The sequence below is a fragment of the Theobroma cacao genome, chromosome 2 (genome assembly GCF_053813885.1).
Source record: "Theobroma cacao isolate CCN51 chromosome 2, ASM5381388v1, whole genome shotgun sequence".
NCBI lineage: Eukaryota > Viridiplantae > Streptophyta > Magnoliopsida > Malvales > Malvaceae > Theobroma > Theobroma cacao.
Window position 1 is genome coordinate 46933316 of NC_142640.1, and position 62832 is coordinate 46996147.

Consider the following 62832-nt stretch of genomic DNA (forward strand, 5'->3'; position numbering starts at 1 on the left):
GAAAATTTGGCTTTTGTTTATGTTCTTTCATATCTTATAATTTTCCCATATTGTTTCAATTCAAGTAATTGAATTCATATGAATTTTATGCTATTTTTCTTCATAAATTCCAATCTTTTTTTTTTCTCAAGATTCGAACAAAACACTTCCAAATTGAAATTTTAAGTTTTTATCCATGGAATCCCCTAAAGATATCAAACTATTGACACTCTTAAAAATTAGTAACAATATTTATTACACCTTGCGTACATCACCATTTGCTAACTCTTTATTCAACCTCAAATTATCAGTTGAGAAACCGCTAGATAGATACTACTCTCTGCCTTTTTAAAGGTTTTCATTCATAGTTCAGGTTGGTCTTTAGAAACAATAGGCTAAAGCAAAGCATTATTACATAGCATATACCACCATACAATGACAATGCTCGAATCTATGTTAACAATATTATCTTCATAATTAATAAATTTATGACACGTATACTCCTATGTCACATACATTCATGCTTCTATAGATCATAGTGGAGTGAATTATTGAATGTCTCCAAGCCTGCCAAAAGTTGAATGAAATTTTACATACCCAAGTCTAAATGTTCACACGGAGTTTTCATGCCACCTGCCTAAGGAAATGTGAAGGGGAGAACGTGCCAGGATAAAAAAGAATGAAGGGAAGAGCATTCTATTTATGAACAAAAAACCTATGAAAGTAGCAGTGGATCAGCAATTCTTAAGTGGGAACATTCAAATGGTTCAAAATCATTACATCTTGAATAAAGATAGAAGCAGAAGCCACAAAATTCTTCCACGTTTCCACAACCACCCCACTAAGCCCCGAACACCAGGCCACACAAACTTTCTTTTTTCTTTTAATATGTTGCAGCGTCTGTGTATATATATCCATGGTTTTAGTTCAGCAAAACTCAGAGTAGAAAAGGTGTTGTGTGAATTGGCGAGTTTCACAGAGATGGCTCTCAGATTTAGCTTGAAACCTTGTGTTGTTGTTCTGTATGTGTTCTTGATAAGTTACTCCGTGTTGGTTAGGGATGTTGATGCAGCTGGAGAGTGTGGAAGGACCCCGATTAGGTCTGCCGCTGCAAGCTTGAGCCCATGCTTAGGTGCGGCTGGGAATGCAAAGGCAAAAGTTCCACCTGCTTGCTGCTCCAAGGTTGCTGCCTTACTCAAGACTACTCCGAAGTGCCTTTGTGCCATTTTGCTATCACCATTGGCAAAGCAGGCGGGAATCAAGCCTGGGATTGCCATTGGCATTCCAAAACGGTGCAACATTAGGAACAGACAAGCTGGGAAAAAATGTGGAAGTAAGTAGTTCTTTTTGTCTCTTAATGCATGTTTGGCTTAATTTTTTTTCAGTTTATCTATTTCTTAAAAACAAAAGTAAGACCAAACATGATTTTTTAAAAGGCACTTGAAAAATAACTTTTTTTTTAAAACAAAAATTTAAAAAAAAACTTAAAAAAAAGCTCACGGGAGGAGCTTTTTTTTTCTTTTTTTAAAAACACATTAATTTTTAAGAATTACCTATTTCTTAATTAATCTCCCTCTCATCTCTTTCTTTTTACAAATTACCATTTTTTAACATAAATCATGATTTCTCTCTTTTCTACCTTTCTCTATAAAAACTAATAAAAAACAAAAGAACTAATAAAAAACAAAAGACTTAACAACAAAATATCAAAATCTAAATTTTTTTTTATTCTTACAAAGATTAAGAGAGAAAAAATCTAAAATTTAAAACTACATTCAAATACTATTTAAAGATTTTTTCTCTTTTTCACCAAAAAAAATTTTAATATTAAATACATCGTTTCCTCTTTTTTTTTATTTTTTGAAAATTAAAGTATCATGATTCGATTGCTTGTTAAATCAATAAAAATATAATATTATTACTACTATATAAGTTTAAAAATTATTTTTTATTAATTTTTTCGATTTTAACATATGAAATTATATACAAACTTGAAGCATTACATTATAACTTATTAGGTGATTAAAGATAGCATAAATACTTTTTATAATAATTTTAATCGAAATTAGAACTTATATAATTTATTTTGTTAAATAGTTTACCAAATAATTTTAACTTAATTTTAAAAATTATTATTTTTTATAAAAATTTAATAATAATTTTTAAATTAAAAAAAAAACTAGACCAAACATGCTCATAGTTTAATCTTTAATTTGATACACCTTTTTTGTCACTTGGATTTCCAATAAATTCATGCCGTATTTCATTTCTTTGGGCTCAAGAGTGGCAATGGAAAAGGCCCAGCAGTAGACAAATCCCGGACCAAGATGACTGGGCCTGACACACCCTCAAAACTTTTTTTTTCCTTATAAAGCAAAATCAGATTAATTTCCATTTCAATAAGCTAAATTTGCATCACATTTCTCTCAAACTAAAATAATAATAATAATTGATTAGGAAATATTTTATAGTTATTCACCTTTAAATCTTTGAAAAAATGGTAAAAGACAGATGAAAAAAAAAAAATTGGGTTCTCATGTGATTTTTGAAGAATGACAAACTCAACATAAAAAAAAAGTGAGAATCCTTAAAAAAAGGGTGAGAAGTTCAATTTTCAAGATAAATTAAGAGGTGAGATTTGCTGGATTAGATCTAGTTTTAATTCTGAAAAGCATGAGATATATAGAGAGAGGGTTAGTCCAATGTGTACAAGGGCAATATTTGAGTCTATTATATTAAATTATATATATATATATTGATTGGAGGAAAGGAGATTGGAAATTATTATGATGTCTGCCACTTAATTGTTCAATATAAAGAGATTTGATGCTAACTAAGTATATTTTTGTGTCGCTAATTTTCAGGTTACACAGTCCCATAAGCAACCAACCATATACGAGAAGAATGGGTTATCTCAGTGCATACTACTGTTTTAGTAGGGAGTGCTAATTAATAAATAAAGTACTGCTAAATGGTTTTTTGCTGATTGACCCATGAATGCTGTACTTGATTTATTCTTATGTAACCTTGACAACTTCTGTTGGATCTCCATGTTACTTGACCATGTGCTGCTTTTAAGTCCACTCTATATCATATAAGTATTTTGCAAATACACAATCTCTCTCTCTCTCTCTCTCTCTCTCTCTCTCTCATGAGTGCATGCACACAATTTTGTGGCACTTTAAGATAACTGTACTTTAATAGCAAAAGTTGTACATGAACCTTCAAATTTTATATGTAAATTCTAGCTAAAGAAAATGTTGAACCAAACTGATATATAAAAGGGTTGAAGGAAGCAAAGTAACATATATACTAACATCAAATTTATTCACCCATATGAGCAATACAAAGATTAATGTTAGAATACGTCTCTCATATTTTAATTGGAGGACTATCACCAACTTGGGTCTTTGACACCTTTGTTTTCATTGTTTTTGTCCTTTTTTTTTAGCCCTTCTTCTCTTTGAAACCTTTATCAAGAGGCAATCCAAGAGTACAAAACTCAAGATTATTTACCTTGGATTATGAACCATTCTTTTCTCATCAGTTATACAGACTCAAGTTTTTCTTCACAATATTCACAACCAACTTACATGGTAGTAGGGATCTTTTGCTCCTGGGCATACGAGCACATTCTATATCAAAGCTTGTAAAACCACAGGATAAACAATTATGGTAATAATATATATATATATATATGCTTGGGGGCTTAGGGAAGGAAAAGATGTAGTGAATAATAGAAGGCAATAATTACCCATTGCCAAAAAGCTCAGTGAAAAATCAGCAAAACATGATCAACTTGCATTCAAACTCAAAAGTTGATAAAAAATCCTTTAAATTCAGTGAGGTTAGGACAATTTGTTTTTACCATGTGAATTCAAATATCAGCACTCTCATATATAGCTGTTGCCTGTCCCAACCCAAATGAATTATTGCAAATTTCTGTTGCTTAATACAAATCAGTGCTTTAAAAGCAGGGTGTTAATTATGAACCTCAAGGCAGTTGAACACTTTTAACTCAAAACTAAAGGAAAGGGTGTGAATGTATTACAGCTGTCCATGGGCCTAGCATTCAATTATCTTTGATTAATGCATTAGACAAAATTTCCAACTCAGGCCCCCAGCCCATTCCTTCTGTCTGATCGAAAAATCAACTCAATTTTGTACCCTAGAATGATTTTAAAGAAGATAAAAATGTTTAGTATTATTGTTACTTGATGTATATAATGGTTTTCCGGGGCATGAAACTGATCAACTTTCGTGGATATAGCAGTGACCATCCTGATGTATATAAAAGTTGTGAACACTATGATCCGAAAAATGGAAACACATGCACAGAGAGGGATCAGAGAAGCTTGTTCCAGCTTCAGATCACACATCAATCAGGCGTTCCACACGAAATACAAAGTGGCTTAAACACACATTTAGACAAAGTTTTTGGACCATTCAAACTCCCATCAACAAACAAAAACAAAGGGGTTTGGGACCCACTTCTTTTGTATCCCACAGCAAAATTCTTCACTCCCTTCTTCTTCTTCTCCTTCTCCTTTCTTATTTCCTGCTAAAATGCTGCACACATTATCAATGGGCCCCCACAAGCATGCTGAAGAAGTGGACCCTACAGCCACCTATTAGGAAAATATATATATATTTAAAATAATAATAAAATGGAAAATAAAACTGAAATGAGAGTCCCCACAATGGTGAGAATGTGCAAGGCAAAATTGAAAAGGAAAAGTTGCCAAAAGGAGAAACGGTTGGTAACCATATCAGAAGGAAGGGAAAAAAAAGAAAAAGCTGAAATTTGAATTATGTCTAGCCATGTTTTTTGTCCTTTTTTCACAACAATCAATCCCTTTGCTTTTACATGGAAAAACAACAGCATATGATATCATAAGCTTTGCAATTATTCAGTCCCCCGTATACCAAACCCCACATAAATTCCAACATCAAATTAAAATGAAAAATAATTGAAAACAAAAGGTTTGATCCCTATATCATAGCCATAGGTGTGTATGTATTTTCCCCATCCCAAGAAACACAAACTTTCTTCTCTCATTGCCGTTGACTGACTCTCCGCTTCTTCTAAAATCATCTAATTTTCACCCCTACCATTACTTTTTTTAAGCACAACCCCAATCAAAGCATTACATAAATAGAACCATTTCTCGTGATTTTAGCTATTTAAGAAACCCATCAGCCCCAACAAACATGGGTGAGCTTCACTCTATGGCTTACGCTTCCAGCAGCCTCCATAGCCCTTCCCTAGGTTGGGATCTTCAAAACCTTGGAGTTCTCAACGCAGACATGTCTTTAGGTACAAACTCTTTTCTTTCTTTATTGTCTTTCTTTTCGCTCTTTGTTGTCCGGGATTCTTTTTTTTTTTTTTTTTGGGATGGGTTTTAAACTTTGAAGCCCTATATGTTAGTTTAGAGGGGTTTAACCCCATTTTGCTCTTCCGCATGTGAATGCAGTCATGGATGGAACTGCCCCATTCTTTCCACATCTGGACTCTGATTTCTCTTCTGGGTATCTGGAGGATGCTTTGCTTGAATTCAGTGAACGGTCCAAACGAAGACGCCTGTTGTTGTGCGGTGATCATGATCAAACCAATGACTTAAATGATCTTGCAAAGGTAATTTTGTTCCCTTTTTTTTTCATAATATAATGTTTCTGAACCTGGCTAGCTAGTTTAAATAAACCATTTCAAAGATTAATACTGACTGGTTTTACTGTTCTTTATGCAGAGCTACTGGAATTCAAGCTGCAACTGGGGCCTCTCTGAGAATTTCAGCTGCATGAGCCAGATAACAAGCATTAATGGAGTTTCAGGTAATGAGACTTAACCATTCTTTTACTCTTTGTACAGTTTCAGAATTAAAAATGTTTAAAAACACTTCACTTAACTATATAACAATAATAATGTTTAATATGGATTTCTGTTTCTTTTTACCATATACTTTAGATGAACCAGTGAGTACATCAGTGAGCAGTGAGGAAGCAAACATTGTTACAGAGATAAAAACACCAGAAGAGGCAATATCTGGCAGCCCTGAAGCTCTTGATTCGTCATCATCTTCTTACAAAGGATCAGTCAAGCCCAAGTCGTTTTTTAACAAAGACACCCAATTCTCCACTGACCCCATATCTTCTTCTGGTAATTTCTCTCTTGAGAGTGTATGCATGTAACTATATATTTATGTTGTAGATAATAGTTAAGAGTAACATTGATATTTTTTTTTTCTGTTCTAAGGAAGTAATGACAGGAAGAAGAAAAGGGTGATAACAAGGGTTGTTTATCCATTTGCATTGGTGAAGCCCGGAGGGATTGAAGGCGACATGACCCTAAACGACATTAACGAAAGGATTCTAATGCCACCGACAAGGCCGGTAAGGCACCCTGTTGGGGACTTTGCTTGCAGACCATGCGTATCTGCCGATGGTCCTGGTCTTTCTGGAAAAGCTGTGGTGGCCCTTACCAAAATACACACTCAAGGGAGAGGCACCATCACCATTATTAGAACCAAAGGTTAAGGAATTTAACATTAGACACTTATAATTTGATACTGCTTGCTTTACTTCAGCATAGCTCATGCTTTGTTTAAAATTGTATAGGAGAACGGGGTGAATCATGCATGAATGTAAAATAGTCCACTTTTTACACATTATAGTTACCATTAGTCGTTGGATTTTGATGCTTGAACTAGCTTTCTACTTTTATGAGAAAAAGATTTGCTCTTTGAATCAAATGGAACGTGAAGAGGAAGCAAGGGAAAAAAAGGGTGAAAGGAGGACAAAGAAGGAAAAGGAAATGGAATATAGAAGAAAAAAGGAAAAGCCATCCGAAATCATTGTTTCCAATTCTTGCTTGACAAGGACACCAGCCAAGGCAAATGCTTTCCCTATGGTCTGAATAATCATGGACCTGACCCCGGGTGTGAAGGCAATTGTGCTTGGCCAGATTCAGTTTAAGTTCAAATATATATATCCAATACGCAAGAAATCAAACTGAGTTATATCTGTAGGCCTTGACCTGAGAACGTCCAACTGAGTTATTAATCAGATAATAGAAACAGAAGAACAGCATCTTTGGTACTTGTTAAATTGAGGATTCTTTTGTCTTTTATAGACCTTTGAGTTTAGTATTAAAGAACTTGAAGCAATCAGTGGGTAGGAAGAGTGAATGATCCATTTCTGTCCTGGCATTATTAATGAAAACGCACAAGCATGCAAATCCACCATTCAGTCATCCAATCAAAGCCAAAATTCAGTGTTTCCCAAGGCTGCTACAATAGATTGCCCTATCGTGTAGGGCATGCAATGTCCTATAGCTTGCATCAATACACTGAATACTCACAGTTACAAATTTATGGGTAATGAAATTCTAAAATTGGAGTCAGATAGATTCCCCAGTGAATTATAAATTCATAGGTGATTCATCGGATTACCAGACAAAATAGCAGCTCATAATAAGATTTTACTAGTGTATCTGTTTTCTTGGCAAGGTAGGCAAGCCTGGCAACTGTATACCTGAATTATTTATGATAATGGAGAGAAAAGAAAAAAAGCAGTAAGATATATAGTTGCAACTATATGTCAAAATAGTGTTAGGTACGTCCGTAGTGGCAAACATTAAATGGCTTCTTCTTTTTTTATTTCATCTTCCATATTAGCACAGTACATGTATATCTCCTGCTCGTTCAAGCGACTGTCATGCCACTAAGCTAAATTTTGCTGTTCCCATTTTGAATAAACAGTCACTACTTCACTAGTATTACTTAGTGTAGTGAAATTTTAGGGATATAGGAAAAATGGTTATCTTATAAAATTCATGAAATGCTCCAATCATTAGTCTAATGTTATTGTGGTTGTTAGCTCAAATTCTTCCATATCTACTTGGTTCGGGATTGATTGTCTTCTTCTCCCTAGGTCAACACCCACCTATTTGAAAACTTCGCATACACCCAGACAGAATATGAGCAGTGGGACCCAAAATAAAACCTCAAATGTTCCTACCCTCTCTTTGTTCTCACCTGCACCCTGAATCACCACGATTGGACACCCTTTTGACTCTTCCACGATGGTCGCTGGGGATGGTCAGATAAATCCAAGGGTGATGAATGTGAGGCAGAGCAACTCATGAGAGTCGAGGGAACTCTTTTCTCACAGCTGTAAGGCAAAAAGTCGCAGCGACGTGGTTGAAAAAACCACCAGGGGGTGGTGGGGCGTGACAAGGAAATAGGAAATGATGGAGATTAGGGTTTTGTCTCTTTACAACATGATTATAATTTTTGTTTAGGTGAAGAAGCTTTTGACCTTTTAGATCATGTATACCTATCCTCATTACAATATCGGATTAGGTAGACCCCATTCAGATTTTTCATTATTTTCTTTATTAATTTGAACTTTTAAACTTTAACTATCATTAATTTAAATTAAATAACACCATTTTAATTTAGGCCGCTTATATATATATATATATATATAATATTAATAGTATCATTCAATTAAGGTAACTAGTGACATGCACATGTTTTTACATATATTATCTATTCCACTGTTTTGATTTGATATGTAAAAGTGGAAATATTTTTCTTTAAGTCCAGAAAATCTATTTGCCTATCTTTTTTATCTGCCGTCACTTTTTTTAAATTTACTCATTCTTTTTGTTTTTTGTGTTTTTTCCTTTGACCAAAGGAAAATAAAATAATTTACTCAGCGTGATTAATGTTATCCCTTTTGCTCTTTGTTTATTTTATTTTAATTTTATAAAAAGGGGAAAAATAACAAATAGAAAAGAAAATCCTAGATAGACGTGAGAATATTTCCTGCTTTTGCCTTTTCTTTTTTCCAAATCCCAAATTGTGAGAATTGGATTCTCTTCCCCTTTTTATATTGGAAATTATGAATTGGTTTTACTATTTCTCTTGAAAAAAGAAAACAATATATATTATATAATTAATTTATCAACGCGTACGGTATTTTTTTGCTTAATTCAGTACATTGTAATGACGTCATAAAGAACACCTGGTGACGTAAGATCCAACATTGGAAGGCAAGGCGAGGCATGCACAAGACAAGAGGCAGTCAGTGATCAGCTAGCAACGACTGACAAGTGACAACCATTTTCGTATGATCATAGACTTCATTTTTTTGCCCTTTTTCAAGTGATTAGTTCTTTTTTTCTTAATTTTAGCATTAAAATAATTAAACAAAATTTTTAAAAAATTAAAATTTTAATATAAAGTACACTAATTGTAATTTAATCATTTTTTTAACAAAAAATTGCGTGAAAATTGCTAAATGAAATTAAACAAATATACAAACAAGGGACGAAAGGAGTAAAACAACATTTTTGTATAAACAATTGGAATACAGAGCAGCTAGCTATCAGGCAGCCGATAGCTAGCTATCATGTGAGGAGGAAGGAAGAGCAGGAAGCAAATTTTTGTTCTATATACTTTTATGCATGGGTCGTATTTTCTGTTTTTCATATATACCTTTTGGCTTCTGTGACGTCTGCCGTGTGCTCCTTAAATTTGACTAGTGGAAACTTGAAAGTCTTAATTTCATTACCGGATATTATTATTCCCTTGAGGTGTATTGACTGCCTTTAGCAATATTCAAGCCCCTCCTGCCAAGGGAAAATTGCAAGAGATAGTTGTTGCTAGTCCATATGCCACCAGTCCTGCAAACCACACCAACTCCCCCCTTCACAAGACTGGCATCAAAGGCTGCAATGCATTTGGTGCAGTGGAACCAAACAACCAGCCAGACATTGGGCTGCTACAGGACAAAGGTTAGAGGCTTAGGAGTATGCAACCACACACAGTCCTTAACAGTGCATATGTTTGAAACTGTTGTTTCTTTTTGACCAAACGTTCAATAAGTTATACGGTCACTTTTAGCTATTCCTTTCACTATTTTTTTCCCATAAAAGAAAAACAAATATGAAAAGTTACTAGAGTTATCATAGGTTTTAGTCAATATATATATGTATGTAAGACTTAGTTGCTGTCATGTGTGTATTAATTTTACACCTTTACACTTGCCTTTATTTGTGCAAGAGTTACTATAGATACAAAGGCCCAAACCCTAAAGGGTTAGACGGCATTTTAATATTTTATGGTATCAAAACAAGCAGCTTATGTTTCTTGTCTCTTGCTCAGTACTCTCGCTTTGCCCTGTTTTTAAACTTTACACGAGAATCTTCTTTCACTTTTTGAGTATATATATATAGACTAAAACCTATATATAATAACTCTTTTAAGAGTAATTAAGTTGAAAAAAATAACAATTAAATCAAGAAGTAACATACTATTGCATAAAGGATAATAAATTTCTTTTTTGAAAAACATATGAATTTCATTGAATAAAGTAACTGTACCTAAACAAAAAAGACCAGCCAATTTGCTGTTTATACAAAATAAAGGGGTCAACAGGACCACCATTTCCAGCACTCAATAATCTTAAATTCCCCTGTACAAAATTGAACAAACAATGGGAGGACCTGATCTATACATTTCAAACACATGCCCCCCTTAAACAAAAATTCTCCAAAAAAAACAGCTCAATATTAGTTTAACAAAGATAATTGTCAAATCATTCAACATCAACATTTGCCACAAATGACTCATCAATCACAATCCCATCATTGGCACCAGGAAAACATGCAAGCAAATAGCAAAACAGTAACCATCGTTGTCACACAATTCCAGAATGTATTTAAACTCAAAAGAATTACAATGAACTCATCAATCATGCTTGGGTTAATTGTGCTTACCTCTGGTGTGATCCACAGCAAGTCGCTAGTCCTTTGAAGCCCTATTTAGCAAGCTCGCGAGCTTCCTCATTGGATGACTTGGGAATGTGTCTAATACTCTAGTGTTGAATTTTTTTGAATAAATTTAAAATCAGAATGACAAGAAGTCTCAGTCGTCAAGGCACATCTGTAGGATTAGAAATCTATTTTGCCACGTTGTAAGAATCACATTCAAGAAAAAGAGGATGAAATAGGCGCCAATTAGTAGCAGCATAGATTAATACAACCTCCTTAACTGCTAAAAGCTCTGCCAAATTGGAGTCCAAGTGTCTAATAGATTTCGAAAGTTAAGCAAGAGTTTCCCCTTAATCATCTCAAAGAATTCCACCAATTCCGGAATCGCTCGAATTACCCTTTGAAGTACCATTCATGTTGAATTTAACTGCCCTGGCTTCAGGTTTCTCCCACAGCACCCTTCTTTTAGCTTTTGGAAAACGCCTTGGATTACTACCTTCGTTTGGTTATCTTACCAATTCACCTATAGATAGGTTAAGATTAGGTCACTTGGCATTCATCCACTATGGAAAATAAAAAATTGAAAACTTAAGGGTTGAATACTTGAATTTTATCAAGGGGTCGTTCTTGATCAAAGGGTGCAGTTAGGTAGGTTACTAGTTTGGGCAATGAGTGAGTTCATCAAAGCACATTTAGATCTTTTATGGATGCGAGCAGAGACAAAAAGACAAGGCAAGTAGGGAACACTGCAGTGAGCTCAAAATGGAAAAAGAAACAGAAAGCGTTGAAAACAACAGAAATGAGGAATGGGATATGACATAGAAGGATCGAGGAGATGGGATCACAATGGAATGGAGACAGGCTACGTGGATTAATCATGGTTTCTATCTTCTTCAGCTCATTGAAAGATATATGCTATAATTAGTACAAGAAATAATAAAATATTGAATAGGAGATCCTTGTATTAGAGTTGATTATAAATTTTGTAAGATTAGATTTCGGATGGGCTTTTATAAACAAGTTGAGGTTGAGCTTTGCTCAAAGTTTTAATGAAAGCCCAATAATCTATTCTAGCAGGCCCAGTTTCTTCCTTTAACTTCTGTTCCCTTCTCCATGCATGATGGATGTATGGATGGAATTACGCTTCAAAAGAAAGAAAAAAAAAACATTTGGGTTGAGCTAACATCTTCAAGTATAAAACCTAATTTTGACACTTCAATTCTATTTGGTAACTAATTACTAAATTAGGTTCAAATGTTTTAAATTTGTTTTTAAATTAATTTATGATGATTCTTACAAGTTTATTATTAGATTAAAAAAGATAAAATTTAAATTTTATAAAAAAATAACCATACCAATTAGTAATATCCGTGGAGGAATCATAAACACAACATTCCAATTTCTACTAGTATAAATTTTCCTTTTTTTTTTTTGTTTGATAGCATAACTTTTTCTTTGGCCTACGTGACAAAGTTTATCTATAAGGAAATTTTTAATCCATTCAATAAAATTCAAATAAATCAATATTTTTTATTACATTCAATTAAAGTTGTGTATTTTTATTTTGAATCAAATAGGCTTTTATGATTAACAATTAACTAATTATTATTAATTAAAATATCATTTGTCATTTTATATTTATTTGATAGTAATTTGACATTAACGTGAAATGTAAAATGTCACGTAATCATGTCATTATATATTATAATATGTCAGCACTGTATAATATAAAAGATTAACAAATGATATTTTAACTAATAACAGTTAATTATGAAGGTCCATGTAAATCAAAATAAAAATATAATGACTGGATTGTATGTAATAAAATATTAAAAATATATTTAAAATCTTTTGAATAATTTAGACACTTTTTTTTTAGGTATTATGAAAAAATGGGAGACAATCAATTAGTCACTTGGTCAAGGAGTCAATTTCTTTTTGGAGAATGTCAATGAGGCAATTAAATGTAATAAATTGATAGATGCAGATGAAAAATTAGAAAAAATACAAAGTCTTGTATTCCCATTTCGTTCTTTAGCTAAGATTAGTCAGGTTTTTGTCCAAGGCTACCTTCTTAACAAAATGACCGCCGTCATCTCGATCACCAATGACCGGTCAAACTCTAAAGCATGCACTTTGACGTTGGGTCAAAGCTTTACTTGTTCAAAGAAATCCCGGTCAAAAATCAAAGGATTCCTTCCCCCAACTTTCAACTTCATGAGCACCTGACCTTCAACTTATTATCCAACTAAATCATGCCACCTTGCAACATGGTTCCAATCATTGCTTCTCCTCGGACAACAAAATGTAGCGGCTGTCGCACCAGATTAAAACCCCTGATTGATTTCCGTACAGTACGACTTACATTTTTATATGCTACAGGTGTAGGTGTTTTTAAAATTTATTAAAATAATTATATACTACAAGTCAAAGACGACTCAGCCAGACACGTTTTGTTCTCAAATTTTGGTTTTTCAAGTCGAGAAAAGAAACAAGAACACCTCCTAGTGATAAAGTATTTATCCTGTTGAGCAATTGATTGAAAGATACTCATACATAATGGGTAGATATTGACCAAATTTTGTTTTACATTTCTTCATTCATTAATGAGTAAAAAGTATTTGAATCACATTGACCATGGTAGGAGTAGTTAATACTGTTTTGTTTATATAATGGTGCCTAACTCATAAATTAATCGAATATGTGTAATCTCAAAAAATCAAGCATATGGTAAAGAAAACAAATTAATGATCCCAACGTGGTACTGCCTTAACCCTAGATCACGAGTCATGATCAAACTCTGGTCCTACGCATGCAACTTTGCACTTTTGGAAAATTTCCCTTCTCATCGATGAACAAATTTACTTTAGATGATTGATGGAATGAAACACAAGTAGTTCCATCACGTGATAACATCCTTTTTAGTTAATTCTAAGTTGCAAGGATCGTTGCTCACTAGGAATTTTCATGAAAATGAAGGTGGTGTCGGCGAAGCAGAGACTGCTCCCCTGTTCTGCCAGTTATTTCACTAAATTTTGATCAAGATCAGTGCGGAGAATGAATCAAAAAGTAAGAGTTACTGCCATTACAAAAGCAAAGCTCAGTTGCAATCATTTGAACAAGAGTGCAACAGGAGGAAAAAACTACCCAAGGCCATGGCACGGCTATCAGCTCCAGTTATCCCCTGATCAAAACTATAACCAAAAAACTCCTAAAATTTCCATTATTGAGTTTTACAACATTGAACTCAAGCAGATTTGTTGTGTTTCTTTAAAAAAACGAAGCCATTATTGACAATTGACAGACCTAACAGAATAAAGAATATAAATGATCAGAAGAAGAAAAAACAATTGGTTGCCTTTTGGTTCTCAACTTGTTAAGCTTCCTTGGGTACCTGGGAAAATACCCATTTGCCAACTCTTTTGATCTTCTCCCTTTGTTGAAAATCATTCATTGTTGTTTACTTCTGCTAAAAGAATAGCTATGGCAGCTAAAACTAAGAAAACGGGTAGCTAAGAAAGAAAGAAACTAATTTTCAAAAAAAAAAGAAAAAGCAAGAAAGAAACTAAATGTAAAGAAACTGTCGTGAAACAAGGATTTCAAGAAGGATAGACCATGGAATGGCTTTCTGTTGATGGGGGTTTATTGCCGCAGAGACAGAAAGAGAATACAAGTTTGAGGATTCTCTTGAGGACTTGGCCGCGCAGAGGAATCCAACGAGGCGCTTTCGCTGCTGCACCACTAGGACGTAGGGGATATCCTCGAACCCTGGTGGCTGCTCCAGGTTGGCAAGTAGACGCAGCCATAGTACGATGTGAGCTGTTAAAACTCAAAAGTCAGGATGGGGGCAGGAACTGGGAAGGATCGCTTGGTTAGGGCTTGGCTGGCACACCGACAGGTTAATATACAAAGCGCAATGGTGCCAGTTTAAAAGCGCGGGCAAACCGAGTGAAGCCGCGTGTGAAGGGTTGGTGTATACAAATGACAGAGCCGCGCTTCTAACTTGGTGAGACCTAGACTCGTTCTCGAGAGCTGAAAACCTCTAATGCCCATATCTTTCCCAAAATCCCCTACTTTACCATCCATTAGCTTGGCTACTTTGATTTCAATTGAACGGGTCCTCTCCTTCTCACTCTCCCCCCTAGAATTCCAAATTTTCCAATCCAAACACGCCAATTATTTGCGCTCATCGTTGGCACAACTAAACCAAGGAGAGCTTTGGATATAGGGTTTAATCGCCATATACATTGTTCAACATCTGCCTAACAAGTCATTCAACACGTAAATGAATGCATCGCCACTGGTTATAGGTATGTTAATGACTATCCTGTAATGGAGTATCCTATGTTACTCGACTCGATTAATTAAAATTAAGATAATTAATAATCAAATTTTGATAGTAAAATTACTATTCATCACAAATTTGGATAATAGTTTTAAGGTATTCACTAATAAAATTCAATTATAAATATTAATTTTTAATATTAAAATTTTATTTTAGATATATTATTTTTTGTTTATGAATTCTTTAGACATGATATTTAAAAAAATTTCTAAACTATTTAAGAAAATTCAAATAAGTCTTTATACTTTTATTCTATTTAATTAAGTCATAATATTTTTATTTTGAGTCAAATAAACCTTTGTACTTTTTTTTAATCAAATAAACCCTTTTATACTTTAGTTTTGAGTTAAACAAGCCATTATCACTAATAATTGAGTCAATTAAAATGTTATTTGTTATTTTATGTTGCGTGATACAGGCCTGTCATGCTAAAATGTCATAATTTATGATGATATAACATATTAATATATCATAACTGATGATGACATGGTATATTAAATTTGACATGATAATATGATCATGTGATATTTTTCACCTTCTATATTAATACCATATAAGGATATTTTAACTAATGATAATTAATATTATTCATATAAAATGATAAGTGATATTTTAACTAATGATAATTAATATTATTCACATCCAATCTTGAGATACTAAAATAAGTTAATTTATGGGCAATTAAACAATAGTATAAGATGTAATTGTAAAAAGACGTGAAGATTCATATTTTTCTAACTGTTAAGTTAAGTTTGGGATTATTCTTACGCGTTGCTGTAGGGTAAAATGTTTTTATTTGAATAATTTGTAAAATTTTAAAATATTTATATAGTTTTTTTTACATATTTTAGTATATATATTAATATCAATATATCATAAAAACATTCAGATTATTATTTATTTATTAGTAATTGATATTAATTTAATATTTTTATTTTTTGTTCATATTAATCTTAATATTGTTAATATAACCAATTAAACTTTCCAAAAGTTTCTGTTTAGATATAACTAATAGAATGAAATGTAATGTAATGTAAAAGATGAAATTAAGACTTAACTATTTTGTTTAATGATAAGTGTATGTATCTCTTTATTAAAATAATAATTTTTCATCCTCAATCTGAAAAAATGAAATATGAATTTGACTTTCTTACGTTATATCACTTCTCAATATAAGAATACTATATGTAAAATATTCAAACCTTTTGAATTTATTATTTAATCATATTTCATTGATTTATTTAATCAATTAAGTATGTTATTTTTTTATTACACATTCTGCACTTTCATTTCTTTCTTTTTTGACAATATAAAAAGAATAGTATGAACTAAATTATCTTTAATCTATTTAAAGAAATATATAAACATATTATATTGCTGTATTAATAAAATAATTAGTTATGTTTAAAGGAAAATAAAAAATTGAAAATCATTTTTAACATTTACATTATAATTAAATAGTATTGGATATATATTTTAATTTTTTATTAACATAATATTAATGATATTATTTTTCTTTAATAATTCATATATGATTTTATCAACTTCATAGTGATTAAATATTTTAAATATGTTATTTAATCATATATTTATTTTATTTAATTAAGTGTGTATTTTTATGCCACACTTATTTTGTTATTTAACAAGAATATTTTTAGATCATTTTATTTCCTTTTCTTTCCTTTCCTTTAATGTAGCCAATTAGGCCCCTTAGTAAAGCCTAAGAGACATTAATTGAGTGGCCTTAGGAACCTTACTTTTATATTATGTAATAGATATTAAGAAATATGAGTATTATTGTAAGAAAATTGGAGCGCGTGACCGCCCTTGCTAGATTTATGAATATTATTATGCCGGTCAAATAGATTGGGTACGTGTTCACACTACGAGCATGTGAACACAAGTAAATATCAAAAGGAATTCGTAAAAGCGATGTCATATTGTTTCGCTTTTTTACAGCATTTTCACTTATAAAAATAGGTTTCTTTAGTTGAAGAAAGAGATATTTCAATTCTGTTTTTTAGATAAAAGATTATATATCAAATAATAAATAAAAATATTTTAATTATATTATATTATATTATGATGATTTTAATAAGTGAATTTTAGCTTTTCATTCAAATAACGTTATATCCTATTTTAACTATAATTAGCTTTCAATTAAAAAAACTTTTTAATTAATTTTGTTTAAAAAAAAACTTCAAATTGTTTTTTGTTTTATAAAACTTTCCTTTAACTTATTTAATGTAAAATTAAAATTATTACATCAATAAAAAACAAAAATGAAAATGCAAAAAAATCCTGATTACAATTTTAAAATCAATACATTTATGCCAACAAAAAAATCAATTTCAGGGCTAGAAGTTGATGCTCAATTTTGTTAAAATCATGTTGATGGATATTGTTACAACAAGCTGGGCCCTTTTACGGATTGGATGAACCGAATGGATTTTCATTCGGCCCATCATGCTTTCATTAGAAAAAGATTGGACAGGTTTTGCATGTAAGGCTAAGGGATAAGATAATTAATTAGTGGAAATATTGGATAGCAACTTTCACCATTTCAATCTTCAAAAGGGACACCTTAACAGTCAGAATTTGAGTTTTATTATTATTTGTTTAAAGTTCACAGGTTTATATATTAGGAAAGAAATGATAAGATTACGAGTCAAACAAAGGATTATATCTTTTTGCGTGTGTAATAATAACCATTTGAGAAAATGTGTATTTAATTTGTAAAATCATATTTAAAATCATTAACAAGTTCACCCGCAATGGATAAACTATCATTATTGATTTATTATTTTTAGGGAAATATATGTATGAATAGCAACATGCATATTTTGGCTCAGACCTAAATCAAATGATTAATATGTTCACTTGCAATTGATAAGTCAAGCACCACTGATTCAATAACTTTTTAAACTTAAATCACGTGATTTTTGAAAATTTAAACTCAAGTTATTAGTAGTGATTGATTTAAATTATTATATAAATTTTAATAATCGTAATCATAATCATATCTTATATGAGATGGGGTATTACATACTCAAACTTTGATTATATTATTAAAGTCAGTCTACAAGTTGGTAAGGGTTGATTGATTGATTGATAGTTGTGATGAATATCCCATGTTAGAGGGGCAACTCAATTTTATCATGTGCTTTTGATCTTCAAATTAGTCATTTTTCCAAAATTTTCCAACTTTCCCTTCACATCAACTTTGTCATTTACCAAATTTTCCAAAATTTTGTTCTTCCTTATATTTAAGGTGGCCAGGTCTTAGGTGATTATTATCACATAAACAATAAAAATCATTATCCAGAGAATCTTTTAATTTTTTTTTATCTTTAAACTTTTTGATTAATAATTTCTCTTTTTAATTTTTTAAAGTAAATAGTAAATACTTTTAATAACAAATTTTTTTTTTCAACAAATAGAAAGCAGGCTACTTCAATTGCTTGCAACAAGTACATGGCCAAATATGCTCCATTTGAGACTGAGGGTTCATCCCTTCGATGTTCTACGGATCAACAAGATGCTTTCATCTTCTTCAGGAAAAAAAACAAGATGCTTTCATGTGTTGGTGCTGATAGGCTTGAGACTGGAATGAGGGGCGCTTTTAGGAAACCCCAAGGAACATGTGCATGAGTCAAGTCTTGCTTTTTGTGTGTTGTAAGGACAGCAAGAGCCATGTTGCAGAAGAGGATTTCAGTGAAATGTGCAGGTGAGCTGGGAGAGGAAGAAGAAGAAAAGAAAAGAAAATAGAAAGCGAGTGTCGGGGAAAAAAATATTTTAACTTTCCTTCTGTTGGAGGAATGGCATTCTCTCACCTCAGTGTGATAGCGTTACAATTGCAAGTGCATTTCCTTTACTTATTTACAAATCAAACATTATAAAATCATTACATATCCATTTAAATTACAGAGAAAGAAGAAGACTTCCACAATACCAAACCCCCTCTTAGTCAAAGCCAAAATCAGTACCCTGAGTGGATGTGCTCCCTTTCCTTAAACACGTTCTAAATGATAATAATGCAAAATAAATGTAAACCCTACTTTTTTTCTCCACTGTAGAAAAAGAAAATGAAGCAAGTCCTTCCCAAAGTCTTCCACACCAAATATAAAATATTATATCAAAACCTCTGCATCAGAGAAATTAGGTGGGCACTGATTGTAATGTTTTTATAGCTTTCTGCATTATTAATACTTTTATCAAATCAATTGTTGGCATTTGGACTAGAGAGAGGAAGAGATTTAAACCTCTCAAGTGAGTACTATTTTCGAAAAAGAATTCATTTAAAATAAATAACAACACATTAATATCTTTCAGATAATATCCAAAAACCTAACTCAGATCCCAACACAAGTAGAAGACAAAATAAAACTTCATTTTCACTATTAAAGTCATTGGTGAAGTCTTCCACTAACCCAAAAAGTTTCCAATAAACCAGAAAAAGTAATTTACAAACTCATTGCATCAGCGTACGACTGCTTACGCAACGCAACTACGTTAGTGACCACCCACGATTCATCCTACCACGTTTCAACATGCGACTTTCTCCACTTCTTTTTTCTTTCTGCCTTTTCGTCTTTAATAATTCTTTTATAGCATGTTTGCCATTCCCCTTTATTCTCAAGAAATTTTTATTTTTTTGTTTGGTTGAAAAATGATCCAAGGAATAGTCATTCTTATGGAATGACTATTCTTCAAAATCCTTCAAAATGAAAGAATAGTTAATACCACCCTCCCCATGATATTAGCTATTCCATGATTGAGGAATAAATTTAAAAATTAATAAAAATAAAAATACCCCTTACAAGTTTGAAAATTTACAACTTTATTAGTATAAAATATTATTTTTCTCTCTCTCCTCTTTCTCTCACTTGATTCCAATTTTTAATAAAATATTAATATTAAATTATAAATAAAATATTAATATTTAAATTATCAATTATTAATAAAATAAATTATAAATTATTCCTATTTAAAAACAAAATAAATTAAAAATAAATAAACATAATATCATTTAAATTAGATAAACAATATTAATAATTAAATCATCAATTATTAATATTTAAATAAATTACCAATTATTAATATTTAAAAAATAAAATAAAAAATTAATCATAATAAAATTTAAATTAAATAAAATATTAATATTTAAATTATCTATTATCAATATTTTAAATAAATAATCAATTATTAATTTTCAAAAATAAAATAAAATAAAATAATTGATCATCATAATATTTAAATTAAATAAAATATTAATATTTTAAAAAATAAATAAATATTAATATTGAAATGATCAATTATTAATATTTTAAATAAATTATCAATTATTAATATTTTAAAAATAAAATAAAATAAAAATTAATCATAATAATATTTAAATTAAATAAATGTTAATATTTAAATGATTTATTATTAATATTTTAATTAAATTCTAGATTATTAATATTTAAAAAATCTAATAAAAATAAAATGTCACATAAATAATAAATGGTGTTTTTGTCTTTTTATTTTCTATTCATTTCTTATTCCAAAATTATTGTTACCAACCAAACACTACAATAAGTCATAATAATTATTCCTGTTCTATTCCCTTTGTCATACCAAACTAAGTAATAACTATTTTATTCTATTCTCACCTCATTCTATTCCCACATAATAACTATTCTATTCCATTCCTGTCTATTCCGCCAACCAAACGTACCATTAAAGTATAAGATGTTAGCTTAACTTAATAAAGTTTCAGACTAAGAACGAGATAATAAAATTATATAAAATTGAAAATGACCGATTGATAGAGTGTGTAACAACTTATGCTAAACTTAGTGGCGGTTACCTCTGTTTAAGGAGGTGTGATATATGCTAAGGTTGCAATCTCATTTCCTTCCCCTCTTAAAATTCCTTATATTTAATAAAAAGAAGTGTATTCATAATGTTTGTTGCACACATCAAATGCACAAAACTTTGAATAATTGCCAATATATAATTTACTAGAACAAATATTTTCATTGAAAATTATGATGAAACTTTTACATATTATTAATCAATTCATTAAACTCTAATAATTTATTGGTTTTGAGATTTCGGGTTCAATTTATTTAATAATTTTTAATTAAAAAAATTTCAGAGACTTAAATAACTCAATTTGAAATTTACCATTTTTAAATAAAATAAGCTTTCAAGATATATATTTTTTTATCCTTTTTTAATAACAATGTAAAGGTTGAATAACTTCAATAAATGGGTAGCCAAAAGTGCAGTGGTTAATTACCCGTCGGGAGTAGTTTCCCAAAAATCCGGACTCTTTGTGTATATAATGTGTGTATGTTTCTCTGGTCTCTAAGTTCTAAGTTAGAGCTAAAGCTCCTCATTCATCAGAATGGATATACAGTCAGAGGCGGCTCGAACTGAAGTAGTTGCTGATTCTGCTTCTACCAATGGTCATCCTTGCGACTATCTTCACTACCCCCAAGGCAGCACCGCCATGGTTCAGTCTACTGACAACAAGGTACTTTTTCTTTCTCACCATTGTTATCTCACTTCCTCTCGTGTCCGTTGCACACGTATATGTATAGATTGCTCTTCTTCTTCAACGGATAGATTCTTCTTGCAATGGCTTGTTTCGAAACTTTGAGTTTCTGGGTTATGCGTTCATTATATCTGTTCTCTATCTCTTTCTCTATCAGTTTGGCTTGGAATAACTTTTTTTTTACTGTATAGTTGGTTTTCATCCCGCATTTTGATCACTCTTATACACTTAACATGGACCAGCAAGTTCAGATATTGCAACCTGATGAGTTTTGAGTGGCTTATAATTCGGACGGTTCCTTTTTTTTTTTGATTGGTTCTATCTGTGGTTTTTGAAAATTTAATGGATTGGAAACCAAATATGTAAATTGACATATACTCTTGAAATCAGGACACTTTTAGTTGGAGCAATCTGATACTTGCATACAAGACTCTAGGAGTTGTATTTGGAGGGCTTGTAACATCCCCACTCTATGTATATCCATCAATGACTTTAAATTCTCCAACTGAAGAAGACTACTTGGGAATCTATAGCATCATGTTTTGGACTCTTACTCTCATTGGGGTTGTCAAGTATGCCAGTATAGCTCTTACGGCAGATGATCAGGGTGAAGGTTTGTAAAATATTTGTCTTGCTAACATTCAAATTTTCGTGATTATGAGCTAGCCAGCATAGTTTATTCTGTATTTAGTTTCTGTCTGGTTTCTTTTCCAAGACCCTTATCTGTTTTAAGCAAGATAAGTTGGATGTTTTCTTTTCACTTGCTGGGTTTAAGTGCTTATGCTTATTAGTTTCTTGGATGTGCTTATGCTTATGGGGCAAGGCCCTGATAGTTGTTGGATTTGCAGTCCTGATTCTGTGTTTCTTTCACAACATAATTTGTTTTGATAATATGATTTGAATTCTAATTCTCATGGTCAAAACATTTTCACTTATTAGTTTCTTCGAGATTTTATCTCAACTTTCCATTAACAGGAGCTTAAATTTTACATTTCTTTTAAGCACTACTGCACATGATTTCCTGACTTGGCCAATGACTGATTGGATGCAGGTGGAACATTTGCCTTGTATTCATTACTTTGTAGAAATATGAATATTGGAATCCTTTCTTCTAAACATTCTTATTTAAACTCCAGTCGCTCACTATCTGTTCTTCATGAGGGGACTAAAGGGAAAAGCAGACTTGGCAAAGTGTTTGAAACAAGTATAGTTGCCAGAAGGTTGCTGCTTTTCATTGCTATGTTAGGCACATGTATGCTAATTGGCGATGGTATTCTTACTCCGGCAATCTCAGGTATGTTTGGTTTTTTGTTGTTGTTTTATTAGTAATTATTTGAGTATTTCCTTTTGACTTTCAAATGTTTTGACAGTGTTATCAGCAATGGATGGATTAAGAGCACCCTTTCCTTCTGTCTCTAAATGTAAGTATTTAAAGCTTTCAAACTCTGGGCTTGATGCCTTTCTACTCAGCTTTTAATCCCACCCTTGTTGGATGTATGCTGTGATAAGAAGATATCATCTTAGTATGGTATTCTCTCAATTAGTCTGTTCTTTGTGTTATTAGAGTCTAATATGCCATAAATAACTGTTAACATTCAAAATGAATAAACAAATAAAAAGAAACAGAAACTGATTATCATATCTGTTTGATTCACTTTTGATACTACCTCCTTTTTATGGTTTTTGGTTTTTTTTTTTTTTGGGGTACGAGAAAAGCTATCATATGGGAAACTTAAACAAGAGCTTTGGAAGTTTTATGAGTATAATGTATATCAGATAACAGCTTCATTGACTATAATCTTATTGCAGGTCATGATTTTAGTAATACGTGAGCATTTATCCTCCTTTAGCTTTACAAGTTGCTTATATGTGAATTGCAGCTTTAGTTGAAGCTCTTTCTGCAGTTGTTCTTTTTGTTCTGTTCCTGCTTCAGAAATTTGGCACCTCTCGAGTGAGTTTTCTGTTTTCACCCATCATGGGCGCATGGACCTTGAGTACTCCACTTGTTGGAATTTATAGCATTATACATCACTACCCCAGCATATTCAAGGCTTTATCGCCACATTATATTATCCGTTTCTTCTGGAGAAATGGAAAAGAAGGCTGGCTGATGCTTAGCGGTACCATCCTCTGCATCACAGGTAATCCTCTATTATTAAGTTTTATGTCATCATTGGTAAACTAAGTTACTTGATTGTTTCTATCTTGGTTTACATGTATGAGATTACCACTTTTGAGTATGACAAACACCAACCACTACCTGCAAATTGTATATTATGGTTATAACCTTGTAGATTTGAAGGAAATTTAGAGAGGGATGAGAAGGAATAAATATTGCTGCAGAAACATTTGTGAGCAACTAGATGTGAATAATGATTTGATGAGCTGGTTTACGGTCATAACAGGTGATAAGTTGCATTCATGATTTCATCCTGGCTCCTTCCTGGAACATGTGAAGGCTTCCATTTGTCCTGTAGGTGACACCAGTTACATCCATTTTAACTCAGTACAAATGGATAGGATGACAAGTGCATATACATGAGTAGCGACTAAAATTTGATGGTAGAAAATGAATTGCATAAGTTACAGAGCTCAGATAAATCCTTCAGTTGATTATAAGTGTGGCAATCACTATGCATCATCAGCTGCTTTTGTTTTTGACTGCAAATTTGATGGATCAGGAAGCAGACATTAATTTGCATAATTTAAGATTTTGTTTCCTTGTCAAACATAAAACTGATTTCCATAGCCTTTTATCTGGCTAAAAATATTATGTAGGTTCTGAAGCATTGTTTGCAGACCTGGGTCATTTTAACAGAAGTTCCATTCAGGTAATTACATATAACTTGTACCACCTCTTAGGCTTCCTTCTCTGTGCCTAAAATGGCCTCCTCACTCCTTTCTTACAGATAGCTTTCTTGTTTACAATATATCCATCACTGGTTCTGACATATGCCGGAGAAACAGCATATCTGATCAAGAATCCCAACGATCATAAGGATGCATTTTACAAGTCTATACCAAAAATAGTTTACTGGCCAATCTTTATCATAGCCACATCGGCTGCAACTGTGGCAAGCCAGTCACTTATATCAGCCACCTTTTCTGTCATCAAGCAATCTGTTGTACTGGGTTACTTTCCTCGGGTCAAGGTGGTACACACATCATCCAACAAAGAGGGAGAAGTCTACTCTCCAGAAGTCAATTACATCCTTATGGTTTTCTGTGTTGGAGTTATACTTATATTTGGAGATGGACAAGATATCGGCAATGCTTTTGGTATGGTAAAAAGAACCCCTCACCATTTTGCTTTTGATTGCATTTAACGGCTACTTTTAATTGCTTAAAATTTTAACAAATCTCTTGCTGTTGCTGGTTAATTAAACAATTTTCTGGTACTGAATAACATCTCATCTCACCAGTACCGTATCATGTTGAAGAATAGTGGCTAATGGCTAATTAAACTGAAGCTTTGTAGTTGTTTTCACCAGCAATGGTGTTTCTAGTGTCATCTTGATATTATTATTATTCTTTGATTTCAAATATTTAACTATGAAGAATCATACAAATTTAGAAAATCTTTCTTTCAGGTGTGGTTGTTAGTCTAGTCATGCTCATCACTACCATATTGCTGACATTAGTCATGATCATTATATGGAGAACGCCACCATGGCTGGTTGCTATGTACTTCTTCATTTTTTTTACAATGGAAGGCGTCTATGTCAGTGCGGTTTTGACCAAAATTCCTGAAGGTGGATGGATTCCATTTGCCATATCTTTTATTCTTGCCTTCATTATGTTTGGTTGGTACTATGGAAGACAGAGGAAGATAGAGTACGAACTCACTCACAGGATTGACATGGAAAGACTTGGAGTGCTACTATCAGACCCAAGCGTGCGAAGGGTTCCAGGATTGTGCTTTTTTTACACGAATATACAAAATGGATTGACACCCATCCTCGGACATTATGTGAAAAACATGAGATCTCTTCACAAGGTCACTATTTTTACAACCCTTAGATATATACTGGTTCCTAAGGTTGCTCCACAAGAGAGGATTGTGGTAAAACAGTTAAGCCCTAAAGGAGTTTATGCGTGTGTGATTCAGTATGGCTATGCTGATTCCCTAAATCTTGAAGGAGATGACTTTGTTAGTCAAGTTACTGATAGCTTGCGAGTTCACATAGAAAACTGCTCTTGTTGTTTAGATTCTGATCCTTCACAGGTTCAAGAGGAGATCTCAGAATTGAGAGAGGCAAAAATGGCTGGCGTAATTGATATTCGAGGGAAGGCAAGGTTTCACATAGGCAAGAACAGCAGCTTGTTTGACAGATATACGCTTGCCTTGTATGAAGTGTTGCACAATAATTGTAGGTCTGCACTGCCTGCTCTTGGCGTGCCGCTATCACAGCGTCTTGAGGTTGGGATGTTTTATGAGGCTTGAAGAATTGCTTGTAACAGCGACATCAAATAGGAAAAAATTACTGCATAAGTTAAAGAAGCTTTGAACAAGCCATACCAGATCATGGTTTGATCATTTCCTAATTTACACAGGTTATTTCATGCTAGTAATTATACTGTAGTTACAAGAATCTTACAGGAAGTTGAAGAAACCAGCTCCTTTTATTTATGAATGTTCATGGCATGGCAGCATTTAGAAAGGTTTCATTCAGCATTTTGCTTTCCAAGACTAAAAGGAATAGGCCATTGTTGTCATAAACTTTGTACTTCTAGTTAAAACAGCACAGGGAAGTTAGAACATTACTGCAATTTCATTCATTTACCTATAAAGTATGAAACTTACATATCGAAAAGTTTAGTCCACTTACTGGTTTATACTGACCTTTGTTTCAAACTACCCACTGTATTCAAAACTAGTGACTATGAAAGAAATCACCTTCCTTTTTACGACTCAGAAGTTTTCTCAAAAAGTAGATGACAGCAAACACAGCTATTTCTTCTAATTCACCTATGCTCTGAAAAATAACAATTGAACAATGTTTGGTTCAAAATGCACTATTTCCATACTCCAGTTAGCTTCGATCTTAATTCCAGGGGCCTGGAAAGAGGTCATTCCGTAAGACAAACCCCCACCCCTTCCCTTACCCCACCTCTCTTTCAGAAATTGAAAAGAAACAAGAGTTCATTGACTACTAAAGTTCAATGGAGGAACAAAGTGGTGAGACAATTTGAATCAAGCTTTCATTCATAAGAAAACTAAAGATACTAGCTTGAGTCAGATGGCATATATCTTATTATATAACTCATAAAGACACTCAACAGGATCTATAATGATACAACAGTACAGAAAGAAATCACAACCATGATTATTGGGACATAGAAAAACCTTCAAGAAGCCTGGCGGAAAGATAGGCTGCTAGGTGAATCAATCCTTACCAGGATTTCTTCATCAGCGCCAGATTCATCACTAGAATCATCATCTACATGACCCTCTTTTGTGTGTGAATCCTTCACTTGTGGTGGGGGAATCTGTCCTGTAAACTTTCTTGCTTCAAGGTTCTTCCTTAGAGTTGCAGCCCCTTCTGATCTGACAGAGACAAGCGGATGGCCAGGATATGAAGGAACTCTTGGATATGACAGGCTGTGTGCTGGCTTAAATAGATTCATCCTTGATAAACTTCGGCTGCGCCGTCGCACATCAACCTTGTCAGTGAAACAACAAAAAGGCAGTTAGATAAAAAATCAAGGCCTATGTTAGGACTATTTTCAAGAAATGAAAGGTATGAAGAATTTCTGACACCTCCCCAAACCAAATATAAAAAGAAAGAGGTGGAGTAAAAGAAATAAAAAGATTAAAAAAAAAACAAAAAACACACAAGAAAGAGCACAAATGGATATTTTCAGCAACTAAAGTATCACTCAATGGCAGTCACTTAGCGTCAACTGAACGGACTCCATGATACTATAAACATAACCGATAAAATAAGACACAGGAAATTGACTTCTGCCTGCTGGTATACAATTCAATTTAAAGATAAGGGTGTATGTTGACTTAGGAGCAATCAATTCATCCACTTGACATACCATGCTGCCAAAGATGCTTAGCTGCATTGCTCTAGCAGACAATCTGTTTGCTTGTTGATCAGTTGCTCCATGATTTTGCACATGTTGTTTTGCATTGTAGAAATGTTCTGGCCAACTCATAAGACCTCCATGTTCTCTGCTTAAAGTTCTATGGGAATGATTGAATGAGGATGAACTTCTCTGCAGAACAGTATCAGCTTCATGCGTTGCAATATCAAAAATGATTACTCTAGCTCTTGTCTCAGCTTGATAAATTATGCTCCCTTTTGTCTCAAATTGATTCCAGGATTGCTGATGAGAAAAACTGGCTGTTGTGTCACCTGGTTTCATTAAACATCACTAGTCATACTTGATATTCTTCACCGCAAAAGGAGTATGGAATACTTAAATTTATGAAACGGCAATTAAGTTCCATTTGGCCCTATTAATTTCACAGTGGGGGTTATTAGTTGTGAATCTAATTACAATTTCCATCACTAAATCTAGTAAATGTAAAAGGTGAATTGGATGATTCAACTTAGGCCATAATTTTAAGCACAAGTCAACAGCATACTTCCATTTCTCCAGAATCAAATCTCTGTGCAGTTCATTATTTTATCAAAGAACTCAAAATGGATCTCTTAAATTTTAGAATCTGTTGTTTCCATAGCTCATTATACCAGTTTCTAATATTTTATTACAAGTTTGTTATTAATTCATCAACTGTTTTCAAAAAAAGCTGCCAAATTAACCTCAAAAAATGATAATTAATATTCTTCACAATCCTAAATATGCTCTATGGAACAACGGAGCAAAAGCCTTTGAGAACTAACTATAACTAAAGTTGGTAGGCACTAATCTTTTAAACTTCCAATGATCAGCAAAAATATTCTCTAACAATCATCCAATAACATTTTCAGCATCTTTTATATAACAATTGATTATGAGAATTAACACTTACCTAAAAATACATCAATACAAAGTGAGAGATGTCTTTCAAATTGTGACCAATACCAAATCTGTTTCTGTTTAACAAAAACTTATCCTAGTTTTATGATTTTTTGCATAGATCTTGATTGGAATTATCATGAAGTAAAGATAAACCAGTGAAATGTGTCAGCAACGGCAAGGGTCAGGCATTTAAAATATTATATTACACTTCTTCTATTGAACCTTTAACAAGTAGTTGAAGTTTCCTAGAAAAAACCAATGTTGCCATCCTCCTTTTCCCCCTTTTTAATGTGGATCATAGGTAAAGAGTAAGAAGTAAAAACTAGAATAACTGGTCTAGTGATGGTAAATGCAAGAATATGGAGACTCAGGCATTAGCTAGATAGACAAGAATATTCCTACAAGACTTAACTGAAGTATCAGTTCAAAAGTTCATGAGTGATAACAGAATTCCCAGACAAATTCTAGATAACAAAATGTTTCTTAAAGAGTTCCAAGAAGATGAATTTAGGTGCTCTTCCTGGACAACATTTGGGTTTCAAATTTTTTATAGGCATGAGTTTTATTTCTATAGGGAGTGTCTGCTTTGGCTATAGAACAGGTTGGTCTCATGGCTTACCGCTTGCTTGGAAACCAAGTAGGAATGTGGGATGAGGTTTCATTGCAAATGAGTGAAGTAGAATGGAGGAGTGCTACAGGGGAGAATTGGAACACGCCCTGAAGTGCAGAATGCTCTGGTAGGTGGAAAAGGTGGGAAGTAAAATCAGTAGGATGATAGGAAGAATGCTCTGGTAGGTGGAAAAGGTGGGAAGTAAAATCAGTAGGATGTTAGGAAGCGTGAAGTAGAAACTTGGAAGCAAGAGGCAGAGGAGAGGAATGTATAGGCCAAGGGGTGTAGTTAATGTCTCCAAGAGGAAGATGCCAGCTCAATTTTATCACCAAAGTGGGTTGAAGCATTATAAAGCTGATAGGGTCCATAAGTCATTTCAGGCCATAGCAAATAGTAACAATCATGGCTAGGAAGGAAGAGGACAGAAAGGAAAAAAAAAAGAAGAAAAGGATTGAAAGGAAAAGGATTGAAGTTACCTGATGTATCTGCATTTCGGAAACTTTGAATTCCATGTGAAGGCCAAAGAACTGCAGGTGATGTGATGAGTTCATCTTGAACATTGAAAGGTTTTATGAATCCTTCTAACAAGAAGCCAATGGATTGGTGAGGAACTTCTATCGTTTCCCCTCTAATATATATTGTCATCATTGACCTTTCTGCTATAAGAGCTCTCAAATCTTGCAGTCCCATTTTCTCAAATATTTGAGGAACCAAGAGTTTGGCAAGGACAATAGCACTTTCCTGGGAGGGGGAAGGAAAAGTACAGAGAACAGAGATTGGATTAAACCAACTACAGAAGACAGAGTTGAAGTTACAAATGACACTAATACATGAAGAAAATCTGGCATCTGGCTACCTCAGAAGAGCAAGTAGCTTGGAGAAAAAGAACTCATGTTGCCAACCCAACTAGTTTAGTTTAAGGCTTACTTGAATAGTTGAGTCAAGCAGTAATAAGTTAGGATACATATAAGGTCCCAAAGACTTTGTACCCTGACAACTTCACAGTTTTAGTCTATAATTACCAGAGTTAAATAGCCAAATTATTAGCAATAATTTTACCTGCCACAAAAAATCTTCCACTGCACGATCTGACCTTAGCAATGAAAGTATTCTGTCACTTTCAATGAAAAAACAGAGAACCACAGAATCTGTGATCATGTCACACATGTATGGCTTTCCAATTAATACTTCATACAAGCCCAACGTACTCCCATGAGTAAAGGTAGGATGCAGTGAGTGCTTGTTCCTTCTGGTTTTACTGGTCCACTGCCAAATGACCAATTCAAACTCAAGACACGTTTCCAAGAAAAAAAACTAAGTTGCATTTAAGAAGAACTAATCTCAAGCTCTGACTTGCATGTGTAAATTTTAGGCACCTTGACAACTCCATTTGATATAAGCCAAATACCCTTTGGTTTGGAGCCCTCTTTGTAAAGTGTCACACCACGTGTTTTCATTGTTTCTTTCGTAGAAGCTTCTAGTGGTTTGCGGGCAGTAGAAGGAAGGGCCCCTAATAAAGGATGGACACTTATCAGATCAGTTATTTTTGGAATCTTCACTAAGGGAGGATTCCTTAAAAGCTTCTTCAAGTCAGTCTGCGGAATGCAAAGGAAAAAATAATATCGCGTTATTAGTGTAATCACAATATCCAGGGAACAAACCAGCTTAATCATGCAATTTGACAAAGATCACCAAAAGCTACCTGGACAGCATCATGAAGATGAAGCATCTCTTTTTCCTCCAGTAACCCAACCTTCTCAAGGTTTTGTATATAATCAATCAAGTGGTTTAGTACCGAGTATGTCACTTGTCTTGTTTTAACAACACGCAAAATCTGAACATGTTTTCAGTGCAGCTTAATATGGCGATAGTAGAGACTACACAATAATATAGTCCTCCCACTAATCTCAAAATTCTCTTATTAAGAAAAACAATACGGAGATTGAGACAAGAAATGGAATGGGTAAATGCAATTGGACATGGTTGACAAACCTGAGGGAAAGTTATATGGACATCTTCCAAGAACTTTCTTGCCTCTTCGCCTTCAGCCTCACTTTCATTAATTACATCAGAAGCAATAAGACTGTCACCTAGACAGAGAAGTGAATGTATAAGAATTAAATACATTGTTTTAAGAAATTGAGTTACTCTACTGATCAAATTGAGAATATAGAAATGAAGCTGATTTGGAGAAAGATATTCTTTCATAGATATAGGTTTTTTTTCATGAACTGCTGCTTGCTTAAAACATAACACCTGTATCCCACCCTCCAAATGCCCAGCTTTCTCATAGCAATGAAAAGTATCCAAATCTAGGAAACATAAAAAACGAGAGCAAGAAAAAACAATTCAAAAACAGCAGTTGAAAGTAAAAGAACTGTGCCCCAATAGCAGACCTGTTTCCCTCTTCAAAGACACGAACAGGTGCAAGCGCATGCAAGCACACACACACAAAGAAATAGGAAATGCATTTTTACTCTCCATGCATTGAACCCCAAGGTAGTAATTTCCTTCTCACAATAATACCCAATTCAGAAACACATAGTAGCAGGGCAGGTGACCTTAAAGAGACGAGTTCTTTTTCCATATGTCCCATTTGATTATCAGAATGACCGGATAGTACAAGTAAACTGTCTTTCTTTCTATCTTTGTATAAGTTCATTGAGAAAATGTGTTCCTCATCACTAGATCCATTGATTTTTCATGGCCATTTCCCAAAGGAGGCAAAGGCAAGGCAAGCAAATCCTCATATTCCTTGAAAAACCAAACATTCACAAAAAGATTTTTTTCCTTTCGGCTTTCACTTTATTTCTCAAACATGAAATGTTTAATGAGCTGATCATTTCAGTGCAAAAAGTTTACATAGAGAAATAACTGGAGTAGGGTTGGTTAATGAAGGCTGCTAGAAAACCTAAAATATTACTTTCACCCATTGTAGTTTCCTTCCTCTGATTTTAAGTGTATTTCGATGGAAATGATTTCATGGTCCATTTTTTTCATAGCTTACCCTCATTTTTTGTCTTTCTTTCAACGAAACAGAGAGCTAAAGTTTACATCATAAATTTTGTTTCACAATTCGGCTCTGTCAAGAAGCATGTCTCACACTGTATTATATTATGCAGTCATGCTCTGTGCTTTCTCACCACCTGGTCCTTTCTCAGCACCCTGATAGGAGATCCATCTTGAATCAAAGCTTTCACCAGTTCCATTCATTAGCTTTGCTCTTCATTCCTTTTGTGCAAGTGCATATTCATTTTTAGAGATGGATCGCTATTTCCCTTACTTATTGCTAACTCATGCTGCCATAGATTCAGAAATCATTTTAATGGTATTGTCTCATTCTCTGAAGTCATGGATTTTTCATAAGGTCAGAAATAGAAACCTTAAATTTTAACATACAGGATGCAAAATATTTAGATAGCAGATATCCATGTTAAATGGTTAAGGACAGGTTTTGGGCTAAAAATTTGGGTTTCAGAATCAGAGTCAAGCACACTAAATAGTTACCATAATTTTCTCAAGCAACTTTAGAGGCATGCCAAAAATAAGAATTTATTGAACTGAAAACAGAGCTCTTGTTTGTTGGATAACCAGAGAAACATACTGGAAAATGCACTATCTCCTTATTAAGGAATCCTGATGATTGAGAGCATGTTGATTCACAATGAAAATCCTTTTGAACCTAATACTTAAGTATAATAATTTTTCATGCATCTATCCACTCTCTGTAGTCAGACAAAGTCACCAGAGTATAAGTGCTTAACAAAACCCCCATAATATGTAGTGTTTTTGAAGGAAAGTCAAAGTTGGGAAATTCCCCAAACTTAAATTTGTAACATCCTGTTACAGAACCTTACATGAGACAACTTCAGATATCACATAAATTCCCTACATTAAGATTCCAAAAACTGAACATGTAATGAATTATAAAAGAACGACAACCCTTCTAACTTTTGAATGCACCCGGTCAAATTGTAAGGACTTATACATTAAGGCTTTGCAAGGAAGTGATTTACAAAGAAAAGAAGAAAAATGTCCATTAACATCCTCAGCAAGAGATAAAAGCCACTCAAATCAGGTAGTGAAAATGCTTGTGATGTTTATATGTTGCATGCAATATGTCCTAAAGTTTGCCATAGTTTCTCAGCTAAAAAATAAAAATAATTTGAAGTTGGAAGTCTATATTTTTGAAAGTAATGCATAAGAGCACAGAGTTGAAAATTCAAGTAAACTAAATAGAGGAAAAGAACTTTGTGAGAACATTGAGAAGAAAGCCAATAGGCTATACCAAAGGAAGATTATTACCTATAAAGTCATGAAGTTGCCGCCGTGCAATTCTATGAGCTCGAAGAAATGCAGCACAAACACAGCATGCCGATTCCAGCCTTTCCACAGTGAAATATGTAACTAATTTTTGTGGGAACATGCTTGTCTGGATAAACTTGTAATAATTTGGGAAATGAACATTAGATTTTAAGCCCTTCCAATCACATAAACGTTCATCAGATGCAGCATCAATAGCTTCATCTACAGATTGCATCAAAAGATTTGCAGTACTCTGTGTGATTCTCCCTTCATCAAGCATCCCCCAGTAAGCTGACTGAACACCTGTTTGAAGAATTTTCAGCCCTAAAATTAGCTAGGAGAGTCACTTCTAAAGAGAGTAAATAGCATTCTACCGCACAACTATTAAGCAACAATTTGACTTGAATCACATTTTAATATTCAAGAGCATGCTAGCAGGGTTTGCCATTCCAGGACAAAGTTAAATGCAGTAAAAGGAGTAGCCAGTTACACCATAATTCTCAAAATAGAGTGATCAGAGAGATCCTCGGAGAAGACGCTGTGTGATCCCAGAATTTTATAAATAAAAAAGTAATTTTAGCAGGGAGTTAAGGAATAAAACTGATTGGTGAAATACATCATAAGTGAAAGCACCATTTGATACTTAGAAAACAAAGTCTTTGCACTTGCTACATTAGAACCATTACGCCAATCCATGACATCTCATCCGCAAAGAATCTATAAAAGCCTGTGTCATAAAGAAAGATGAAGATCACAGAGGAAGCTGGCAGGATTTAGGTTCTTGCTCTTTACATAGAAATCCAGCTCCCAGAGGATCAATGCATCAATGATTAAAATTGAGCAGAAATACAGGAAGCACTCTTGCACTGACAATCATTACGTGAATAATAAAAAATTGAGTAGCAAGAGGAAAAACAAGTGAGCTATTTACCATTTAAAAGCCGTATTCTGATATCCTTCAGATTTGTAGGGTCCAATGCAATATGAGGATGCACATGGTCCCCCTCCAAATTGTTTAAGCTTGCAATGTATCTCTTTACTGTAGGCCAATCAGCAGGTCCAAGTTCCTCATCATCTCCGAGGTCCTCAAAAGCCTCTAATGCCTTGTTCAACATTTCATACTTTGTGTAGTCCAATATACGCTTCTGTCATCAGTAGAAGCAAATTTAAATGCAAAATAGAAAAAAGATACTACAACCAAAGTGATGGAAAAGACAAAAAATCATCAAACACTGTTCTTCGTCTGGAACACACCCAAAAAAAGAAAAAGAAAGAAAATTCAACCTCCAATTAGAAATGCAACTAATAAATTAAGAATAAGCACCCATAATATATGTCAAGTATATAAGACACTTACATGTAGACCGCCCAAACTCAGCCCAAAAGTCTAACATGATATTAATGAGTGAATTTTATGCAAGTAAACACTATACTTTTGAATTCAGAAATTGCTGGATGCACCATTTAGGAAAAGAGCACGTTTTCCAGTTAATTTCTTTTAGCAATGATATAGGATTTTAATAATCGTTATAATTGACTACATCTCATCTAAAATTATCAAAAGATTTATCAGTTCCATTAAATAACGTTATCACCTTTGTATACCATGAGAATTCCCAACAAAGAATTTCAGCATAATATATTTTAAATGGTATTATCCCAAATCAGTTTTGAGTTTGATGTGGCCAAATGTTCAAGTTGGGCTGCTCTAACTATTGCCAATTATTTTTACATTACATGCTTCACATGGTATCAGAGGCCTAGTTTGTTTTCGTTGTTGCTTGTTGCCCCTCATTTGTTTGTCCACATGCTAGGCCTGTTTGTTTAGCTTGTTAGTATTGGGCCTACAAGTGAGTGAGATTGTTAAATAGTATTATCCCAAATCAGATAAGAATTGAGTTTGCAATAGTCATATATTCAGGTTGAACCCTCCATCCATTGCAAATTAATTTTGGGTTGGATGCTCAACAAAACAATTCTAAAAAAGATTTAGATATTCATCCAACCACTAGCCTAGAGTGCAAGATTTTCTGCCAAAAGTAGTATGTAATAAGCTCAAAACACTATCCATCAAAATCATTCAATATTAGAATATTTTAAATATAGAGCAACTAGCACACTATGTGGGGTGGAGGGACTTAAAATATTCAGGGAGGTATTGAGCAATTACCTTGGCTGCTGATAGTTTATCCATATCAAGAAAATGTAAAATGAACTGTGTAGTTGATCCATTGACAAAAAGTGTCAAGAATACAATTCCACCAGTGAAGAAAACAAACTGCAGTAAATTAAAAATATCAATGTGATTTTCCAGTTATACACCCCATGCCACTTCCAAGTATTACAATATGATCAGGATGCAAGTTGCAAAAACTTACCAGGCTTCCTGTTTCAGAACTGAGATTCAGTGAACGGTCACTGGCACGCTAAAAACAATCAAGAATTTAACAAATTAAAATTAAAATACTAACAACACATAAAAAATACTTCTACCTTAACATGATATAGCAGTCATAGCAATGCATGTAGATGATAGTGCATTTTGTTTGCTTTATACAGTAAATATTAACCTGCTTGAGAAGAATGTGCTACAAAGCTCACCTTTGGCCAGTTATATTCTTAGGAAGAAATGCTATGCTACATGAACATTGTAAAGAAACCAAAGTTTCAATACTAGATGGCATGTTGGTCCATAACAAAGTTACAATCAAATATTGTAAACGAAATGTGCAATTTATTGCCACAAAAAATTATACATTCAATACCAATTGTAAGCATGTATAATCAGCCATCAAGAAGTTTAATTCATATAAAATTGTTATTTAGGAAGAGAAAACTCAGCATATTTCATTCATAATACATCATCTATATATACAGCCTAAACATCTCTAAAATAGGAGAAGAATAACGAAAATAAAGAAAATAAAATCCCTATTATTATGATGATTCCCAATCCCTATAATTATGGTAATTTCTAATTCCTATAATTATGTTAATTAATAAAAGAATATTTACACATTTCCTATTCTAGAACACACCCCCTCAAGCTGGAGCATAGATGTTAATCATGCCCAGCTTGCTACGAATATAATCAACTCGAGGTCCATTCAACGCTTTTGTGAAGATATCTCCTAGTTGGTCTTCAGTTTTAACATATCCTGTAGAAATGAACTTCTGCTGAATCTTTTCACGAACAAAATGACAATCAATTTCAATATGCTTAGTTCGTTCATGAAACACGGGGATTGGAGGCAATATGGAGAGCAGCTTGATTATCACACCACAGCTTTGCCGGCAGATAAGACTTAAGACCAACTTCACTTAATAGCTGATACATCCATACTACCTCACAGTATGGGATTTTAATGATTCCTGGTGATTTCTACATCACTTAATTCTCTCATTCCCAATCCCTATTATTATGGTGATTTCTAATTCCTATAATTACGTTAATTAATAAAAGAATATTTACACATTTCCTATTCTATAACAAAAATATAAATATATAAACATATAAGTAAACTTGTACAACCTAATCTATGCAAACTTGCCTTAACTGATAGAGAAAGTGATAATGCAACAGCCCCTCGCAGCCCTGACCATATTAGAATGGCAGCTTCCTTTAAATCCAAACCATATCCAAAATATCGTAAAAATGGATATAATGCTCCAACAACAATGCAACGTGATATTTGCACAAAGATGTACAGAAGAATTAGATAGCCCCATGAATATCCTGAAGCAAAAACAGAGTAATGATGTTCTGTAACAGAAAAAGTGGTTTAATGGAAAGAAATAAAGAGCTTAGAACCATGAGAGTTGTGAAACTTTGTTACTTCAAGGGTGAAAATATTAAAACAAAAAACCTTGAAAAGAATGGACAAGCAATTTAAAGAGAAGATGATAAGGAGCACAGAACTGTAAGTGGTGTAAAACTTTCTTTTCTCCAATAGTTAAAATATGACTAACTAGAGAAAATACTTAAAAAGTTAGTAACCTGAAAACTTTTCCAAATACAAATATTTTATTAAAAGTGCATGAAAACAGTAATATCACTCCTTAATTTCCATATGAAGATGTATATAAAGCAGCATTTATCGAGTAACAAATATCCAAAATTTTTAATAGAATAATTTAATTTGGACATTACAAAAGACGTTCAAGGCAGGTGCAATTTTTAGCAGGAGCACACGTCCTTAAATGTCAACTTTATAGAGCTTAGTGTGCTTTCATTTTTTTTTTTTTTTTGGCTCAGCTTATTAGGCTTTCTTTTATAGGATAATATAGGAGTGATTTAGAATCATAGTTTCTTTAAACTAATAAATAAGATCCCTAAGTTTATGATTTTTTGGCTGAAAGTTAAATCTCTAAGTCGATGCATGTTTCTTCACTTCCTTAGTTTTCTATATATATTTTAGCAGGCTCTTTTTTTTTTAATCAATTGTTCTAGTATGCTTATTGCTATGAAAAGGTACTGATATTAAGTCTAATATCCAATTTTAGAAACTTGTTTTGTCCCACATGGTGATTTTTCCTCTTTTACATCTGTTAGTATTGGACCGCTATAATCATGTCTATACTAAAATCAATTAGCAATCAGTGGATGTACTGAAATGGCCATGGACAATGCGCATTTTGTACCATCCCCCGCCTCTCTCTCTCTCTCTCTCTCTGTTAGACATTTATACGCCTATTTCTTAATGCAGAAGGGTGAGAGAAACATGAAAAAGCCTTTCACACCCCCAATTAAGGCAGCAATTCATTATCGATTTCAAATTTGAAAGAAAAGAAAATAATTTTTTTCTAAATTTGACAAATCAAAAGTGAGCAATACCATGGTTCTCAAACATCTTATCATTGCCAAGAACACCTTCAGCTATAACAACTCCACTGCAAAAGCAAGAGAACAAACAATATCTTAGTTAATGTAAGATATTTTTTATCACTCAAAATGTTATAGTTCATTGAAGGAAACAAACTAATCAAGAAATCTTTTTCCCCCTTTTGAAAGCAGATAGGGGGAAAAATAAAATAAGTGCCTTGACTCCCATGTGTCTCTGATTTTGCTGCTAGTCTGATTTTAGTTTACAACTCTATTAGTTATTTCAATTGCTTTCATGATGTCAGATTTTGGACAAAAGATATATGTATTGGCCAACAAAAAAAATATATATATATATATGAAACGACAATGAGATGCCAAATTGCAAATTTCTATATGATTAAAGTACAATAAAGAACTCCTTTAAGTCTCCTTCTAGTAGATTTAGAAGATTCAATCAGTTTAACTACTCTCCAACATAAAAAGTTAAGCTTTGTAATAGGGGGAAGCTAAATGTCTTTTACATAAGTAAAATATTTATTTCCTTCAGCAGAGCAAAGACTTCTTTTTCCAATTAAAAAACTTAAGTATTAACAACAATTGAGATCTCCTCTTAAGATAAAACCCCCATTCTATATTTGAACAAACTTCACGAATTTCGGTTTAAGAGCAAAGGATGTAAGGGAACACCTTAACCACTTCTTCAAAGGCATCGCAATCAAGGAACTAGTCTGTATCATTCCTTCTTCATCTTATTGATGAGCAAAACTGACGGCTTATACTTTTTGAAACATCTTCATACAGTTTTATAAAGGTATTTTAGATGTCTTCACTCTGTTGAAAACGATCATTTAGAAAAGCTTATACTATTTCTCTCTGAAGAACACAAGCTCTTTGAAACCATTTACAATTGTTAGATGTGAGATCCATCTTCTTGGATGTGATGATTAGGACCTTTAGGCATGATGCCTCAATATTATTTCTGATATCCTTTATCTAGTCTCACCGATGGGACTTATTCTAACCTTTGTAGTACTTGACCAGCTATACTCAATTCTAAGCTTCAAAGCAACTGCATAGTAAATCAGAACTGTAAAAGATTCTTAATTAGAACTTCAACTGTTGAGTATTAAGAACCTGCATTATTTTGCTACAAATAATTGATTCAAAAATGAAACAAAGAAATAATATCGGTACCAGCTAAGAAATACAAGAAGCACATCCACACTCTACTTCGGAAAGGGCAAAATTCTAAAAAGTCCTCTTTCATACTCTTTGCATATATAAATATATATATATATATGTATATATGTATATATATATATCTATGAGTCAGAAATGAGTTAAATCACAAGATAAGGATCTTAAATGCTACAGTAAGGTCTTACCTCAGGATGAAAATTAATGTATTTGCAATATAAGCAACCATTTCCCTGAAGAAGGAAAAAAGGGAAAACGAGAATAATGAATATAAGGTAAAAGGTCCAAGAAGGTTATTCCAGAAAACATATTACATATATCTCAAAAAATCAAAGATGCATATAATTCCACTAAGACATCCCATATTACTAGTGATCAAAGTAGACACTGCACAGCATAATGTAAATGGCTTTTCTTCCTTCTTTTGTCAACAAAATAATTCAGACATATTAGAAAAAACTGCATACTCCACTTTCACCTTTGAAATCATTAATCAGACAGAAAATTACACTAAACTAGAAAGACACAAGGCATACCAAAAGTGATGCAAGGTCTGCTGACCATCACCCTTAAAGGCTGTCTTTGCAACAGCAGCATAAAACCTGTCCATAAATCAAAGTCACAAGAGATTTCTTTTTCTGAATTAGTAAAGGAATCATATAGAGCTGTTCTACTTACATTCCTAAAGTCATCACTGCCAAAACACCAGAAACATCAACACCTTCTTGAGCCTATCGCATAAAATGCATATTAATATCTTGTCCATAAAGCTCTTTCAGCATATGCTACATGCCATTACATTCGACAACTAGCATAAGAAAGATGCATCTTACTCATGAAAAATATAAGAAAATAAACTGATGGAAAAAAATTGTTGATAACAAGATTAAGCTTGGCGACAAATAGATAGTCTCCAAACTCAAATATACAAAATCATGATGCTAGATTTAGTTTGTTAATGGTTGAAACTTTAGCATGTGATAACTGAGTAAAAGATGAAAGGCTTGTTCCCATAGAATTCCCTAGAAGATGAACACAAAAAAAGGAAAAAAAGTTTCTGAACCAAAGATTTTTTTTTTCTTATTTTACTTTTTAATGGTTAATTTAGAGGATGGGGATTTAAACTTGGACCTTCTCAATGTGGGAGAGTCATGGCTACAAATTGAGTCATGCCCTCGCTAAAACTTAAGATTTGATTGTTTCTCATGACTTTTTTAACCTGATATTGTTCTCTATTATGTAAGTTGTTTCTTGCTTATATAAAAATATAAGATTGGAAGCTCAGTTGCTTAAGTAATTGCATTGAGAGCAAAATATAAAATAAATTAAAAGAACCCTCAAGAATATTATGGGATTCTTGTCTGTCACAAGCAGAGCAAAAAAGGAAAAAGTGAACAGATCAACAGAAACAAAAATACTTCAAGAGAATGGAGAGAGATAATAAGGGAAAAAAAAGGAAAAAAGGAAGCCAAACAAGTATTGAGACTCAAGATTTAGCTCTTCAATCTTGGCTGTCATTTGAAGCTCTTAATTAAGAAACCTTGAGTTATCATTAAGATTTTACAAAAGATTGCAATAATGGAATCTTGCCAATGTGTATGGGTATGTGATTGAAATGCTAATGAAAAGGAATAATAAAATTGGTGTCCAAAAGTTTCGAAAGAAACATACAGTGAAGTAAGCAATGTAGCTCACAGCAAGTGTCAACGCAATCTCTATCACAGTATCATTGAAAATAAATCCAAGCCACAATACAGATGCTATCCCAAAAGCAATACCGATGCCTACACTGAACCAAGAAGAGAGTCTTAAAACCAGAAAAACATCCATCACAGTTGTTCAAGGAAAATGAATGATACTTACGCTCCAAGTGAGACTTTGGCCAGAAATTCAATAACGGCCTGCCAATTAAAGCTCTGCCCCATGACCATTTTATAGAATAACTGATAGACCACAATTGCTGTCCTGGACACACAAATCAACCACAATTATAGAATAGCAAATATGTGAAAGACATCATGAAACAAAATGAAATATTTGATACATTTAGCAACATGTTGGCTTCACATATCTGATATATCAAATAATATGCAGAGTATTTTATACAGCATAATATCAAAAGTTCAAAGAATAAATTTCTAAATAAATACCCATCATTCATCAAGGATTCTCCTTCAATTATAGTGTTCAGTTTCTTGCTTGCACCAAGCTCCTTCAACAAAGCCACAACAGCCACAGGATCAGTAGCACTCAGAAGTCCTCCAAGCAACAGTGATGTCGTCCAATTCCACTCATATGGAAAAATGAGCTGCAGGGTAAATATAGCTAAAGTAATTACAGAATAAGAAACCATCTTTCCCAGCAAATAAGGTGGAATACCTTCAGAGCAGATCCAAGGCAAAAGGTTGAAATAAGAACTCCTGGACCAGCAAGTAGAAGCATTTGTGCCATACATCTCTGTTAACATAGAAGCCACAGTTTCCGCAAAGTCCAATAAGGTTTTAAGTCATAACCTAATGACTACCATATTGTTACACACATACACCAGCGGAGGTAAAAGGAAAAATTTTGGCAATCTTTTCCTTTTATTGAGAAAAGAACACTCAAAGGGGCGAATCCAAGTATACAGAACAAAAAAAAAAGCCTTTGAAATTAGCTACTAGCCTAAAACCATAAGTAGATCCCAAGAATCTGAAACATTCCATATACACATGCGAAGGGGGAAGAAAACTAAAGAAAGAAAGTAAATAAAGACTAACACTTTGATGGGATTGGGGGGATGAAGGTAAGTGCAAACAAGTAGAGGGTTAGTAAAACCTTCTCCTTCTCCTTCTCCTTCCTCCTTCACTTCACTCTCACCATTCCCTCTCCTTTCCTCTTCCTCCAAGTCCAAATCATAGAAAAAGGGTGATGAATGAAGCAAGAAAGTCAACAATAAAAAATTAGAGAAAAAATGCTTTGATTCGGACAAAACTGCCTAGAGGAGAGAAGAATGAGAATTCACGATTCACATTCTTCCTTTCAGAGGCTATCAATAAGCTAAGATTTTAACATTTTTACATAAGGCGCCTTTAAGCTGAGCTTGATTAGAAGGTACTGAGCATCTGACTAAAACCAATCAGCTATAGTTTGAGGGACTCAACCTGAAGACAAGGTCACTACAAATCCCAAACTGCATCTATATTGGATAACACCACTTAATGCTCCCCTGCACATGCAGGCATGATACTAGCAAACAAGAGATATGAACCTATAATTATTAGGTGGAGGACTGCACAGTATAGTTGGAGTCTGTTTGTCTGTTTGTGTATGCACTACACCAGTCAGACAAAAGAGAGGAAGAGAGGATTTTGAATGCAAGAACTCAAACGACTGGTCATTTAAGAGGCAAGCTTTTTTTCTTTTGTTTTTTTGGTTCCCCTGTGAATATGAGTAGTCTGATGCACAGATGAGCCAAAGTAGCAAATACAGACCTTTATCTGGTGCACTTCCATAGAAAATGCACTCTCAAAAAGTAAGGCGGGAAGAAAAACAGCCAATAGAAGGTCAGGATCAATACTGTTCCCTGCAAATTTGTAGTAACACCCTCAGTTTTATAGCTAATTCTTGATAAACTAGAGGTACCTTTCAGATAATAATATCCCAAGGGCCTAAATTTGTCAGAGGAAGAGGATAAAAACAAGTTGGAACTTACAAAGACGAATGCCATCACCAATTTTTCCTAATTTATGGCTTGTACCATATTCTGCACATAAGGCACCACGTTTAGAATGAGTAAATAACTTCTATGGGGAACAAAAAAAGAATGAAGGAAAAAAAAAACAAAGCATTTATTAAGAAACGGTAGAAACCATGCTGAAAGGACAGAAAACAAAGTCAAAAACTTGTAATGAGCATCCAACTTAGCATGACCAAATTTGGTCACTCACTTATTGGTCAATGAAAATGTTCAATCAAAAGTAAATATGAGATAAAAGTGGAAAGAAGTTCTCTATATACGCAAACATTACACATATTTAGAAGTTATGAAATTCAGATTGTTTCATGTGAGATTCACAACAAGGATAAGCCATAATTTCTGGAATCTTCAAAGCATGTGCCAAGTTAGTTTTTCAAAAGTAAATATGAAAATTATAATTCCAGTCAAGGAAAACATTTTTTATGGCTGTGCTATACTGGTTGACAACTGAGATCAATATTCACTTATAACTGTAAACTCACTTCCACTTAAAATATGTTCAGAATTGAATATATATATATATATATATATATATATATATATATATATATATATATATATATATATATATATTTATATTTATGTATGTATGTATGTATATAAATAATATAAGGATGTGGGGAGAATTTAACTGTTTCAGAGGCAGGGATAGAAATTAAATTAAAGAGAAAAATTAGACAGAAAGAAATGCCCAGAAGTTATTACTTTTTTTTTTTTTACAAAATTAAAGAAAACAATCTACATAAGATCTTGTGATATACCAAATTCAATTTAGATGACTCAAGTAGATAACTTATGGTGGCAAAAGGAATAGTTGAAGAAGTTAATTAGCAATATCAATAAAGCAACATATTAAATGAAACTTTTATAAAGCTGCTGAAACTCAGTTTGATTTGTAAAGCGGAAGCTTCATAATCTGGTTTGAATAAAAAAAAAAAAAACTTTTAGATGGGTAATAGAAAAAACCAGAAAAAGTCAAACCCATCAAAGTTCAACTCATAATTCTACTTCTGCTGGCTGTTAAAGTTTATTAATAATGATAAATAAGAACAAGAACAAGGAGAAGGGGAAGAAAAATGAAGTGATGGGAAGGTGTAGGGAGGAAGAAGCGAACCGAGAGAGCCAAGGCCAATGCCAATGATGAGCAAAGCAACAGTGTAAGGAACTCTGGTACCGCGGAGAAGATGTCTTGAAGCAATTCCCAACACCAACGAAATCCCAACAAAGATAACCGCATCAACTGGGTCCGATGAAGAAGAAGAAGATCTGCTGCTACTTTCTTCCAACATCCTCAATGGCAACACGTACATATTCTCCTTCACTTCCTCCATTTTTTTCAACTCTTTCAGACCATCTACCACTATGTAAGCATCATAACTATATTTATATTACCATGGTTCGATACCCAGAGAAATGAAGAAGAAGGAAGAGAACAATTTTGCCATGCTAAATAATGCTGTGTTAGTGCTTACCAAATCAAAGTTGATTAAAATAAGCAGCTCTATCTTTTCTCTTTCTCTGTTGGTTTTTTTTTTTTTAATATTTGCTGGTTTTTTCTTTTAGGAGGGAAGGGGGTTCATTATATAATAAACATATCATTAATTTAATTTAATTATATTTAAAATAAAAAATTAAATTTACCTCATTGAATTAATTAAATTTATAATAACTTAACTGTTTGAGCAATTTATAATTAACAGAATTAACTGTTTGCTTTTGTAAAGTATTTCCGTGGCTGAGCAACTTTTCATAAGGTTGGCAAGTAGTGCCATTTCTTTGAGTCACGTAGATATGTCAACAGATCGGGTACTTTATAATTTTGAGGTATCTAAATTTTAATTTTATTAAAAATTAATTATTTTAATTTTATTAATTACTTGAATAATTTAAAAATTATTATCCTAACCCTAATTTTAATATATTCTTACTATCTTAAAATTACCTTAATCCGTTTAAATACTCGATTAAATAAAAAAATTATTAAAATTTTCTTCATAGGTACCCAATTACCCAATTAACTTTTTTAATCTCATAACTTCTCTTTAGATTTATATGTTATAAGTTTATATAAATAAAAGTATATATACTATAATTAATAATTTTATGAGTTATAATTTTTACAATGTTAATACAAAATAAAAAGTAAATATATTATATTTAAAGTACATATATATATACACACACGCATACATAAAAAATATTTTAATATATAAAATAGTAATTATATTTCTTATAAATTAACACAATATATAAACTATATATATTTAAAGACATTACAAGTTAATTAATAATAATAGTTTCATGAATTAATTTAATTAATTATAAGGATTTGTTCTTAATTTTATGAAATTAAAAAAAAAATTAGGTTCTAAAACTATTCTAATCTCAAAAACTTTCTTTAAGTATATATATTATAAGATTATATAAATAATGGTATATATATTATAATTAATAATTTTATAAGTCATAATTTTTGTAATGTTAATACAAAATAAAAAGTAAATATATGTATATTAAAAGTACATATATAATAGTAATTATATTCCTTTATAATATGATATAATATTCAAATTATTTAAACATAATTAACAATATAATAATTTTTTAATTTAAATATATTAATGTCATCATATTAATAATTAGAGTAACTATACTTTTCATATATTTGTTAGGTTTTAATAAAAAAAATTGCTTGTAAAGTTAATAGAAATTGTAAATTTTTAATTGAATTATTAAAATAATAATAAAATATTTATAAATATTAATCGAATTCGGGTAATGGGTACCCAAACCCACCCGAACTCGATTCAAGTAGTGAAATCACTACCCAAATCGTACCCGAACCTTTTTATGAAGTACCCTAACTCGGTGTAATCGGGTAGGGTACCCGTTGATATCCGTAATCACACAAATCCCAAGTGACGGCTAAAGTAAGTCTAACTTTATTCAAAATCAATTAATATAATTTTGAAAAAATAATCAAAACCTCTGTAACAGATAAATAATATAAATAATTTTTAAGCTTATTCATTATATGTTAAAAACGTAGGTAATTTTTTTACTTATTTTTACATCAATTGTGTTAAAGGTTTTTCAATAACAACTTTTATCTTCATTATTATTTATTTTTTAATTAAGATTTAAAAATTTTTTGTTTTACCTTTATAAGTTTTTACGTCAATTCTTACAGTTTTATATTAAAACTTTTTAATGACAACTTTTAACAATAATTATTTTTATTTTTTTATTATTTATTTTTAAATTAAAATTTATAAATCGTTAAAAACTTTTAACTCAAAAATATAAATTTAAATGTTTATCTTTCATTAAAATTAGAATTTTATGATTTATTTTACTTATTCCGTTAACTCTCATATATTTATGTTAAGATTTTAAATATGCTTATTCCAATCTGTACGAGTTGTTACATTAATTATTATAGTTTTATCTCAAGTCTTTTCAATGAAAACTTTTAATAATTATTATTTTTATCCTTATTATTATCTATTTTTAAATTGAAATTTATAAATTGTTAATTAAATACTTTTAGTTCAAAAAATAATTTTATTTGTTTGTTTTTCAATAAAATTATATTTTTGTGACTTAATTAACCTGTCACGTTAATTCTTACACATTTACTTTAAAATTTAAATATATTTCTTTTACTTTTATGATTTTTTACGTAAATTCTTATAACCTTATATCAAGGTTTTTCAATGATAACTTTTAACAATAATTATTCTTATCTTCATAATTATTTATTTTTAAATTAAAATTTATAAATTGTTAAATAGTTTTAGTCCAATAATATAAATTTAAATATTTATTTTTTATTAAAATTAGAATTTTGTAACTTAATTAACTTGTAACATTAACTCTCACACATTTAAATTAAGATTTTAAATATATTTGTTCTACATCTAAGATTTTAAATTACGATAAAGCTTCTTAATGACAACTTTTAACGATAATTATTTTTATCCTTATTATTATTTATTTTTAAATTAAAATTTATAAATTGTTAATTAAATACTTTTAACTCAAGAATATAAATTTAAAATGTTTGTTTTTCATTAAAATTAGATTTTTGTGACTTAATTGACCTGCTACATTAATTCTTGTACATTTACATTAAGATTTTAAATATACTTGTTTCACCTTTATGAATTTTTACGTCAATTCTTATAACTTTACATCAAGACTTTTTAATGACAACTTTTAACAATAATTATTTTTATCTTTATTATTATTTATTTTTAAATTAAAATTTGTAAATTGTTAAATATTTTTAACCTGAAAATATAAATTTCAATGTTTGTTTTTCATTAAAATTAGAATTTTAGGACTTAATTGACTTGTTACATTATCTCTCACACATTTATGTTAACATTTTAAATATTCTTATTCCACATTTATGAGTTTTTATGTTAATTCTTACAATTTTACACAAGACTTTTCAATGATAATTTTTAATTATAATTATTTTTATCCTTATTATTCTTTATTTTAAAATTAAAATTTGTATATTGTTAAATACTTTTAGCCTAAAATTAAAAATAAAAATAAAAATATTTATTTTTATTAAAATTAAAATTTTTTGACTTAATTGACTTGTTACATTAACTCTCATACATTTACATTAGATTTTAAATATGCTTGTTCCACTTTTATAAGTTTTTACATCAATTTTTATAACTTTAAATTAAAGCTTTTCAAATGCAATTTTTAAAAATAATTATTTTTATCCTTATTATTATTTATTTTTAAATTAAAATTTACAAGTTGTTAAATACTTTTAGTTTAAGAATATAAATTTAAACGTTTATTTTTCATTAAAATTAGATTTCTATGACTTGATTGACTTATTACGTTATCTCTCATACATTTACATTAAGATTTTAAATATACTTGTTCCATCTTTGTGATTTTTTATGTCAATTCTTATAATTTTATGTCAAGGCTTTTCAGTGACAACTCTTAACAATGATTTTTTTATCCTTATTATTATTTATTTTTAAATTAAAATTTATAAATTGTTAAATACTTTTAACTTGAGAATATAAAGTAAAATATTTGTTTTTCACAAAAATTAGATTTTTTTTTACTCAATTGACATGTACATTAACTCTCACACATTTACGTTAGGGTTTTAAATTTATTTGTTCTACTTTTATAAGTTTTTATGTTAATTCTTACATTTTTACGTTAAGTCTTTCAATGGTAACTTTTAATGATAATTATTTTTATTTTTTTATTATTTATTAGAGAGTCCTCATCTCCTTGGACTTTTTAATTTTTTTAATTTCATTTTTTATTAATCGATTGAATGTGTTTATGGGTTTCTTTATTGGTTTTAAATTCATAGTTGCAATTTAATCTTATAAATTGAATAGTCGTTATCAGTTAGGTGAAAAATGATGACTTTAGTGCACAAGTTGCCCACAAATCCCCCTTGGCTTGCTTTTCCAAGATTAGAGATAATGATATGATGTACTCCTTCTTGTATTTTTGTTTCCATTTATCTTTTTTGAGATACTTTAAAATTGTTTTTTCTTTGTTGATCAATATTTAATATTTTTATATTTTTGGTACTTATTATTAATTTTATTTTACTTTTTTAATATCATAAAAAGAGTTTAAATTTTTAATATAAAATAACTAAAGTCTTTTTTTTGAAGAAATTGTAATAAATAGTCATCCTTAAAAGCTCATTTTAGAAATAGTCATGAACGGTTTTTACCCAATTTTAGTCATGAGATGACAAATATACTCTTAAAACTATTTCAAATAAATTATATGCTCTCAATTTTTCTCTTGTGCTAATTGTTTGCTATGCTACCCATTTTTCTCTCTCACTATTCAACTCTCTCTAATTTTACCACCACCACCATATCTCTGTCTATCTCTCGTCATCTCGTCATATCGTCGTCGATTTACAGATCAAAGAGCATGGTATGGAAGATAATAACATATTCTTGAGTTTATTAGTTTACATTCACAAAACCTTTTCTTTATCTATCTCTCGCCATCTGATCATATCATCATCGATTTACAAATTAAAAAGCATGGTAGGTCAATAACAATATATTCTTGGATTTATTAGTGTTGAGTTTTTCAGTGATTTAAATTTAGTAGAATATGCCTTGGCTTATAACATTAATAGGAAGAAGGAAGCTTTGGCGTGTAATATCTAGTGCTAAAGCTTTTTTGTCCTAAAGTGTACCATCTGATGCTAAAGTTTTGGCATTGACGTGTAATATCTGGTATTGAAGCTTTAACCTTAGCATGTAACATCTGTTACTAAAGTTTTGTGTGTAACATCTTCTACTGAAGTATGTAACATCTGCTTTAACTTGTAGTATCGTTTTGTTTTGTTTTGTGCTTTTTTTTTTTGTTAATAAGCATAGCATTGAAGTTGCTCCTTTGTATTTCACTACAATAGAGTTAAAACATGTAATAATTTTTTTTTTCAATTGTATTTCACTAGGATATAAATTTTTAAAGTTAACACTTTCACCATAAACATAAAATTTAAAATCAAAAAGGAATTTGACATGAAAATAAAGATATATTAAAAAATTATTCAATATCAACTTTATTGTTGAGATGAAATGAATTTGAACAAAAAGATATTATCTAAACTCTTTTAATTTGGATAATTAGCTTTTGGGTTATTTTATTTATTATATTTCTTGTAATCATAAAAAAAAAAACATGCCATGTAATAATTTTTTTTTCAATATGACATTTAATAATACTTTTTTTAACATATGAACTTGATTATGAGAAGGTTTCATTACGGACAATTTTATTCAAAAATCTTTTTTTTTGGTTAAAAATAATTAAAATTAAAAAAAATTATTTTCAAAAACACCTTATATTTGAAGATTAAAAAAAATCATTCTTTTTTTTTTCTTATTCAGGCTTTAACTTTAAAAAGGTCAAAAGTTTTATAATCAAACAAGTCGGAAGGGCAATCGGTTTGAGACTCTCTTGTATGTGCTACTAATTACTTGGTAATAATAATAATTATAATAATTTGGTGTCTATATCAAGTTTGAATTTGAACTCTCAATGGATGTTACATAAAATAAGATAAAAATTTGAAGATGGTAGATTTAAATATTCTTAATATTATGATAAAAAAAACTTGTATTTTTAATATTTAATAGACCAATAGATGATGATTCTCATAGCTCACATGGGCGGCAAATTCAAACAAAAAATTACTCCTATTTTACTAAATATTTATATGTTTCCTTAGATTAGATGTGCAATTACAATAAACATGTCGACCTGTCTTAAATAAATTTATTTTATTTTAAGATTTTCATCTCAATATTTAGATTGTTTAGAATTTAAATAAGGCTTTTCCACAGAATATTCCGTAGTAGTCTAAAACAAGTTTAGAAATGTTGAATCCTTTTGGAGTGATTTGAAGCTAGACATTTTGGCCATATGAATTTATTCCTTTACTTTCTTAAGAAGCGAATCTGATTCTCTCAGGAATAAGTCCTCTACTGATACCTCTTCATCAAAGGAATCAGCTTGTGTCCTTGCGTCACCATATCTTAAATTGGTTGAAACGGGATCCCTATTATTTGCGTCACCATGGGGTGCAACGTGTCTGTAGTACAACTCCACCGATGAAGCGTCTCACCAACTCCAGTGATTGCTCTTATATACTTAAAAAATATATAGAGAGAGAATAAACTTTTGATCTAGTTTGGTAATCTTTAATTGTATGTCTTGATTATGGTTTATTAATTTCGTGAACTTTTGCTAAAAGTATTTGATCTGATGAATCAATATTTGAAACTTGATTCAACCACAAGTCTCAACTTTCAATATTAATTTTATTCTAATTGAAATATTAGTTTTAATTTAGTTTTGCCTGCTTACACTAAAGGAGGGTTTGGTAGTTTATTAAGAATGTAATTATTGATAATGTAATTAGTGGAAAGATAATTTTATAGTTTTTAACATAACATAAAAAAAATTAGAATTGTAAGAAATATGATCGTAAATTTGATTTGGAATCACTTTATTAAAAATATAGTATAAATTTATAAAATTAATTTTATGTATGAAAATATAAAATTGAATGAGTTTATATTTTTTAATATAAATTTTTAATTTTTTAAATTTTATTTATTAAAATAATATATATTAACATGACAAAAATAATATAATATTTGAATGTTAATTATTTAGATATTAAAATATATGAAGTTATTACATATTTATTTTTAGAGAATTAATTAAATTTTAAAGATTAAATTAATTAATTTAAATTATTTTATAAAAATATTAGTTAATTAATTTAAAGTAATTTATCGATTAATATTGAAATTGTAGCATGGTTACCTTTTCTTCAAGTTATATCTGGGTATCAAGTTCCCACACAATCCACAACTTTCTTTCTTTTTTATTTTTTCATGTTTTGCTCTTATTTCTTCCTGCACCCATCGTCGTCCTCGATGGACTCAAGGCTCTTCTTCTTTTCTTCTCTTTCTTGTTTGCTCTCCTTCCCCTGACTCCCATCACCAGATTCAAATCACCCCTCTCCTCCCAAAAAAGGTTCAGCTTGAAGGGCTTTTTGTCATTTCGGTCCACTTTACTTTGTTCTAGTCATGGGAAAATAACAACATTCCCTCTAACAAGGGAATCACGGTTGTTGCCCGCTGACATCCACGAAAAATACATTCTCAACAATTTAACATACCAAATGGCACAAAGTCTTTCCCACTAATTAAAATTTTTGTAAAGTGATTCATTTTCTACGTACCAAACGCCTCCCAAGCATCTTAACAAAGAATGGCCTGAGTTGGAAACTCTTATGACCATTCTTTGTCAGTGTTCAACTGATGTCCGTCCCGAATGTACATTTTGACTAACACAAAGCCTTAGTGGAATATATATGCCATTCCCAAAAGGAACAAGGAACAATTTAGTGGCTTGAAAACCTTCCTTTTCGGACAGCATGAATATTAGTTAAAAAACATCAGAGCATTTAACAATTCGAATTCGAAATATTTTCTTTCCAAATTTATACTTTAAAATAAAATCAATTAAGAAATCAATAATAATAGGAGAGAGCTACTTTTTCAATATCTCTGGTACAATCCAATATAGAAACCTATATAATTTTAATTTCATATTAAATCTTGGGGGCGGCACTAGTCTTTGTTCAGTTAGGTCAGGCTTGGAGTTGTTGTCTGCCTAGATATTATATAGAAGATAAATACATTAAGAAAGATAATGACTTCAAGAACCATACTCATCAACCCATGAGGCTACAAGAGGAGAGAGGACCTCATATTTCTCAAGGTCTTTTTCATCATCACAAGTCAAAATCATGTTATGCTTGTATTGTACGGTCTCAAGAAATGTTTTATTCCTTGATGATAAATGAAATTCTATCTTATCTTTCAATAAAAAAAAAATCATATTATGTTTAACAAAATGAAAATGACTTTTCAGCCACAAAAAATTAATACAAATGACTGTTTAACGTATTGTAATCTTCTCAAATCATTCTATACTTTATGAGACGAGGTCATATCTGCAATGTATAAACACCCAAATATACATGTGAAATCTTTATTATAATTGGAAAGAAAAGCATTTGTTTTATTAAGTTAGGTAAAGCAGCTGGCATTAGGTTGAAGAGACACTTTGTTTAGTGATTAATGTAAACTGTTTGCAAACAACCAAGTATACATATGAAATCTTGATTATAATTTCAAGTATTAAAGACACAAAAAAAAAAAAAAATCTATTGCTATAAGATGTTGAGAAAGATATTTGCAATGTGCAAATTTAACTTGTGAAATGTAGTATGCACCATTTATTGCAATATCATGTTAGAGAACGAGTACCATCAGCCTTATCTGTCAAGTAACCTGATAAGAAGCGAGTAAACAGACAAGAAGAAAGAAGCAGGAAGCTTCGACCATTAACATCAAGCACTTGTAAAGACCGAATTTCTCTTTCTCACAAATGAAAGAAAATGATAAGGAACACTAACTTGTTCAAATAGCAAGAACTGAATCATGGGTTTTGGTTATATAATCAGGGTTGCACGGACATATAGTGGAGTGGTGTTAAATGACACTATTGAAATGTTAAAAATTCTTATTAATTATATTATTTATATTAGAGTTTTATATAGTTAATAATATTAATGAACTCATTAATTTTTTTTACAATTTTGTAGATAATGAGGTCAAAGACTCTAAATCGAAATAAATTTAATTATAACACTATTTAGAAAAATTTTGAATCTATATTATCCGCCTGGTATATAATGAATTTTTTATACTTGTACATTGAGACAAGACAGTGGCTAGTGCTCGGCATTGGTGGGAAATTGGGAAAGGTCAAGGCTCAATCCTCGTTGCCGTAGGAATAAAAAAAAAAGGCAAAGAATAGCATTGACCTTGGATGCTGGGCCTCGAAGATAAACCTTAACAATTGACGAAGATGGACTGATTGTTTGTTGGTTTTGTTATGATGACAGGGCCTTGGCAATCTTTGATTTCATGTCCTTCACTACTCTTTTGTTCTCACCCACTTGCCTGTTTGGTCCAAGACGACTTTGTTTGGTTTAGATTGGGTTTCGGATACTGATTTTTATTGGGTTTGTATCTTTTGTTGGACTTTTCTTCATCTTTATCTTTTGCTTGTATTGGGTTTGTATATTGCAAAATTTTGGATTTGTCAAATATAATTACTTGGATAGATATTTCATTAATTCATCATAAGAATTACAATGGGAGCTCATAACAGATACACTTTAATCAATCTCAATAAAATTGAATCACCCTATCACATTATACATGTAAGAAAGGCCTCGTTAAAAAACTTGGTTTGGCATGTCCATTGTATCCCTAGAATAGTTGTTCTGCATCCAACCCCTTTGCAACTTGCGTTATCATCTGAGCCGCTGCATCACACTCTCATTGGGCAATATTCCAAAGACCTGCAACTTATTTCCTCTAAAGCCATTAAATAGTCTTCCACAATATTTCGTAGAGCTCCACTATATTTCTTGTGATTAACTTATCCAACCACTGTCTGGTTGTCAATATCGACTTCAAGCTCTATATTTTCTTCAATGTAGCACTACACACAGACCAGGTTAAAGCTAATAACTCAGCTTCATCTGCACACGAACCTAACTGAAGCCTTTTGATACCAGTTAATCGTATCTTACCCGTTGGTCCTCTAATAATCAATCTTGCTCCTATCTGCTGAACTCCATCTGTCTTGAAGACTGCAGCATCAGTGTTAAGTTTCCAACCACTAGGACATCTCCATCTTGTATGTTTTTCGATCCCTGCATCGACCCTTCTTATGTAGCACCATGTCCTACCCCAAATTGATGACAGCCAACGGATCCAAATGCTAGTTTTTAAATATGAGTAGGTTTCTGGCTTTACATAATGCCCACATAATACCTGTTATGTCTTCCAATTCGTTTTTAGTAACCCTGTTCTGAATTTCCCTAAACCAGTCCTCAACGGTCATGAACATTAAATCCATATTTCGAAGACCCCATATGGATGCTAGCCATATTGTTGGAGCGAAAAGGTAGCCCATTGTAGATAGTTGATTTTAATTAATATTTATTTTCTAAAGAATTGTTTTACAGCATAATATTATAAAGAGAATAATGAAAATAATTAAAACAAGTGAAGCACTTCGCGCAAAACAACTAAAATAATCAGAGTACTATTTTATATGGAACAACTAATACAAGTAGAATAACTACTTTGCCTAGAATAACCACTTTACATGAATGAGAGTGAAAGCAACTCGGAATAAGTAGCAGGGTTCATAGGTTACTTTAATCTTAGGATGTTCTGGAGAGTTTGGCTTAGTGGCTCAAATGTGAAGATAGTTAAGAGATCTTCCTCTTAACTTTTTTTGAAGTACAAGTATTTTCCCTTTTACCTTGTTCTTGTGTACCCATTCACGTACACATTCTTCTCTTGTACCTATTCACGTACAACTTCTTCTCTTGTATCTGTTTACGTACCGCTTCTTCTCTTGTACCTTTTCATATATACCTCTTTTCTATTACCTTGTACTCGAGAATAAGTCTTATTACACGTAATTACATCAACGGTCATATAATGGGCTTTTAACCGTTGCTCGATATTAACTCTCAGTAATAGTTACCAACATTAAAGTTCTTTTTAATAATGTCATTCATTAAGTGCATTAAAACCTTTTCTTGTAATTGTCACTTTTTGCACTATATATACAGCCGTCACAATTTATTCGAGACTTTCTCTTACTTCCATAGATAACACATTCTCTTCTAAAGCTTCTCTATAATTCTCTTCTACTTCTTATGGCACGTTTGGTTTGCAGAATAGACAAGAATAGAATAGAATAGTTATTACTTGAAAATAGAATGAAGTGAGAATAAAATAGAATAAGTATTACGTAGTTTGATATGATGAATGTAATAGAGTATGAATAATTATTATGACTTATTATAGTATTTGGTTGGTAACAATAACTTTGGAATAAGAAAGGAATAGAAAATAAAAAGACAAAAAAACCTTTTATTATATATATAATTATTTATTTTTATTTTATTTTTTAAATATTAATAATTTATAATTAATTAAAATATTAATAATTAATAATTTAAATATTAATATTTTAGTATAATTTAATTATTAATATTTTAATTAATAATATTTTATTTATAATTTAATATTATTATGATTAAAATATTAAAATTTTTTAATTTTTATTTATACTCATTAAAAATTTAATATATTAATAATTTAATAAATAAAACATTAATACCCTAAAATATTAATATTTTAATCATATTAATATTAATAATGTTTAAATTATATATAAAATATTAATATTTTAAATTTTACAAATAATTTTTTCTTTTTTATTCTATTTTTTCTTTTTTCTTCTTCATAGGCCGGTCACTAGAAAGACAACCGATGTAATAAAACACCGATCTAATGCACCATGTGGCCGGATCTGGCTACTACGGCGCCAAATCGGCGCTTCCCCACGATTGGATCTGGAAGTGGAGTGCCAGATCCAACCGTAGGATCTGGTCGGGAAGCATCAGATTCGGTGCTTCCCGCGGCCAGATCTGGTCGTTGAGTGCCGGATTTGGCCACTACGGTGCCAGATCGGTGCTTCTCCATGGTTGGATCTGACCGTAGAGTGCCAGATCCAACTATGGGATCTGGTCGGGAAGCACTAGATCTGGCCGTTGAGTGCCAGATCTAGCTGGATCTCCGTTTGAATCTTGTCCGACCATATTTGGACGTGGAATCGCCATCGCCGTCATTGCTGCCACCATCGCCGCCACCACCAACGTCATCTCCGGTGTTGAGTGCCACTTAGAGAGAGAATGAGAGAGGAAATAACATGAGAAGAGAGAGAAAGAAAAAAGGAAAATGTGAAGAAAAAATTGTTTTATATGGACCAAGTTGTAATTTTGTAAATCTAATAAGGGTATTTTAGTCATTAAACATTTCAAAGCTATTCCATGATTCACGGAATAGATAAAACTAGGGGGAGAATCGAGAATACTTAAAGCAAACTTCTCCTCCATTTTAAAGAATACTGATTCCTGAGGAATTTCTATTCCTCATACAACTTTTAAACCAAACAAGGGTTTAGGAATTCGCTGGGAATAAAGGGAGAATAGCATGGCTATTCCCCATACCAAACATGCAGTTAATTCTTTTTTTATTCTTTTCAACCTATTATGACATTCAGTACTTCAGGAATTGCTTCGATCTTTTTCTCCAACACTTCTGACGTATCCCTTTACTTGTTTACAATGATTCCTCTCCCTATCGCCAGAACCCTTTTTACATTTTGGCAACTCTATTGGGAAGGAGTGATTTCTTTAGGTAAAAACTTATTAGAAAAAACTTTGTGTTACCAGAAAAGATGAACAGTTCCACTATCATTCTTGAATGTAGAAGGCTTGTATAGAATATTCCACAAGAAGACATAAGTAGGAAAATTACTAATTGAGAGCAATATGGTTTAGAACAACCTACTTCCCACTCATATATGACATTTCTATGACATTGACTCTTTATTACTTTATAAATTGCAATTTGATTTTGAAAAAAAAAATTCATATTGAACTACTAGCTTTATCGCTTATATTTTGGTTATAATTATATTATGCTGTGCTATTGGACGCAAGTTTTATTACTCATTCTTTAACCATAATTCATCACTTTAACTTCAATTGTAAGCTTTACAACTCATATTTTTGCTACAATGATATTTTTCTATTGGTCGCAAGCTTTATTGCTCATTTTTTGACCATAATTTATCATTCATACTTTAGTTGCTAGTTTTATCGCGTATAACTTAGCTATAACAATGTTATGTTATTGGTCGCAAGTTTTATCGCTCATTTTTGACCTTAGCCTTTTACTCAAAAAGTGGTCGTAACTTTTATGCTTACTTATTTAAAAGATTAAATTAATCTCCTTTACGTCAGGTTAGAGTTAATTTCTTTAATGTAAGGTTAAGAGTTCTGCTTTGGCCGCATACAATAATGTGAAATGTAAATAAGTACACAACAAACGTATAACATTATTATTATTATTATTGCAAAAAGAAAAAAAAAGATACGATATACCAATAGCAAAGTACTAGCTTAAATGAGCTTTTAAAAAACTAAACAATTACATATTCCATAGAGAAAAACTACTATTGGTAAAAACATCTAATTGTTCTTGCACTTCAGCTTCACACTTTCTCAGTGAGGCTATCTTCGTTGCAATGTCTTTTAACTTTTTTTCCAAGGAAGATTTGTTAAGAAAAGTTTTGGCTTTAGATTTACAATCATTGAGGCATTCAAGTTTGAATCCAATGTTATTGGCGTTGTTAAAATCTTGTAACATCAATTGCAATTTCTCTAGTGAAGTATTCATTAATGAAGCAAGAGAAATCATTAACGCTCTACCCAACATCTCCATCATTAAACAAATAACATTTACCTTCTTCAAAAAGAAGGTACTTCAAAATTCCCCTTCTATATTGAAAATATGCTTCGAGTATTCCACGTACTCTAATGAAATTTGAAAACCATGGAAGTGGACTTTCCTACCACTCTGTTCAGTACATGTTGGTTGAGTGTTGGAAGCACTATTGGCATTTCTGTGTTCTAGAATTAGGGAGGAAGAAGTATGAGGATTAATTGAAATGGCTTTGGCATCATTAGTAACAACTCTAGCATCATGAACAACTCAGCATTCGGAGTAAATCCAGCATCAACTCCAACATCATGAATAACCTCAACATTTGTAGTAGTTTCAAGGACAACCTCAATAGTAGGAATAGCTTCAATGTTGGGAACAACCTTAGTATCAAGAACAACATCATCTTGAGTAGCTTATGGTGCAAGAATCTTAGTTTCAAAAAAAAAAAAATGAAACAACATCAACTAAAGTAACATTTTAATAATGTTTCTACTTGGTTTATATTAGAACTCTGAATGTGAGAGGGGAATAAAGCATCCAAATCAACAGAAACATCACAAGGGACTATCAATACATTTAGTATTCTAAAAGAAATAGCAACACCCTCAACTTCAACTTCAGCGACATCAACAAACTTGTCATTTGTTTCATCATTACGTTCAGAGTCACATAATTCTTCCTCAATCTTAGCTTCAAAAGTCTCTTCCTCTTCGACCGAGTTAAGTTTTACTCTTGCAGTTGTTTTTCTCTAAAAAAATAATAATAAGGAAATGAATTTAAAAAAAAAAGTAAAAGAAGAAAAAGAAGCAAAGGATGAACTTACTTTTCGATGCACATGTTTTGTTCGATGAGTAAAAGCATAGGGAACATCATATTCTTCTTCATTTACATTTTTCTTCTTTTGAAAAAAATCAAGCGTAAGGATACATTGGTGTTGCTTACAGGAGTGTTGTAAAGACAAGTTTTAGGATTAACTAAAGGCACAATTAAAAATCTCTATTCTTCAAGACACTTCTTTCAATAAGCAAACCATCCAGAAGTGTGGATTACTAACTTTATCAAAGGTTGGGACAATACAACTTTTAAGTTTATCTAAACGGAGTTGAAGCCTTATTATGAAAAATGAAGAAACATAAGAAGATAAATTGATAGATAAAGAAGAGTCAAGTTGAGCTAGTTGGTTAAACCTAATTTGGCGTGCCACTTTGTAAGGAGAATATACCTCGATAGAAAGAAAATCTCTATCTCCCCCTAAACTGAAACTTTCAATCATAGAAGACAATTAGGAATTATGAACCCATACACAAAAGTTAATACCTTGTGAACTCATTTTTCCAGGCAAGAGAGGGTGGCGGTCATAATAAATTCTAAGATCACTGAATCCATTTTTAGGTTACACGTAAGATTTGGGATTGAATTTTGTTGTCACATCTATCATTTCAAGAATGTTACCTCTCGAGATCTGATCATGCTATCTCTAAGCTCTGTAGTTGTTCCTAGATGAAGGGTTATTCATAGACAAAGATGTAAAAGGATATGCATTAGGCATATGAGCGCAAATACCAAACCTTTCCTATAGGAACATCTAAATGAAGGAAGCATCCACATAAGTCAAAATTTTGTAACGTCTAGCTGACTCAATAATTTTGAGTTGGTACAAGTCTAGCCTCTTATATAGAAATTCTAAATATAGTGGAGTAAGAGGAAAACGTATTCCCTTAATAATTTTTATTGCTAAAAGAATAATTGTTGAAGAGATACCATCATTTAGACACCCTGAAAGTATGTGTCATGCCAATCAAAAGATTATTGAAGCCACTAGCTCATGCTCATGGTCTGGGTACTCAAGAGGGTCAATCTCAACTCCCTTAACATTGAACTTTTTACAAAATGCCCCTACCAAATTGGAGAACTGTGCAATTTTTGAAGTTTTACTTAGACTCTTAGTGGATCAAGGAAAAAGTCTCGAATACATATCTTTTCTTTAAATAGCTTGATAGAGTGAAAATCGTGCTTCCCCATACAAGGAGGTTCCAAGAGAATACACACATCTTCTAGAGTGAAGGTAAATTCCCCTCATGTTGTAATCATAGTATAAGAAAAAGTGTTTCATCTTGCAAAAATAGCATGCCATATATCCATCCTTTTCTTTCTTCAAATATTGAGCTTAGAAGTGACGTATGGTATCACATATTTCAGCAATTGAGATAAGTTAAACATAAGTAGGATTCTTCAACACATATTTTACGTACTTATCCTAACCATAAATAAATTGAGAATTGAAGCCTAGCTTAGTAGCGAAAAGTGGAAACTCCCCCACTTAAACTTGAACTTCATAATTGATGATCTTGAGATATTAATTCTTTTATAAGGAGGTGCTCCCGAGTATAGACGATTTTAATCATATCCAACAGGTTCAAAAAGATGTTTGTCAACTTGTTTGGCATGGACTTCTTCCCAAAAATGATTTTCTCCTTGTTCTCTACTAATTTCATCTTCCTAGTTTTCAAGAACAATAGGAACTTCATCAGTCTTTCTTACTTTAATCTTTTTGGGAGGAACTACTTTGGAAATAATGTTATTCCTTTTATGTGTAGTGGTCTTTTTCCTTGTTGTAGTCCTTCCAAGTTCACCATAATGGATTTTTGGAGGGAAACATGACTTAGGCATAAAGGAATATAGAAAAAAAAAATCTACAAACGTGATTATAGAAAAAGAGATAAGTATACATATGCAATAAGTTTTCATTTATTTATTTATAAAACGTGAACAAAATAACAAAAACTTATCAAAATTATAGATTTATCATTATTAATAATATATATAATAAGAGAGTTATATATATGTAATATAATATATATAATAAATAAATAAAATTAAAAAATTATAAAAATAACTCTCGACTTGTACTGCGAGCTTCACTTTAAAAAGCTTGCGGCATCTAATGAACAAGTTTCACTTAAAATAGCTCTTCAAAACAAACTTTAATCTCTTATACATATATATATGTGTGTGTGTGTGTGTGTGTGTGTGTGTGTGTGTGTGTGTGTATGTATACATACGTACACACACACACACACACACAACTTATGCTATGAGCAAATAAAAAGCTAAAGACAAAATAGTTTATCAAAGTAGCTATTTCCAATTTCAAGAAGAGTAAAAGGACAAAATAAGGTTCAGATATCAATAGTGAGTACACTAAAGACAAAATAAAAAGAGAGCATGGAATCCATGCATTACGCTTCAAATAAAATATATATAATTATTTTTTCTTCTTTTTGTTGTCTTTTTTTTTGTAAAATCAAACAATTTGTTTATCTGCTTGAATATATATATATATATATATATATATATATATATAATTCTCTTTTAATAAAAAAACTTCATCTCATGCATGAAAAATTTCTTTTTTTCATATTTCAAGAAAAAAAATTTCATGCCGGGGGCAACAAGCAAGAAAAAAAATACAAATAAGAAATACAAAAAAAAAAAAAACAACAAGAAGAAAAAAAACTTGCTAAAAAAATTTGCAAAAGAATTGACTTTACTTTAAATTTTATTTTGCTTTACTTTGAATCTGAATGAAGAAAATAGTTCATAGTAGCTCTGTATTTATAAAGCACAAAGAATCAAGATTTTTATGAAAAGATTAAATTTCTTTTTACGATTTGTATCTTGAAAATCTTATTTTATATGAAAAATAAATTATTACACAATCAATCAAATATTACACAAGATATTTGCATCACACCTTACACAAGACAGTAACATGTTATTACCTAAGGCATTATTGCTTAACATGTTACTCTCTAAAAGCAATACTGCTCGAGGTGTTATTGCTCAAGGAATTACAATACAAAATAAAACTTTTTCCTAAATTAATGCATAAGAATTATTTTTAAGAAAGAATTTTTATGTATGGGGTAAAATGTAAATATTTGATTTTGGTTAATACTTATTCTTTAAAGAATTGTTTTATAATGTAATGTTGGACAGAGAATAATAAGAACAATTAAAATAAGTAAAGCACTACTTTAAGTAAAACAATTAGAATAAGTGCAGCACTATTCTATGTAGAATAACTGATACAAGTATAACGACTACTTTGTATAGAATACCACTTCACATGGATGATAGTGAAAGAAATTCGGAATAAATGGTAAAGTTCATGGATTACTTTCATCTTGAGATGTTCTGGAGAGTTTAGCTTGGTAGCTCAGATGTGGAGGTAGTTAAGAGATCTTTCTATTAACCTTTTCTTGAAGTACAAGTGTTTTCTCTTTTTACCTTGTTCTCGTGTACCTATTCACTTACAGCTTCTTCTTTTGTACCTGTTCACGTACAGCTTTTTCTCTTATACCTGTTCACATGTACCTTTTCTCTGTTATCTTTAACTTGAGAATAAGTCTTATTACAACTAATTGCTTCATTAATCACATAATGAGTTTTTAACTGTTGCTCGACATTAACTCTCAGTAATGGTTATCCAACATTAAAGCTCTTTTTAATAATTTCATTCATTACGTGCATT

General features: G+C 31.6%; 4 protein-coding genes across 7 annotated transcripts; 3 read left to right on the forward strand and 1 right to left on the reverse strand.

The window, feature by feature from the left end:
* The first annotated feature begins 879 nt into the window (after positions 1-879).
* On the forward strand, positions 880-3096 carry LOC18609958 (Bifunctional inhibitor/lipid-transfer protein/seed storage 2S albumin superfamily protein). Its single transcript, XM_007045337.3, has 2 exons — positions 880-1312; positions 2844-3096. Exons 1-2 carry the CDS (start codon positions 961-963, stop codon positions 2858-2860), a joined length of 369 nt encoding a protein of 122 aa, XP_007045399.2. The 5' UTR covers positions 880-960; the 3' UTR covers positions 2861-3096.
* Positions 3097-4993: 1897 nt separating this feature from the next.
* On the forward strand, positions 4994-6682 carry LOC18609959 (XRI1-like protein). Its single transcript, XM_018114654.2, has 5 exons — positions 4994-5296; positions 5454-5614; positions 5727-5811; positions 5945-6136; positions 6233-6682. Exons 1-5 carry the CDS (start codon positions 5191-5193, stop codon positions 6511-6513), a joined length of 825 nt encoding a protein of 274 aa, XP_017970143.2. The 5' UTR covers positions 4994-5190; the 3' UTR covers positions 6514-6682.
* Positions 6683-21382: 14700 nt separating this feature from the next.
* Positions 21383-26365, forward strand: LOC18609963 (putative potassium transporter 17). 3 transcript variants are annotated; one of them, XM_007045342.3, is made up of 8 exons: positions 21383-21624; positions 22036-22258; positions 22697-22939; positions 23016-23066; positions 23526-23786; positions 24424-24476; positions 24555-24924; positions 25236-26365. In XM_007045342.3, exons 1-8 carry the CDS (start codon positions 21496-21498, stop codon positions 26087-26089), a joined length of 2184 nt encoding a protein of 727 aa, XP_007045404.3. In that variant the 5' UTR covers positions 21383-21495; the 3' UTR covers positions 26090-26365. The 3 variants fall into 3 exon arrangements, with proteins under 3 accessions (XP_007045404.3, XP_017970985.2, XP_088659952.1); XM_018115496.2 differs by lacking the exon at positions 22036-22258 and having other exon boundaries at positions 21433-21624; positions 22782-22939; XM_088803826.1 differs by lacking the exon at positions 22036-22258 and having other exon boundaries at positions 21492-21624.
* A 460-nt stretch (positions 26366-26825) lies between these two features.
* SOS1 (sodium proton exchanger, putative (NHX7) (SOS1)) lies at positions 26826-44827 on the reverse strand. 2 transcript variants are annotated; one of them, XM_088803824.1, is made up of 24 exons: positions 44769-44827; positions 44411-44656; positions 43252-43302; positions 43031-43122; positions 41937-42014; positions 41708-41865; positions 41421-41522; positions 41229-41346; positions 40236-40288; positions 40094-40159; positions 39746-39790; positions 38370-38425; positions 37087-37271; positions 35914-35961; positions 35706-35813; positions 34467-34680; positions 33536-33838; positions 31223-31320; positions 30933-31064; positions 30607-30825; positions 30290-30496; positions 29707-29971; positions 27691-28010; positions 26826-27309 (listed from the first exon to the last, which is right to left on the reverse strand). In XM_088803824.1, exons 2-24 carry the CDS (start codon positions 44625-44627, stop codon positions 26995-26997), a joined length of 3450 nt encoding a protein of 1149 aa, XP_088659950.1. In that variant the 5' UTR covers positions 44628-44656; positions 44769-44827; the 3' UTR covers positions 26826-26994. The 2 variants fall into 2 exon arrangements, with proteins under 2 accessions (XP_088659950.1, XP_088659951.1); XM_088803825.1 differs by lacking the exons at positions 41937-42014; positions 43031-43122; positions 43252-43302; positions 44411-44656; positions 44769-44827 and having other exon boundaries at positions 41421-41517; positions 41708-41849.
* Positions 44828-62832: the final 18005 nt, after the last annotated feature.

Coding starts and splice junctions, on each gene's coding strand:
- LOC18609958 (XM_007045337.3), top strand. CDS start 961: ATGGCTCTCAGATTTAGCTTGAAACCTTGTGTTGTTGTTCTGTATGTG.
- LOC18609959 (XM_018114654.2), top strand. CDS start 5,191: ATGGGTGAGCTTCACTCTATGGCTTACGCTTCCAGCAGCCTCCATAGC. Junction 5,297..5,453: donor CAACGCAGACATGTCTTTAG/GTACAAACTCTT, acceptor ATGTGAATGCAG/TCATGGATGGAACTGCCCCA. Junction 5,812..5,944: donor AAGCATTAATGGAGTTTCAG/GTAATGAGACTT, acceptor CATATACTTTAG/ATGAACCAGTGAGTACATCA.
- LOC18609963 (XM_007045342.3), top strand. CDS start 21,496: ATGGATATACAGTCAGAGGCGGCTCGAACTGAAGTAGTTGCTGATTCT. Junction 24,477..24,554: donor TTAACAGAAGTTCCATTCAG/GTAATTACATAT, acceptor CCTTTCTTACAG/ATAGCTTTCTTGTTTACAAT. Junction 24,925..25,235: donor AGATATCGGCAATGCTTTTG/GTATGGTAAAAA, acceptor TCTTTCTTTCAG/GTGTGGTTGTTAGTCTAGTC.
- SOS1 (XM_088803824.1), bottom strand. CDS start 44,627: ATGGAGGAAGTGAAGGAGAATATGTACGTGTTGCCATTGAGGATGTTG. Junction 35,814..35,913: donor GTTCTGAAACAGGAAGCCTG/GTAAGTTTTTGC, acceptor AATTTACTGCAG/TTTGTTTTCTTCACTGGTGG. Junction 28,011..29,706: donor CCGAAATGCAGATACATCAG/GTAACTTCAATC, acceptor TAATGAAACCAG/GTGACACAACAGCCAGTTTT.